Below are 72,089 nucleotides of genomic sequence, written 5' to 3' on the forward strand. Positions count from 1 at the left end.
TTACTAAACAACCAAGAGATCACTGAGGAAATCAAAGAGGAAATCAAAAAATACCTAGAGACAAATGACAATGAAAACACGACGATCCAAATCCTATGGGATGCAGCAAAAGCAGTTCTAAGAGGGAAGTTTATAGCTATACAAGCCTACCTCAAGAAACAAGAAATATCTCAAGTAAAAAATCTAACCTTACAGCTAAATGAACTAGAGAAAGAAGAACAAACAAAACCCAAATTTAGCAGAAGGAAAGAAATCATAAAGATAAGAGCAGGAATAAATGAAACAGAAACAAAGGAAACAATAGCAAAGATCAGTAAAACTAAAAGCTGGTTCTTTGAGAAGATAAACAAAATTGATAAACCATTAGCCAGACTCATCAAGAAAAAGACAGAGAGGACTCAAATCAATAAAATTAGAAATGAAAAAGGAGAAGTTACAACAGACACTGCAGAAATACAAAGCATCCTAAGAGACTACTGCAAGCAACTCTATGCCAATAAAATGGACAGCCTGGAAGAAATGGACAAATTCTTAGAAAGATATAACCTTCTAAGGCTGAACCAGGAAGAAATAAAAAATATGAACAGACCAATCACAAGTAATGAAATTGAAACTGTGATTAAAAATCTTTCAACAAACAAAAGTCCAGGACCAGAAGGCTTCACAGGTGAATTCTATCAAACATTTAGAGAAGAGCTAACACCCATCCTTCTCAAACTCTTCCAAAAAATTGCAGAGCAAAGAACACTCCTAAACTCATTCTATGAGGCCACCATCACCCTGATACCAAAACAAGACAACGATACTACAAAAAAAGGAAATTACAGACCAATAACATTGATGAATATAGATGCAAAAATCCTCAACAAAATACTAGCAAAAACTGAATCCAACAACACATTAAAAGGATCATATACCATGATCAAGTGGGATTTATCCCAGGGATGCAAGGATTCTTTAATATATGCAAATTAATCAATTTGATACACCATATTAAAAAAATTGAAGAATAAAAACCATATGACCATCTCAATAGATGCAGGAAAAGCTTTTGACAAAATTCAACACCCATTTATGATAAAAACTCTCCAGAAAGTGGGCATAGAGGGAACCTACCTCAACATAATAAAGGCCATATACGACAAACCCACAGCAAACATCATTCTCAATGGTGAAAAACTGAAAGCATTTCCTCTAAGATCAGGAACAAGACAAGGATGTCCACTCTCACCACTATTATTCAAGATAGCCTTGGAAGTCCTAGCCATGCCAATCAGAGAAGAAAAGGAAATAAAAAGAATACAAATTGGAAAAGAAGTAAAACTGTTACTGTTTGCAGATGACATGATACTATACGTAGAGAATCCTAAAAATGCCACCAGAAAACTACTAGAGCTAATCAATGTATTTGGTAAAGTTGCAGGATACAAAATTAATACACAGAAATCTCTTGCATTCCTATACACTAATGATGAAAAATCTGAAAGAGAAATTAAGGAAACACTCCCATTTACCATTGCAGCAAAATGAATAAAATACCTAGGAATAAACCTAGCTAGGGAGACAAAAGACCTGTATGCAGAAAACTATAAGACACTGATGAAAGAAATTAAAGATGATACCAAGAGATAGAGAGATATACCATGTTCTTGGATTGGAATAATCAATACTGTGAAAATGACTATACTACCCAAGCAATGTACAGATTCAATGCAATTCCTATCAAATTACCAATCACATTTTTTACGGAACTAGGAAAAATAATCTTAAAATTTGTATGGAGATACAAAAGACGCCGAATAGCCAAAGCAGTCTTGAGGGAAATAAACTGAGCTGGAGGAATCAGACTCCCTGACTTCAGACTACACTACAAAGCTACAGTAATCATGCCAATATGGTACTGGCACAAAAACAGAAACATAGATCAATGGAACAAGGTAGAAAGCCCAGAGATAAACCCACGCACCTATGGTCAACTAATGTATGCTAAAGGAGGCAAAGATATACAATGGAGAAAAGAAAGTCTCTTCAATAAGTGGTGCTGGGAAAACTGGACAGCTACATGTAAAAGAATGAAATTAGAACACTCCCTAACACCATACACAAAAATAAACTCAAAATGGATTTGAGTCCTAAATGTAAGACCAGACACTATAAAACTCTTAGAGGAAAACATAGGAAGAACACTCTTTGACATAAATCACAGCAAGATCTTTTTTGATCCACCTCCTAGTGTACTGGAAATAAAAACAAAAATAAACAAATGGGACATAATGAAACTTAAAAGCTTTTGCATAGCAAAGGAAACCATAAACAAGACGAAAAGACAACCATCAGAGTGGGAGGAATATTTGCAAAAAAATCAACAAAGTATTAATCTCCAAAATATATAAAGAGCTCATGCAGCTCAATATTAAAGAAACAAACAACCCAGTCCAAAAACGGGCAGAAGCCCTAAATAGACATTTCTCCAAAAAAGATATACAGATGGCCAAGAAGCACATGAAAAGCTGCTCAATATCACTAATTATTAGAGAAATGCAAGTCAAAACTACAATGAGGTATCACCTCACACCAGTTAGAATGGGCATCATCAGAAAATCTACAAACAACAAATGCTGGAGAGGGTGTGGAGAAAAGGGAACCCTCTTGCACTGTTGGTGGGAATGTGAATTGGTTCAGCCACTATGGAGAACAGTATGGAGGTTCCTTAAAAAACTAAAAATATAATTACCATATGACCCAGCAACCCCACTACTGGGCATATACCCAGAGAAAACCATAATTCAAAATGATACATGCCCCCCCACTGTTCATTGCAGCACTATTTACAATAGCCACGTCATGGAAACAACCTAAATGCCCATCAACAGATGAACGGATAAAGAAGTTGTGGAACATATATTCAATGGAATATTACTCAGTCATAAGGAGGAATTAAATTGAGTCATTTTTTGAGATATGGATGGATCTAGAGACTGTCATACAGAGTGAAGTAAGTCAGAAAGAGAAAAACAAATATCATATATTAACGCATGTATGTGGAACCTAGAAAAATGGTATAGATGATCCGGTTTGCAGGGCAGAAGTTGAGACACAGATATAGAGAACAAACTTATGGACACCAAGCGGGGAAAACCGCAGGGGGTGGGGTGGGGATGGTGGTGTGCTGAATTGGGTGATTGGGACTGACATGTATACACTGATATGTATAAAATTGATGACTAATAAGAACCTGCTGTCTAAAAAATAATAAGAAAGAAAGAAAGAAAGAAAATGTAACTGGATATGAAGACAGCTCTCTGAATGAAACGAATAATTCTATTTTTAAAAGTAATAATAAAACTTCATCAACATTAAAAGTGTACCAAGTTTCAAATATATGCAAGTAAATCAGTTGGTTCCAGGGGTCAAAATCATATAAGGAATAAAATAACCTGGTCCTAAAGAAGATTATAAATTAATAGATGAGGTAAGGCATACATAAAAGAAGATAATAACAATTTATGTAAGTAACCAAAGTTGTTTACCAGTGTAATTACTACAGTGATTGTATCATTCTGAATATATGATACCAAATTTTTAAGGGGCATCTTTTTAGAAGTTGCTGGGCTTCTAGGACACATATACACTCATGCACCTGGCATAAGACTATTAACTAAATCTTCATCTTAACTGCAATGCATCCTATGAATTCCAGTAGACCTCTTTGGATCTAAAGTATAGAAATCTAGGATGAGCTTGAGATTCCTTGGTCAAGCATAATTTTTAAATTAACCAAAAGAGTTGTACTGAGGATGAATATGAGAATTAGTAAAAAAAAGTAAAAAAAATTAGTAATTTTTTTTTAAAAAATTAGTAAAATTACTAATTTTTTAAAAAATTAGTAAAAAAAAACAAAAAAACAAAATTAGAGAAAGGTTAATAACAAAGGAGAGAGGAACACTAATAGAGTAATACAACTTCAAACAAAAGAAATGTAGAAGAATAATATATTGGAGCATAGGCTTGTCAAATGTATATCTATAATCTTTTTTCTTTTATCCAAAGCTGAACAACTATTTATGCAAATCATACTTTATTTATTAATATAATTATCAAAGGGAATTTTCAAGATGATCCTTTCTACCCTGTTCATAAGTGCACCTTAAATGATGGGTTATCTGAAGGCTGAAATAAAGAATGAAAGGCATAATTCACACCAAACTGATAAATGGTTTTTATCAAGTTATATAACCCCTCTTTTTTCCTCTAATTTATAAATTTGTGTCTCTTTAAACTTTATCACTTACCTCCAAATAGTGAACTTCAGTTAGATAGATGTGAAATATTGGATGATTTCTTTTTGACAAAGAATTAAATCTGAAAAACAGAAATAGAAGGTTATTACTTTTTCTGTCTGGATAATTGCCTAGTTCTGATTAAGCTTCAGCTTAGGACCTGACTTAAAAATAAATTCTTATTTTTCTTTACATTCTTATCAGAATTTGTCTTTTAACTGGTTGCCTCTTTTATTCTAGTTTTATCATGGATCAAGTGATACATAAGTATATTTCCCTCTATATGTTCACATGCCTTACCCAATACCCATCTTAGGAAAGTACTATATACATGGAAGTGTTAAGTTTTAGTATATCTCAGCTATAACTGACTAACAATTGTCTTTAAAACCGTGAGGTTCAGAGAGGATGGAAGTATATGACAAACCTTCTAGACCAGAGCTATGCAAATCAAATAGGCACTTAACCTGATATATTTATCCTTTGTAGACTTTTGCCTGATACATTCATCTTGTCCTATAGATAGTCTTTCCTTCTGACTGAATAAGAGCATAATAAAAGCCATTCTGGATCAGACTCAGAGTCCATCCAGCTCAGTATTCTGCTACTGATAATGTCAGCTGTGCAGTGCTGAGCACACAGGAGGCAATCTATTTCATTGAATGGTTCTTGAAATAAGCAGGCATGTCTGGCTTCTAAGGCACCAGTTCCCAAATAAAAGCCAGCTCTTCCACAAAATGCATGCAAATTTAACTCCTTTTTGAATCTTCATTTCTCAGTACATAAAACCTTTTAACATATAATATAGTACTTCTTTTATTTTAAAATAGCTATTTCTATCCTATGTCCCAGTAATTCCACTTCCAGTATATACCTTAGAGAACTCTTGCAAATGTGTACAGTGAGACACAGTGAGTCACAGCAGCATTGCCTATAATTGAAAGAAAAATGAAAGCAGTCTATTAATGTCCATCAAGAGGGGAATAGATAAATAAAATGTGGCATATTAATATGATGGGTTATTATATATATAAATGTAGATACATCAACACAGATAGATCTCAAAAACAATGCTGAGTAAAAAGTATGGAACCTGGGGGCTTCCCTGGTGTTGCAGTGGTTGAGAGTCCGCCTGCTGATGCAGGGGTCACGGGTTCGTGCCCCGGTCCAGGAAGATCCCACATGCTGTGGAGCAGCTAGGCCCATGAGCCATGGCCGCTGGGCCTGCGCGTGCGGAGCCTGTGCTCCGCAACGGGAGAGGCCACAACAGTGAGAGGCCCGTGTACCGCAAAAAAAAAAAAGTATGGAACCTGGACATATACTATATGTAATATTTATGTAAATTTTAAAAACATATACAAAATATTGTATATTATACATGAATGTATATTTATGCATGTAAAAGGATACACAATACCTCATAAAATAGTTGTCTTCAAGAGGGAGTATAAAGTATAAGATTAGTAAATGTGGTAAAGGGAGAATTCAACTTCATCTATATTGTTTATTTTATTTTAAAAAGGACTTGAAAGAATTGTGACAAAATCTTGACTTCTGTACATTCTTGGAGGAGGTGGAAACACAGGTGTTTACTATATTATTCTTTATATTTTTTAATTAAAAAATTTCTCATAAAAATAAAATTTCTAAAACTATAAAAAGAATCATTTAATATTAGAAGCATGTTTACTGTTATTTAACTTATTAAAAATAAAAAACAATGACTACTTCCTTCTAACATTGAGTTGGATGAGTCATAGAAAGATCACCTCTTCTTAGTTGCTCAAGATTCTAGAAGCAAATTCATATTTACTCTACTCATACACTCTATGATTGTACACACTGACTCAATCAACATTTACCCATTGTTTCTATACAGAAGAATATTAAAAAGTATATTCTGATCAAAGCCCCTCTGGCACTTGTAACTGTCTTTCTCTAGCCCTTCTCTTGACATTAATTCTTTCTCAAGGAATGGTTAACATAAATGCCTAAATTTTTCCAAGCACCAAAGGCATGCTTTTAAATCAGTCAGTATGGTTTTCTCTTTTGTTTCAGATACTTTCCTTGATGATGTTTACTCTTTGTGGGGGGGGGGTTGTTTTGTTTTGTTTTTGTTTTCTGGTTTTTGTTTGTTTTTTGGCTAGAGAGGACATTACTTAGTTACTATGTCTAACTGTCTGAGAGCCTCTATTCTAACTATTCCAACATTCAAGATAATCTCACAATAAACCTAGGAAATAAATACTATTATCCCTGTTTTTGCAACTGAGGAAATTGACACATAAAGAGGTTAAATAACTTGTCCAAGATAAGCAGCTATTCAGTATAAGATCCAGAAAGTCAAACCCAGCTCTGAATGATTCCAAATGCCTTGCTCTTTCCGCTGCCTCCAAAGTGAAAAATTTTGCAATGATTTAAAAATCCTTTCCTGGGTATAAATTTTACTAATTATAGTAAAATGGTTTGAAACTTAGAGATGTTATGTTGCTTTGATCTTGCTATGGTTATTCCTGAAAAAGAGTAAGCGTAAAGATGTTTTTGTTGCTGTCATTGTGTGTCTATCAGTTTAATATAAAGGCAGTACTAGATCATTCTAGAGCTAGAGCAGTGGTTCTTAACTGGAGGTGATTTTTATCCTCTAGAGGATAGTTGGCAATCTCTGGAGACATTTTTGGTTGTCACAGGTTGAGGGGCAGGGGCTTACTGGCATCTAAGGGGTAGAGGCCAGGGATACTACTAAACATCCTACAACATGTAGGACAGCCCCTAAAACCAAATAATTGACCAGACCAAAATGTTTATAGTGCTGGTTGAGAAACCTTGATCTAGAGGTAAGAACAGTGGACCACACTATAGCTGATTTTGAAGAAAATAAAATTCAAAAATCAAAGAATATAAGTACTAAAATATAGAGGACTTGAAAAATGTACAAAGCATGCTAACTCTGTTTTAAACAATCACTAGATAAATTTCTAAAACCAGGGGAAGGACTTTGACAGAATTTTGACTTGAGATTCCAAAATTGATCTGGGCTGAAAAGTAGTAAGAAAGTAATACTAAATAAAAGTAGTATCTGGAGCTAAGTGTATAGGTTCTGTGGCCAGTAAAATGGGGTACAGGAGTAGAGGATAGTCTTTTAAGAGAGCTAGTATTTTGTTTGTTTGCTTTTTACCTTGCATTCACCTGCTCTTCTGATAAAAGTCTCTTATTTTTGCTTTCTCTTCTTTTAAGAGTTTTTTTCAAACAGCTCCTGGATGGTAAAATAATAGAGATAAGGAAAAGCTTTATTAAAAATGAGTTTCTAAGCTTTTCTTCTAAAATCAGGAACAAGACAAGGATGCCCACTCTCTCCCCTTCTAGTTAACATAGTACTGGAAGTCCTAGTCATAGCAATCAGAAAAGAAAAAGAAATGAAAGGCATCCAAAATGGAAGGGAATAAGTAAAACTGTCACTATTTGCAGATGACATAATACTATATATAGAAAACCCTAAAATCTCCACCAAGAAACTACTAGAACTAATAAGTGAATTCAGTAAAGTTGCAGGATACAAGATTATTATACAGAAATCTGTTGCTTTTGTATACACTAATAATGAACTATCAGAAAGAGGAAGCAAGAAAACAATCCCATTTAAAATTGCATCAAAAAGAAAAAAAAAACCTAGGAATAAACTTAACCAAGGAGGTGAAAGACCTACACTCTAAACACTATAAGACATTGAAGGAACTTGAAGATGATACAAAGAAATGGAAAGATATCCTGTGTTCATGGACTGGAAGAATTATTATTATTAAAAGGTTCATACTACCCAAAGCAATTTACAGATTTAAGGCAAGTCCTTTCAAAATACCCATGACATTTTTTCACAGAATTAGAACAGATAATCCTAAAATTCATATAGAACCACAAAGGACCCTGAATAGCCAAAGCAATCTTGAGAAAAAAGCACAAAACTGGAAGTATTACGCCCCTGAATTCATTCTATACAACAAATCTACAGTAGTCAAAACAGCATGGTACTGGCATGAAAGCAAACACATAGATCAATGGAACAAAACAGACAGCCCAGAAATAAACCCAGGCACTTTTGGTCAATTATTTACAACAAAGGAGGCAAGAATATACAATGGAGAAAAGACAGTCTCTTCAATAAGTGGTGCTGGGAGAAGTGGACAGCTATATGTAAAACAATGAAATTAGAAAATTTTCTCAAACCATATAAAAGTAAACTCAAAATTTAAGACCTAAATGTAAGACCAGAAACCATAAAATTCCTAGAAGAAAACATAGGCAGTACACTCTTTGACATAATTCTTGGGAATATTTTTTTGGATCTGTCACCTAAGGAAAGGGACACAAAAGCAAAAATAAACAAATGGGACCTAATTAAACTTAAAGTCTATTGCACAGCAAAGGAAACCATTAAGAAAATGAAATGACAGCTTACTGAATGGGAGAAAATATTTGCAATTGATATGTCTGATAAAGGATTTATATCCAAAATATATAAACAGCTCATACAACTCAACATCAAAAAATAATTAAAAATAGGCAGAAGAGCTAAATAGACGTTTTTCCCAAAAAACTCATACAGATGTCCAATAGGCACAAGAAAAGATATTCAACAACTCTAATCATCAGGGAAATGCAAATCAAAAAAAACAATGAAATATCACCTCACACCTGTCAGAATGACTGTCATCAAAAAGATAACAAATAACAAACGTTTGAGAGGATGTGGAGAAAAGAGAACATTAATACACTGTTGATGGGAATGTAAATTGCTTATAGCCACTATGGAAAACAGTATGGACGCTCCTCAAACAACTAAAAATAGAACTACCATATGATCCAGCAATTCCACTCCAGAGTAAATATTTGAAGAAAAGGAAAACAGTAATTCAAAAAGGTATATGTACACCAATGTTCACAGCAGCATTATTTACAATAGCCATGATATGGAAGCAACCTAAGTGTCCATCAACAAATGGATGAAGAAGATATATATATATATATATATATGCAGTGGAATCTTCAAAACATAAAAAGACTCACAGATACACAGAACAAAGTAGTGGTTAACACTGGGTAGAGGGATGGAGGAAGGGGATTAAGAGGTACAAACTACTATGCATGAAATAAATAAGCTACAAGGGTGTAATGTATAGAACAGGGAATATAGCCAATATTTTATAGTAACATTAATGGAGTATAATATATAAAATGTTGAATCACTTATGTTGTATTTCTGAAACTAATATAAATCAACTATACTTCAATTAAAAAAGAAAAATAAAAAGTTAATTTCTCTGTGAACAGTTACACCTATATTAAAGAATTTCTGAATCATTCAACTCTCAAAACTATTTTGGAATCATCTTAAGTGGAAAGATCTCTAATAACAGCAAATGCTTTGTTCTTTCTCACAATATCACCTTTTAAGAATCAACTCACTGATTATTCAAGTTTAAAAAGATTTCCTGGCAAAGAGAAATTTTAGTGTTGAGTGCTCTGTTACAATAAAAGTTTCTATAGAAATGTTCTTTCTGATAACTATACATTGCAATCACCAAATATTACCATTCCTTATTAAAATAACAATGAAATAATAGAAATTATCACATATAGAAATGGTAAATATGTGGAGGGATTTTTCCTAATTACCCAAGACTATTTTTTCATTATTTTTCTGTTCACTTGAACCTTACATTCAGATTCTCATCTTGTCTCCTTTTGCTCATCTCTCACTTCCTAATTATAAACTGGATAATTTTTCAGGTCACCTATGGCAGCCACTCAAACCAATTCCTCTTGTCTTTAAACTTCTATTCCCACCTCGTCTTCTATTTGCCTCAGCTAAAAGAGCTTTACCTCGTCTATAGCTCTAATCTCTTTCACCTGCCACTTAAAGAGTGCTAGACCATGAAATTGTGAAAATCAAATAAAACACAGGAGAACAATGAAACCAGCAAGGTGTTCTTTGTCTGCCTAGGAAAATAGTTTTTCATTATGAACAGGAAAGACCCTCGTTTATACCTTGCTAGGATTTCCAAGAAACTGAATACTCTGCTTATAGAAATTATAAAGACTGCCAGCCAGCTGGAATAATTCTTCATTTTACTCTTATGCTAAATGGGTACTTGAGCTATAGAAAGCAAGGAGAAGTGGTCTTATTCATGATTCTTCCTTGCCAATCTGCTACGTACATTCAAAAGTACTGGATTAGGAATCAAAGGGTCCTGAATTGAATACAGACTCCATTTGCTCAAAACTTGCTCAGGCTGGAGCTTCCCTAGTGGCGCAGTGGTTGGGGGTCCGCCTGCCGATGCGGGAGACGCGGGTTCGTGCCCCGGTTCGGGGAAATCCCGCGTGCCACGGAGCGGCTGAGCCTACGCGTCCGGAGCCTGCGCGTCCGGAACCTGTGTTCCGCGGCGGGAAAGGCCGCAGCGGTGAGAGGCCCGCGTACAGGAAAAAACAAACAAACAAACAATTGCTTAGGCAAATCATATAATCTCTCTGAGCTTTGTTTTTCTTTTTTTTTTTAATTGGTAAAAAGGATAATAATGCCTGACAGTTTGCCTCAGGTTACTTTAAGTATCAAACGAAATGATGTATAAGAAGCACTTTGTAAACCATGAAGTTCCATCCAAATTGAGTTATTTTAGGCAGAATAATAAGATTTATATTTCTCTATATTAGAATTTTCATTTCCAGTACACAAACAGACGCAAAATATAGACTTCTGAGCCCTGCTACAAACTTATTCTATCAGAATCTATAGAGGTGAGGCCCAACCATCTGTATTTTTAACAAGAACACTAAAGTTTGAGAGGTACTATATAATGCACCATTCTCTTTTCTGATGTATTCCTTTCTTTCTACTTCAAGGAAAGTTTAACTGTCATGTACCATTTAATTTTCTAATCATCTTGAAATTGTTTGCTAAAATATAACAAAAACGTTGTTGAGTTGTCACAAAACAACCTAAATTAAATTTTAAAAATTAAGTAATTTAGATTTCAACTGCAATTGTTTTATAAATGTTTTTAACTTTAAAAAGGAAAGCTTGTTCTTTGTAATACAATGGATTGCAAAATATTTAGAGAACTAAGAATGAAGAATCATGAAAATAACTCAATTTCCTGGGAGAATTATAATTACCACATTAGCTTCATTCATGCTGAAGTTTAACACATTCAATAGCTGCTGAGTTAAGACACTATATTGGTTCTTTACATCTCAATTATCCCAGTAAAAATTCAAGATCTCTTAAAACACACCTAAGTTTCAATAGGTGAATTTTACCATATCTGAGTTTATCAATATGTGACTTATTTTGTTTCAGTTAAACCTTCTTATTTAGAGTTAACTAAGTCCCAAAAGAACAGTTTGGGAGGTCCTATACCTATCATCTTTATCACTATAGCCCTGTTCTAAGAGTGAAAGAAGAAAAAGGTAGTTGCCTATCTAGGTTAGACAGGGTAGGTGGTATTACTAAATCTGGTAGAGTGGAAGAAACAAAGCCAATATCTAAGATAACCCAAAACAACAGGAAATATGACTAAATGCAATGAACAATGAATGAATAATTGTGCCTAGGGTGAGAGAGTAAAATTATATTTTAAAGACTACATCTGGCTTTAAAAACACTAACCTTAATCATCACTATGATAAACTAAACATTTCCATATTTCATACTAACATGTTTAGGAGACTAAAATAAGTTATTGATCTTAGTGTTTAATCAGAGTATGTGTTAATATAACACCAATATATTCTTAGAGGCTATATTAATGTGGAAACAACCCAAATAACCACCATCAGGAGAATAGATGAATAAATTATGATATATTCATACAGTAGAATACTCTATTTCAGTGAAAATGAATGAACTATGGTTACATGTAGCAACACAAATAAGGAACATTATGATGAGTTACAAAAGCAAGTCAAAGAAGAAAGAAAAAGTTATGATTTCATTTACACAAAGTTCAAAAACATGCAACACTAAAGAACATATTGTTTAGGGATGCAAATACTATTGGTAAAACTATTAAAAAAACAGAGAAAATATATATAAATTTGAGACAGTAGTTGCCTCGAAAGAGGGAAGGAAAGGAATGTGATTAGGAAAGGAGTACATAAGGGAATTTATAGGGAATGGTAATTTTCTTTTCTCATAATGGGTGATAAGTCACAGGAGGTTGTTGTATTGCTTTTGTTTATTCTGTACTCATGTTTTACAAATATTGTTTTATAGGCATTCAATGTTTAATAAAACAATTAAAATTTGATGTATTTCCTTTCTCTGTAATATATTTGCTCTGTCATAAAACAAGTTTATGATTTTAACAGATTTCAATTCTTTGCTTTCAACAGCAGCAGTTACAACTGAATATGCATATACATTCAATAGTTCTATTACTGTGCCTAAGATCAAAAGAATTATTAAATCTAACTTTAAGAAATAAGATGTCCAAGGAATAATATGAGGGCAATTTTTGGAGTAAAAATTAGTTTAGAACTCATAAAAATAAAAACAACTTCTTAATCTTCTAAGTGGTTAGTAAATCAAAGATATAGGCTATGTATTTTTTTTTTTTTTTTACTTTAGATGGACAGCAATAACAAATTCCTAACTGGACAAATCTCTTCAGATTTTAACTTTACTAAAAACCTGATCCCAACCTAAGAAGTTCTACAATTTGCAAAAATACTTTAAAAACACTTTTTAAAAAAGGCTTATTCTTTTAAAAAAGAATATAACTAAAATACATAAAACTTGGAAATGCTTAAGCTTTAGTGGATTGTTCTGTCAACATGTGGATTTATTGAAAGAGCTGTGTTAACACATATTAAAAACCTAGGGACGAACTTTTTAAAACACTTTTTTTTTAACTTTTTACCAAAAAAAGAATTCTCAAACTGTGAAATACAGTTAGTTGTTTACCTAGTATGGAAAGTGATGAAACAATAATGAAATCTGTCAACTTTTTTCTGTCTCCATAAAAGTAAATCTTGCATCCCAAATATATACATATGGAGAGATATAAATAAAAATCTTTATACAGTTTCATCTATGGATGTAGTTTACAGATTGTTCTTCCCCAGAACTATACTCAAAAAGGTTTTTCCAGCATTAAGGGTTTTATAATTCGATAAGTCTGAAGCCTACCAATAGTCAACACAAAAGAGTGAAACACTAGCTTTTTGAACCATTTTAGTTTTCAACAGGAAATGATCCTAAAGGTAAAAAGAGGCTTAGCCAATTATTTACTCATTCTTTTCCCCACATATTTAAATATTAACGATAAGAAAAATTTAAACGCCAAGCTTATAAAATTCCTCCATAAGGGTATAATTATTCTAGCTATTTTTCCCCCCAAAGTAGTATCTCTGAGCTCTTTCTTGGAATGTCTAAGAGTTTTGAATTGAAATGCAGCGACACCAACGCCAAAGATTCCCTTCCTTCCCATAAATCTAGAGATTCAGCGTCTAATTAATTACCTTTGGATATATTAATAACTCACATATAAATGCTAACCGCTATTTAGCATTTCTATTAACCTCCCGTCCATTAAAGATTTGGTAGTAATCTTCATATTTTACACCATCTATTATAAAATAATAATAAACTATTTATTACGAATATATATTTCACAGCAACTTCACCTCTTAAACCTAGGCTTAACTTTTTTCGTCCTCCCCATCTAACCAAAAACTTTAGGATCATATCCTTTTTAACACTTTAATTGAACCTCACAACTCAAAACTACCAACCCCGCTAATCCCTTATTTCATACGATTATAACTTTTTTTTAAAGTACTTTAAAAGCCCTATACCTTTTTCCTTCATCCGTAAGACAAGCTCTGAGAACAAAAGTGAGGGGTCAAGGATAGTGTGAAATCTGAGGGAAGAGGTGGGGCAGAAGGTTAAAGAGAGTTTGGAGTAGGACAAAAGAAAGAACTAGAAAAGTAAGCTGGGTGACGAAAACCGTTAGGCGCTGGTTAGGCTTGGGTGCAGCTAAGGACACGAAGGGGAGGGGCTTAACCTCTTGCGCTCTAACCCCCAACGCACGGAAGCGACTGCCACACACCCTATCCGCCTCTCAGAGCAGCAGCCATTTTGGCTTTGCCCCAGCTCCGCCCCTCGGACGCGGACGGCTCCATCCCCCCACGCGCACCCCACCCCCGCCTTCTTCGCGCAGAAACAGGAAGTAGGATTGCGGACCTAGGAGCCAGGCCGGCAGCAGCTCAGGACTAGAGTCGCGCTCCGAACGCACTGCAGTCAAATCCTTGCCGCTGCCCCTGGCTGTCGCCTCCCAAGAAAAGTCGTGGGACCATGTCGAATATGGAGAGTATCCTTTCCTTTCTTAAAAGTTGCTGCTAGGGCTTAAAGAGGTGGGAGAGAGGAGGGCCTGGGGCCCTGGAAGTTGCCTGGTGGTGACCTTTTAGGTCTAGTTGAGGAGGGGTGAGGGTTCTGACTCCGATTGGTAGGCTTTGGCAGCTTATTTTGTTTTGTTTGTTGTTGTTTTCCTGGTAGCCGCAAGCATCCTGAATCAGGGGACGTGGGGCTGCTTTGAGAAGATTACTGAACACGAACCCTCCCTTGTTGAAGGCTACTGTCACCTGTTCTTTCAGGGAATTTATCCATTTCTGAAAAATCGAAGGAGAGTGGTGGGGAAGCAGGTGACAGTTTGCCAGAGGTTTGGGGCAGAGGTATAGGTTTTGAATGGGTAACGAGGGCAAATAATTTTTGTGGAACTTCTTCCTTTTTCTGGATGGAGGTGACTGGTAATGAGTTCTTAATACCAGCCCTCCGAACTAAGTTGATTGCTTGCTTGTTAATAATCTGATTTAGCACGTGAGGAAACTCATAGTTTCCTAAAGCCACAAAAATCCATCAGTTGCACCTGTGTTAACCACTTAAGCAATGTGTTCAAGGTTAGGAACCAAGCTGTGTGAAGCTCTGAATTGAAGAAGGATGAGGTGGTTTTTTGCAAGTGAAATACCATCACAGGATTTTCATGTCGCTGTCCTTCTTCCAGAAATTGGCATTACAGAAATAGAGTACTTTGATATCTTGCTATTGAATGAAACTTGGCAAAATAACAAAATTGGGTCATAGAAATTCTCTGATAGCTCATATTGAAACTATATTCATTCATTAATTTGTAAGTCTGAAATATAGAAAGACATTTGGTGAGAGTATTAAATTATGTAAACTGTACTGAGAATATTGGTAACATATTTGGTGCTGAACTGGCCAAGATAAACCAAGAATAAAATGTGAACCTTTGTGGAGGTGCAGAAATAGGTCATTTCATGAACAGAGTAGATGACTAAAAGGCCCAGTTTAAAGGATATAATTTATAGAAGTGTAGTTGTGTTAGATGATTTTTATTAAAGCACCATCATAAAAGAGCACTGGATTATGAGTCAGAAGATCAATTTCCAATCCCAGTTCTGCCTTTTAAGAAACATGTGAGTTAGAACAACTCATATAGCCTCTGTTATGCAATGTTTACTCATCTGTAAACATACTAACTGACCTGTCAGCCTTATAAAGCTCTTGTGAAGGTAAAATGAAATGTAAGGGCTTACTAAATTACGAAGTTTTGAACATGTTAAGTATTAAGAAGTGAAGTACAATTTGCTATCTTTTTCGCCAGATCTTTTGGAAGGGTTTGAGGTAATAGCTCTAAAACTGCTTTTATTTCCTACTTTAATAATGCAAATTACTTTTGCTCACCTAAAAACCTACTCTATGTGATTTCCAATAATAAGATAGTTACTAATTTTCTTTCACTGAAAAGTGTGTATGCCTGACTATAATTAAAATTAATGGTACTATTATCAGTAGTTTAATACATAACAAAAATGAACTGTAACTACTCTTAAGTCCATCAAAGGAAGTGAGGACTTCATTCATACCGTCTGGCAGTGGTTAGTTCTCTTGGTCCTTTTTTTAGAATCCAGACCTTTTCCTTTGAGTATAGAGGAAGAAAATGACATATGGGTTCAGACCTGTCTTTCATAAATAAATAACTTGAACTGAAACTTGAGTAACATTGATTTGTCACCTATTTGAAATGCAGAAATCTCATTGTTACAGTATGTAAGAAGAATAAATGTGCTAACACAATTGAATTAGCATGGTAATTGTGACTTCTGTCCTTGGGCAGATAGATACACTGAAGTTATGTTGGATTAGATCCAATATCATTTTAAACAACTTGATGGAATAGCCAAATTTATTTATTTTTTAAAATTTTTATTACAGTATGTTTGCTTTACAATATCATGTTAGTTTATGCTGTATGGCAATGTGCCTTTTCCTGGGGAAAATATTTGTCGCTGACATCTCTTTCTCTAGGGGATTCTAACCTGAAAGAGGTTGAGAAGCAACGAAGTAGATAATAGGTACTGTAGACATAGAGTAAAGAAAGGGATGTTGTGAACTGGACTGGTATCATTGTCTCCTTTTGTAGTCACCTAGACAGATGAGACTGTGTTATAGGCAAAAATTGCCAGCTACCTTAAAAATGCTCTCCATTGTGAATGGCTTTACATCCTAAAGCAGAATTACAGATCAGAGTCTCTGAGGCTTTGCTAGTGTTGACAAATGTATTGTGATTTTTTAACCAAGATATTAATAATAGTTCAAATTTTGTTTTTTAAATATCACCTGACAGTAGTCTTACAATGTATGTCCTGGCTTGCTAGTAGAATGTTGTCTTACAAGAAGTATTTTATGTAAGGAATGCTTATCGTTCATCATTTGATGCTATTTGAGGATCAGTTCTGAGCAATTCACTATGAAAGTTAAAATGCAAAAAGAGAAATAAGAGTTGAGCTGGCTTTGAATTCCTTCTTGTTCTTCTATTCACAGTTAATTACCCATCTCTAGGCTTCAGTTTTCACATCTGTACAATGAGGGAAGTTGACAAGCGATCTCTAAGGTTTCTTTCAATTCTGAAGATCTCCCTGAGTTTCTGTGTTCCCAAACTCTACCTCCCAGACATACACAAGGGATGATGAAGATGCTGGGAGCTGAAAAAGAGGAAAGTTGGGTATATAATGCCACTTTTTCTCATCAAATGTATGAATAACCATCTATGGTATGGCACCACTGCTTTATTCTGGAGCAGGCAGGTGCTAGTAGAACATTCTTATTCCTTCCTCTTACCTCCTTTGTTTTCAACCTTTACTTCTATGTAAAGGATTGTAAAATCCTACTGTTGGCACTTGGAATCAAATAGCTTTCTGCCCTACTATGTTGGGATAACTTACTTTCCCTTGGAGTTGCTCCACCGACTTCAGAGAGGTAGGCAGGACGTAAGAGTTCTACTATGAATTTCTGCTAGTAAACTGACTATAACCGTTTTTCTTGAGGAAGCAGATTGAAATCTTAGAGCAAGGTTTCCTTCTGTATGCATATTAAATATGTGGAACCCTAATGATTGTTATTTAAATTTTAAAGCAATAATCTATTAAGGCATAGGTGATTTCTCCCCTTTGCCTGTCAGCAGTGTGATTGCTATTAAATGAAATCACACAGAATGTTTTTTTTTTCCTTTTTAAATTTATTTATTTTTGGCTGTGTTGGGTCTTCGTTGCTGCATGTGGGCTTTCCCTAGTTGTGGAGAGAGGGGGCTACTCTTTGTTACGGTGCGCGGGCTTCTCATTGCAGTAGCTTCTCGTTGCAGAGCACGGGCTCTAGGCGTGTGGGCTTCAGTAGCTGTGATGTGTGGGCTCAGTAGTTGTGGCTCGCGGGCTCTAGAGCGCAGTCTCAGTAGTTGTGGTGCACTGCCTTAGTTGCTCCGCAGCATGTGGGATATTCCTAGACCAGGGCTCAAACCCGTGTCCCGTGCATTGGCAGGCAGATTCTTAACCACTGCACCACCAGGGAAGCCCAACATAGAATGTTTTAAAGACACATTGGGATTTTTTTATTCCCTGACTAGCTGTATTGCCCAGTTAAGATAGGTGACTTATCTAAATCATGAGGTGGTAATGACAATTTATTGAACATCTACTATGTACCAAACTTTGTGCTGGGGATTTTATATATCATCTCAAAACCTCAAAACAACCCTGGAAGACGGGTGGTAGTGTCCTCATTTTATAGAACAGGCAATTAAAGCTAAGAAAACTACAGAGCTTGTAAGTGTAAAGGATCTGAGCTCGGCTCCAAAGTCTCTGGTGTGTTCACGTTTCCATAGTGCCTCCAGAACTTACAGTGCACTTCAGTTATATTTGATCAAGTCCTAGGGTTATGCAGAGCTACTCTTTCTATATATTGACATTCCATTTGAGATTTTTGCTTTAAAAAGAGTTTGGAAAACCATGAATCAACACAATCACTTTAGGGAGGACCTAGCTTAGATTTTCTCGAAGGCAAGTCTGTTCATAGATATATTTCCTATTAAGAGGTACACCTGGGCTTCCCTGGTGGCACAGTGGTTGAGAGTCCGCCTGCCGATGCAGGGGACACGGGTTCATGCCCCGGTCCGGGAAGATCCCACATGCCGCAGAGCGGCTGGGCCCGTGAGCCATGGCCGCTGAGCCTGCGCGTGCGGAGCTTGTGCTCCGCAACGGGAGAGGCCACAGCAGTGAGAGGCCCGCGTTCTGCAAAAAAAAAAAAAAGAAAGAGGTACACCTGTATGATGTAATGTTTTAAATTTTAATTTTATAGAGTTAGAAGGTAGGGAATACTACTTTCTGAAAATTTGAAATAATTGTTCAGATGATTCATTGATTTTACTTATTTATCAATCCCAAGGGCTAAGTGAGTTAGTGTTTTCCTTTTGCATGGATTTTGGCAGGAGGAGGGAAATCTACTGCCATTAATGGAGATCTTTGAGACCAATTTTTCAGAGTCAGTGTTTATGTTAGCAAAAAAGCAAGCATGGTGGTGTATAATAAACCTCATAGTGGTTAAGAGGAAGATGGTAGGGAGGGGAGGAAGAAGGTACACTGGGCAAAGGAGCTGTATGTGAAGACACAGAGTCAGGTAACTGGTGGAGGCCATCATCACTGAAGCACAAGTTGCTGGAGCCTGGGATTACCCAAGATCTAGTTTAGGGCCTTATGCATTATTCTATACATGTTAATATGTATTACTGTTCAGCCTTCTAAACCTTCAATCCATCAAAAATAAAGTATTTCAGTCATTGTCTTTTCAGTTGGCAAAGAAAAATAAATACTGTCTTAATAGCAACCACTTTGCCAAATTGAATTTATGATTAGTCAGTGAAGGAGATTATTCTGCCAGTTTTATTTTTTCCAAATAGAAAAATACTCCAAGGATTTACAGCTAACTAAAATATCTAAAATATTTCACAGTATATCAACTCTGGTTCATAGTTCAATTTAGTGGTTGAATCAACGCCATTATTTTCCACATTAGCAATAGAGGATATTCACTTATTGTAGTGTATACAGAAGGTGATTATTTGAATAGCAGGCACCTGAATTTAAGAATCGCCTACCCTGGTTGTAGAAGGTACCCGAGAGTTAGAGGCAAGGTTTTAGACGGAGGAGTGTTTTGATTTCTGGCCTAGGACAAAAGATACATCATCAGAAAAACACTGGTTTTACAGGTTGCCTGGGATACATAGACACATATGAATATATTTGGCAGGGGTGGTAGTCTAAGATATGTAGTCCACCTCTATGGAATCATGTGCTTTACACTACATTTATGAGTCAAAATGGGAAAAATAAGAAGAGACCATGTAAAAAGTATTTTCCAAAACCAAATATCTTCAATTTTAAAAGCCGTCCTATATTGTGAGACTCTCCTTCCTACATTTTTGGTGCTGCTCTATTCTTTCTGTTAATTATACCAGTCCAAGGATTTTTTAAAAAGTCTGGGATCTGCTATGACATTGGTTTTCTCACTCTTAGCCACAGAGCCCTTTTTTTTCCTGAATGGAATCATGTAGAATCCTAATATACTACAGAAATAAACATCGTTGTATTAGTGTAAACTTATTCATAAGCTTATATGTGTAATTGAGTCCTCTTGCCCAACATCAGTGATGCTTTTTCCCCAGTATATCAGGTACCATTGCAAAACATTTTTTCTACTATTCATTTACTTAAAACTATTGAGTACTTCTGTTAATCACTGCACTAAGCTGATGGTATAAGGATAATTAGGGTTCATCCATATTCTCAGGGTGTCCATAGTCTAGTTAAAGAAGTAGACATGTAAACAAAGAATTATAATGAAATACAGAAAAGTACATCATATATAAAGTAACATGGGAATACAGAGTAAGTAGCTACTAACACTGTAAATTTCAAATTAGTGTTTCCACAGAGTATACTTAAAATTTAGGACCAGAATGTTTGAAGACAGCCTTGGAGAAGAGCTATTTTATATTAAATTTATATCAAGCACAAACAGGTTCAGTGTATCCAAGTTATAATACTACTACACATTCCTAACAGTGTTGTCCATATACCAGTATTATTTAATACATGCTTTTGGGTTTTTTTCTTTTAATTTTCAAGCAACCCTCTTTTTTAAATTGCAAGGATACCATCTCATGGAATAGGACTATAGACTCCTAATCTAACCTTTTATTTGAAATGAATTTTTTACAAAAATCATGTAACTTTAATCCTCACCTCCCCAAGAGCAAGTACAAAAAAGAATAAAAGACCAGTTACCTGCCACTGGGCTTAAGAAATAAAACATTACCAACTCATCTCTTATTTCCCCACCAAAGGCAACCACTGTCTAAAAGTTCATATTTATCATTTCCATGCATTTGTTTATATTTGACCACATACGTATACATTCTTAGGATATAATTAATGCCTTGCATATTTTCCAATTTTATGTGTGTGGTATAATGTTTTCTTTTTTATTCAAGATGGTTCTTCAGATTCATTCATTATGTCATTTTCACTTTCACCTGTATGTAGTTTTTTTTTTTAACATCTGTACCTTTTTTTTTTTAAACATCTTTATTGGAATATAATTGCTTTATTGTAGAAATATCATACAATTTATCCATTCTATTTAGTGATGAACATTTAGGTTGTTTCCATGGTTTTCTGTCATTATAAACAATACTGCTATGATCACTTGTACATATTTGCTGTGTCAGCTGGGGACAGTTTCTCTATGGTATATACCTAGGAGTGGGATTGCTGGGTTGGAGACTATGGGTATTTTCAAGTAATGATTTTTTGATGATTTCCATTGTAATCTGTATACCTTTTATTTTTCTTATCATGCTTGGTAGGACTCCAGAACAATGCTTAATTTAAAAAAATATGTGTGTGTGTGTATGTATGTGTGTATATATATATATCTATATATATATATATCATGATCACTTTCTTGTTACAGTCATCTCTGGGTATCTGCAGGGGATTGGTTCCAACACCCCCCTCCCCTCACAGATACCCAGATCTGCAGATATGCAGATCTCTTAGTTGGGCCTCTATTTGCAGATGCAAACCCATGGATACAGAGGGATGACTGTACTGATTTTAAAAGGAATTCTAATTATTCACTGTTAAGGATGATGATTGCTCGAGGTTTTGTTTTTGTTTTCATGTGAAATTTTTTTTAACATCTTTATCGGAGCATAATTGCTTTACAGTGGTGTGTTAGTTTCCACTTTATAACAAAGTGAATCAGTTATACATATACATATGTTCCCATATCTCTTCCCTCTTGCGTCTCCCTCCCTCCCACCCTCCCTATCCCACCCTTCAAGGTGGTCACAAACCACCTAGCTGATCTCCCTGTGCTATGCGGCTGCTTCCCACTAGCTATCTATTTTACGTTTGGTAGTGTATATATGTCCATGACACTCTCTCACTTTGTCACAGCTTACCCTTCCCCCTCACCATATCCTCAAGTCCATGCTCTAGTAGGTCTATGTCTTTATTCCCGTCTTACCCCTAGGTTCTTCATGACATTATTTTTTCTTAGATTCTATATATATATATGTGTTAGCATACGGTATTTGTTTTTCTCTTTCTGACTTACTTCACTCTGTATGACAGACTCTAGGTCCATCCACCTCACCACAAATAACTCAATTTCGTTTCTTTTTATGGCTAAGTAATATTCCATTGTATATGTGCCACATCTTTATCCATTCATTTGTTGATGGACACTTAGGTTGCTTCCATGTCCTGGCTATTGTAAATAGAGCTGCAATGAACATTTTGGTACATGACTCTGTTTGAATTATGGTTTGCTCAGCGTATATGCCCAGTAGTGGGATTGCTGGGTCGTATGGTAGTTCTATTTGTAGTTTTTTAAGGAACCTCCATAGTGTTCTCCATAGTGGCTGTATCAATTTACATTCCCACCAACAGTGCAAGAGTGTTCCCTTTTCTCCACAGCCTCTCCAGCATTTATTGTTTGTAGATTTTTTGATGATGGCCATTCTGACCAGTGTGAGATGATATCTCATTGTAGTTTTGATTTGCATTTCTCTAATGATTAATGATGTTGAGCATTCTTTCATGTGTTTGTTGGCAATCTGTATATCTTCTTTGGAGAAATGTCTGTTTAGGTCTTCTGCCCATTTTTGGATTGGGTTGTTTGTTTTTTTGATATTGAGCTACATGAGCTGCTTGTAAAGTTTGAAGATTAATCCTTTGTCAGTTGCTTCATTTGCAAATATTTTCTCCCATTCTGAAGGTTGTCTTTTGGTCTTGTTTATGGTTTCCTTTGCTGTGCAAAAGCTCTTAACTTTCATTAGGTCCCATTTGTTTATTTTTGTTTTTATTCCCATTTCTCTAGGAGGTGGGTCAAAAAGTATCTTGCTGTGATTTATGTCATAGAGTGTTCTGCCTATGTTTTCCTCTAAGAGTTTGATAGTGTCTGGCCTTACATTTAGGTCTTTACTCCATTTTGAGTTTATTTTTATGTATGGAGTTAGGGAGTGTTCTAAGTTCATTATTCTTTTACATATAGCTGTCCTGTTTTCCCAGCACCACTTATTGAAGAGGCTGTCTTTTCTCCTTTGTATATTCTTGCCTCCTTTATCAAAGATAAGGTGACCATATGTGTGTGGGTTAATCTCTGGGCTTTCTATCCTGTTCCATTGATCTATATTTCTGTTTTTGTGCCAGTACCATACTGTCTTGATTACTGTAGCTTTGTAGTATAGTCAGAAATCCAGGAGCCTGATTCCTCTGACTCTATTTTTCTTTCTCAAGATTGCTTTGGCTATTCAGGTTCTTTTGTGTTTCCATATGAATTGTAAGATATTTTATTCTAATTCTGTGAAGAATGCCATAAGTAGTTTGATAGGTATTGCATTGAATCTGTAGATTGCTTTGTGTAGTATAGTCATTTTCAAAATATTGATTCTTCCAATCCAAGAACATGGTATATGTCTCCATCTGTTTATGTCATCTTTGATTACTTTCATCAGTGCTTTATAGTTTTCTGAGTACCAGTCTTTCACCTCCTTAGGCAGGTTTGTTCCTAGGTATTTTATTCTTTTTGTTGCAGTGGTAAATGGGAGTGTTTCCTTAATTTCTCTATGTGTTTTTTTCATTGTTGGTGTATAGGAATGCCAGAGACTTCTGTGCATTAATTTTGTATCCTGCAATCTTACCAAATGCATTGATTAGATCTAGTAGTTTTCTGGTGACATCTTTAGGATTTTCTATGCATATTATCATGTCATTGGCAAACAGTGACAGTTGTACTTCTTCTTTTCCAATTTGTATTCCTTTTATTTCTTTTTCTTCTCTGATTGCTGTGCCAGGACTTCCAAAACTATGAATAAGAGTGGTGAGAGTGGACATCTTTGTCTTTTTCCTGATCTTAGTGGAAATGCTTTCAATTTTTCACCATTGTGTTTGATGCTTGCTGTGGGTTTGTCATATATGGCCTTTATTATGTTGAGGTATGTTCCCTCTATGCCCATTTTCTGGAGAATTTCTATCATGAATGGGTGTTGAATTTTGTCAAAAGCTGTTTTGCATCTATTGAGAAGATCCTATGGTTTTTTTCCCTTAATTTATCAATGTGGTGTATCACATTGTTCGATTTGTATATATTGAAGAATCCTTGCATCCCTGGGTTAAATCCCACTTGATCATGGTTTTTGATCCTTTTTATGTGCTGTTTGATTCTGTTTGCTAGTGTTATGTTGAGGATTTTTGCATCTATATTCATCAGTGATATTGGTCTATAATTTTCTTTTTTTGTGGTATCTTTTTCTGCTTTGGTATCAGGGTGACGGGGGCTTTGTAGAATGAATTTGGGAGTGTTTCTCCCTCTGCAGTTTTTTGGAAGAGTTTGAGAAGGATTGGTGTTAGCTCTTCTCTAAATGTTTGATAGAATTCACCTGTGAAGCCATCTGGTCCTGAACTTTTGTTTGTTGGAAGATTTTTAATTACGGTTTCAATTTCATTACTTGTGATAGGTCTGTTTATATTATCTAATTCTTCCTTGTTCAGTCTTGGAAAATTGTACCTTTCCAAGAATGTGTCTATTTCTTCATGGTTGTCCATTTTACTGGCATATAGTTGTTTGTAGTAGTCTCTTATAATCCTTTGTATTTCTGCAGTGTCAGTTGTGATTTCTCCTTTTTCATTTCTAATTTTATTGATTTGCCTTCCCTCCCTTTTTTTCTTGATCAGTCTGGCTAAGGGTTTACCAATTTTGTTTATCTTCTCAAAGAACCAGCTTTTAGTTTCATTGATCTTTGCTATTGTTTTCTTCATTATTATTTCATTTATTTTTGCTCTGTTCTTTATGATTTCTTTCCTTCTACTGTTTTTGGGTTTTCTTTGTTCTTCTTTCTCTAGTTGCTTTTAGTGTAGGGCTAGATTGTTTATTTGAGATTTTTCTTGTTTCTTGAGGTGAGATTGAATTGCTATAAACTTTCCTCCTAGAAATGCTTTTACTGCATCCCATAGGTTTTGGGTCATTGTGTTTTCATTGTCAATTTTTCCTATGAATTTTTAAAATTTCTTCTTTGATTTCTTCAGTGACCTCTTGGTTATTTAGTAGTGCACTGTTTAGCCTCCTTGTATTTGTTTTTTACAATTTTTTTCCTGTAATTGATTTCCAATCTTATAGCGTTGTGGTCAAAAAACATGCTTGATACGATTTCAATTTTCTTAAATTTTTTGAGGATTGATTTGTGACCCAAGATGTGATCTATCCTGGAGAATGTTTCGTGTGCACTTGAGAAGAAAGTGTATTCTGCCACTTTGGGGTGGAATGTTCTATAAATATCAATAAGATCTATCTTGTCTATTGTGTCATTTAAAGCTTGAGTTTCCTTATTTATTTTCTGTTTGGATGATCTGTCCATTGTTAAAGTCCTATACTGTTATTGTGTTACTGTCGATTTCTCCTTTCATGGTTGTTAGCATTTGCCTTATGTATTGAGGTGCTCCTGTGTTGGGTGCATAAACATTTATAATTGTTTTGTCTTCTTCTTGGATTGTTCCTTTGATCATTATGTACTGTCCCTCCTTATCTTTTGTAACAGTCTTTATTTTAAAGTCTATTTTATCTGATATGAGTATTGCTACTCCAGCTTTCTTTTGATTTCCATTTGCATGGAATATCTTTTTCCATCCCTTCACTTTCAGTCTGTATATGTCCCTAGGTCTGAAATGGGTCTGTTGTAGACAACATATATATGGGTCTTGTTTTTGTATCCATTCAGCCAGTCTGTGTCTTTTGGCTGGGGCATTTAATCCATTTACAATCAAGGTTATTATCGATATGTATGTTCCTATGACCACTTTCTTAATTGTTTTGGGTTTGTTTTTGTGAGTCTTTTTCTTCTCTTGTGTTTCCTGCTTCAAGAAGTTTCTTTAGCATTTGTTGTAAAGCTGGTTTGGTGGTGCTGAATTCTCTTAGCTTTTGCTTGTCTGAAAAGCTTTTGAATTCTTTATTGAATCTGAATGAGATCCTTGCTGGGTAGAGTAATCTTGGTTGTAGGTTTTTCTCTTTCATCACTTTAAGTATATCCTGCCACCCCTTCTGGCCTGCAGTTTCCACTGAAAAATCAGCTGATAACCTTATGGGGATTCCTTTATATGTTATTTTTTGTTTTTCCCTTGCTGCTTTTAATATTTTTTCTTTGAATTTAATTTTTGTTAATATGATTAATATGCATCTTGGTGTGTTTTTCCTTGGGTTCATCCTGTATGGGACATCCTGTATGGGACTTGGGTGACTATTTCCTTTCCCATGTTAGGAATGTTTTCAACTATAATCTCCTCAAATATTTTCTCAGACCTTTTCTTTTTCTCTTTGTCTTCTGGGACCCCTATAATTCAAATGTTGTTGCGTTTAGTGTTGTCCCAGAGATGTCTGAGCTTGTTCTGGATTCTTTTCATTCTTTTTTCTTTATTCTGCTCCTCAGCAGTTATTTCCACCATTTTGTCTTCCAGCTCACTTATTCATCCTTCTGCCTCAGTTATTCTGTTATTGATTCCTTCTAGTGTATTTTTCATTTCAGTTATTGTGTTGTTCATCTATGTTTGTTCTTTAGTTCTTCTAGATCTTTGTTAAACATTTCTTGTATTTTCTCAATCTGTACTTCCATTCTGTTACTGAGATTCTGGATGATTTTTACTATCATTATTCTGAATTCTTTTTCAGGTAGATTGCCCATTTCCTCTTCATTTATTTGGTCTTGTAGAGTTTTACCTTGCTTCTTCATCTGTGGCATATTTTTTGCCATCTTATTTTTTTTTTTGAGTGAAATTGTGCTGCTATTTTACTGGTTGTTTGGCCTGAGGCTCCCAACACTGGAGTTTGTAGGCTACTGGGTAGACCTGAGATGGGTCTTGGTGCTGAGATGGGGAGCTCTGTGCGACCTCACTCCTGTGAATATTCCCTGGGGTCTGAAGTTCTCTGTTAGTCCAGTGTTTCAGACTTGGAGCTCCCACTGCAGTAGCTTCTGCCTAACCCCAGGCTTGCGAACCAAGATCCTGCAAACTGGTTCACTCTGGGGTTCCTCCTGTCTCCTTGGGCATTAGAATATACCACCAGCGGCCGGAAGGCTCCCTAGTTGTGGGGGGACGCTAACTCCACATCTTCCCACACCACCATCTTGACTCTGCCTCTCTGGATTGATTTTTATATGTTCTGCTTGCGATTGTTTTTTTGTTTGGTTTTTTGTTTATTTGTGCTTCTTGAGTCTAAAGATTTTATTCTCATCAGTTATGGAAGACTCTCAAGTATTATCTCTTTGAATGTAACATTTTGCACATTGTCTTTATTATATCTTTGTGGTATTGCAGATATTAGACCTTTTTACTCTGTTTTCTTTATTTCTTGTCCTCTCTTTCATATTAACCTTATTTTTTCACTCTAATCTTAATTCAGATCTATAGTCAGTTTGCTAATTTTTTTTTTTGCTGTATGTGGGCCTCTCCAGTTTGCTAATTTTCTCCTCAGCTTTGTCTAATTTTCTTTTATCTAGTTTGCTCCACCCCCAGCTGTGAGCCAAGGCCCATAATGACAGTTAACCTTGTCATCTCATCTTCCTTTGCCAGCTGATAAGACTTCTTTCTGTGACACCCTTATGCTAATGTTGTAGCCTTCAAGGTTCTAGGTTTATTCAGAAAATTAAGTTCCAGCGTCTCATCTCATGGGCTCCATAGGGGACTTTGTCTTCAGGGGCTTCAGTGCTTACCTACTACTAATATTTACTTATTCCTCCTTGTTTCTGTCTCCTGAGGATTTTCCTTCCATTTTTACAATCTAAGCTCTGTATTTAAAAGGGCATTTGTTGTAGTTTATCCAGTATTTCAAGGTGTTATTATAAATGTGTTATTATAAATGTGGAAGTGGTTCATGTCTTTTTAGGATGAAGGGGGAAAAGCTTTATAGTATTAAATGGACTTTAGTAATGGATCTCCTATTAATATTTTTGGCTAATATTTTATATCATGATCATTCTTAACCATTAATATTAAATTAGAGTTGGCTATAGTAGGTAGTCAGTCCTCAGTATCTGCAGTTTGTAGTAAATTTCAGGTTTAAGGGAAACTGAAATCATTCTTTAAAAACAACAATGAATATATAAATTATATGAATTCATCTAAAATAGTTGGCTTCTTATTTCAGCTTTTAACAATAGTGACTTTTTCTACAGAGACAGCAATTCTATTTGGGAGATGATTTGAAAAATAAAAAAATCATTACCTTTTTCTTTATTTCCATCTATCTCAGTGATTCAGGTTCTCTGCAGGGTTCGATTTTGCCCCCCTCCCCAGGTAGCATTTGACAATGTCTGGAGAAAGTTTTGGTTATTGTAATTCGTAAAACAGAGGGGTTGCTAGTGTCATCTAGTGGGTAAAGCCAGGAATGCTTATAAACTTCGTAGAATACATAAGACATCCCCCACAACAAAGTATTATCTAGCCCAAAATATCAGTAGTGCTTAGGTTAAAAAACCCTATTTATAAAAGGAGCTATAATTTTCTCAGTTACCTAGCTGAAATTGATAAATCTTACTTAAAAATGTAACATATATGATACATTAAAACTACCCAGAAATTCATACACATATACTTATTTTCTTAACAATTCTAGTTATATCTGTTGTTGATGAAAAATACTCATGGTAGCAAGTCATCCCTCTCATTATCCCTAAATATAAGGTGTTAAATTAAAACCATGAAGCCTTTGAGAGATGAACAAGGTTAATTTATGGTTTAGCTTTGGTAAATAATCGAATAATGCTTATTTTCTGATAGTGATATAATCAAACTAACAGTTAGCTCTTTATATAGTGTATGTGTGCCTTTCAAAAAAATGAACCCTGCATCCTTTATAAATGTCCCAAAGAAATATAGAATCAGGGTTTAAAAAAAATAGATTTTACCTTTTTCTAAAGGGCAGAAAACACATAGAATCATTCTTAATAGTGATTTAATCATGATATAAAGCAGTTGGTTTTGAAATAATCCACATTGCTTTGTCAGATTCATGTGCATTACTTCATATTTGTTTTTGCTTGTGTCATGAAAATGAAAGATTTGTGATATTGCTTATTTGGGTCTTATTCCCATTATATTTTTGTCGTTTTTAATTAAAAATGTTTAATCTTAAAATAGTTTTAGACTTAAAGAGAAATTGCAGAAATGTACAGAGATTTCTTTTATTCCCTTTACCAAGCTTCTCCTAATGTTAACACCTTACATAAACATAATCATAAACCGAAGGAAATCCACATCACTACAATATTAACTAAACTACAGATCTTATTTGGATTTCACCAGTTTTTCCCCTAATGTCCTTTTTCTGTTTCAGAATCCAATCACACATTGCATTTAGTTGGCATGGCTCCTTCGTCTTCTCCATTCTATAACAGTTCTTCAGTCTTTCTTTGCTTTACATGAACTTGACGCTTGACAAGAACACTGGTCAGTTATATCTTACATAGAATGTCTCTCTCAGTATAGGATTCCCTGACGGTTTCTCTGGAGTAAATTGAGGTTATGTTTTTGACAACACCACCGTATAAGTATGCTGTACTCTTCCCAGTTCATCATTTCAGAAGGTAAATGGTGTTGAAATGTTTTATTACTGGTGATATTATCTTTGGTAAGGTGGTATCTGCCAGGTTTCTCTACTATAAAGTTGCTCTTTTTCCCTTTGTAATTAATCTTTCTTGCCATTACTTTAATTTTTAAAATTTTTATTTTATATTGGAGTATGGTTGATTTACAATGTTGTGTTAGTTTCAGGTATACAGCCAAGTGATTTAGTTAAACATATACATATATTATTTTTCAGATTCTTTTCCCATATAGGTTATTACAGAGTATTGAGTAGATTTCCCTGTGCTATACAGTAGGTCCTTGTTGATTATCTGTTTTATATATAGTAGTGTGTATGTTAATCCCAAACTCCTAATTTATCCCTCCCCCCACCTTTCCCCTTGATAACCATCAGTTTGCTTTAATAGAAATAATTAAGTTTCTTAAAATTATTAAGTTTTATTTATTTCTTTTTCTTACTTATTTTCTTCTAAAATTATTTCTTAAAATAATTAACTTAATTTTAACAGAAAACAAATGTGGAAGAGATAAAAATTGTTCTGTTTCCTCAAATACTTTGTGAATATTTGGTTCAAATAGCATAATCTTATAAGTTTTATAATTTTAACATCTTGTTTTCAGTTAGGTTGGGAAATGACTTTTTTTTTTTAAACCTTAACATATAATTTCAGAACACCTATTTAACTTGAAGTTTGCTGCAAAGGAACTTAATAGGAATGCCAAGAAATGTGATAAAGAAGAAAAGGCTGAAAAGGCCAAGATTAAAAAGGTAAGTAATTTTTTTGTGTGTGTGTGGTATGCGGACCTCTCACTGTTGTGGCCTCTCCTGTTGCAGAGCACAGGCTCCAGACACGCGGGCTCAGTGGCCATGGCTCCTGGGCCCAGCTGCTCCACAGTATGTGGGATCTTCCTGGACCGGGGCACGAACCCATGTCCCCTGCATCAACAGACGGACTCTCAACCACTGCGCCACCAGGGAAGCCCCAAGGTAAGTAATTTTTAATCTTTTTACTTTTTTTTAAACTCATGAAATGAGCACAGTTATATGATGGAAGAGTGGTTGTTTTAGTTTATTTTACATTGAAGAAGGATTACTGGCTTTAGCATTTTAAGCCAAATATCTATTAAGTAAATTATTTATTATCTGACATAATTAATAATGGCTTTTTTGTTTATTTCTACTTATGTGTGCAAGTATGGCTCATAACACAGAGTATAACTGTGCTGTTACCTAACTGTTCTGTTGCCTAGATCTAATGACTGTCCTTTGGTTTGTAGCCAGAACCACTGTTACTGAGAAGTATAAAGCCTGTATGTCAGAATAATATTTCACATTTTTTGGCTCATTTGAATTTCTTTAGTCTCTAAAGTTTTTTTTTTTTTTTTTTTGCGGTACGTGGGCCTCTCACTGTTGCGGCCTCTCCCGTTGCGGAGCACAGGCTCCAGACACGCAGGCTCAGCAGCCATGGCTCACGGGCCCAGCCGCTCTGCGGCATGTGGGATCTTGCTGGACCAGGGCACGAACCCGTGTCCCCTGCATCAGCAGGTGGACTGTCAACCACTGCGCCACCAGGGAAGCCCAAGTTTTTTATTTTTTTAACATCTTTATTGGAGTATAATTGCTTTACAATCATGTGTCAGTTTCTGCTGTATAATAAAGTGAATCAGCTATGTGTATACATATATCCCCATATCCTCTCCCTCTTGCATCTCCTTCCCACCCTCCCTATCCCACCCCTCTAGGTGGTCACAGAGCACCCAGCTGATCTCCCTGTGCTATGCGGCTGCTTCCCACTAGCTGTTTTACATTTGATGGTGTATATATGTCAGTGCTACTCTCTCACTTCGTTGCAGCTTACCCTTCCCCTCCCCGTGTGCTCAAGTCCATTCTCTACATCTGCATCTTTATTCTTGTCCTGCCCCTAGGTTCATTAGAACCATTTTTTTAAAGATTCCATATATATATGTGTTAGCATACAGTATTTGATTTTCTCTTTCTGACTGACTTCATTCTGTATGACAGACTCTAGGTCCATCCCCCTCACTACAAATAACTCAATTTCATTTCTTTTTATGGCTGAGTAATATTCCATTGAATATAAGTTTTATATATACATAGTACATAGAATTAATGTATATTGTGACTTGTGCATTGTGTATTTTCTAGGATTCACAGGACTCAGCATATAGTTGGACTCATGGCTATGACATATTACACTAAAGGATACAAAGGGAAAACACATGGGGCGATATCTGGAGGAATCCAGGCTTAAGCTTCCAAGAGTTCTCAGTGGAAACACACAGGAGAAGCTTAATTCCTGCAGCAACAAATTGTGACAACATATGTTAAATGTTGTCTACCAAGTAAGTTCTCCTGTGACTGGGAGTCCAAGGCTTTTATTGGTAGTCACGCAGGGATCCTCTGCCTAGCACACACCAAAATTCCAGTCTCCCAGAAAGAAATCCATTGTTTGGCATAAACCACATTGTTTGTATAAAGAGTTTAGGCACAGTGAGCCACTCTTAACTGTTCTGGGAAAGATGCAAACCTTCCCCAAATCCAAGTTCCTAGATGCTAGTTACACGCCAAACTTGCAAATAGACGTTTCGAAGGACAGCAGACTCAGGCTTGCTGTGTTAACTCTTTTCTGCACACGTGTATTTTTATATCTATCTTTAATATTTTATTAACTTACTCTGATCTTTGGTAATAGCGTATATCCTACCCTTAAACTGAGTCACTTTGGGTATTTTATGCTCTTAATAGAGAAAACTTTATGGGAAGAAAACTTTCAGAAAAGGAGAAAGAAATAGGCTGAGTTAGAAGAAAAAATACTTAAAATTGATGTATTAGCATCATCCTTTTCTAAAAATATAAGCCCAACTATTTCAAGGAAAGAGAAAGCATAAAAAAGATTTTGGTCTTACATTTTTGTATATTGAGGAAATTAGAAATAACCTAAAAATAATTTTTGAATTTTCAAATCTCAGTCAAGCACAGCAGTATTAAAACATGCATATTCCCAACAAACAAAGTCCAGGCCCAGATAGTTTTACCGGTGAATTATACCAGACATTTAAAGAATTAAAGTACACCTTTGAACAACACAGGTTTGAACTTCACAGGTCCACTTGTGCACATATTTTTTTCAACCAAGATGTACTATAGTACTACACTATTCATGGTCGGTTGAATCCACAGATGCAGAACTGTAGATACAGAAGGCCAACTGTAAAGTTATACATGGATTTTTGACTGAGTGGGGTTTGGCACCCCTAGCCCCATGTTGTTCAAGGGTCAACTGTAATACCAATCAACCTCAAATTCACTCATCCAAAAAATTAAAGAGGAGGGGACACATCCAAACTCACTCTATGAGGCCAGCATTACCCTGATACCAAAACCAGACAAGGAAACTACAAGAAAAGAACATTATAGGCCAATAGCCCTGATGAACATAGATGTAAAAATCCTCAACAAAATAGTAGCAAACCAAATTCAACAATGCATTAAAAGGGTCATACACCATGATTAAATGGAATTTATTCCAGGGATGTGGGGATGGTTCACCATCCACAAGTCAATCAGGGTGATATACCACATTAACAAAATGAAGGATAAAAATCATATAATCATCTCAATAGATGCAGAAAAGGCATGTGACAAAATTCAACATTCATTCATGATAACAGCTCTCAACAAAGTGGATGTAGGGGGAATGTACCTCAACATAATGAAAGCCATAGATGACAAGCCCACAGTTAGCATCATACCCAAGGAAAAAAAGCTAAAAGGTTTTCCTCTAAGATCAAGATAAGGATGCCGACTTTTACCACTTCTGTTCCACATACTGCTGGAAGTCCTAGCCAGAGCAATTAGGCAAGAAAAAGAAATAAAAGACATCCAAATCAGAAAGGAAGAAGTAAAACTGTCTCTATTAGCAGATAACATGTATTACATATAAAAAACCCATGGCATTATATATAGAAGAATCCACCAAAAAAAAATGAGAATAAACAGATGCAATAAAGTTGCAGGATACAAAATCAATATACAAAAATCAGTTGTGTTTCTATAACTAATAATGAACTATCAGAGAAGTTAAGAAAACAATCTTATTTACAATTTCATTAAAAATAAAATACCTAGGGAAACTTAACCAAGGACCTGAAAGACTACACTGAAAACTATAAGACATTGATGAAAGAAATTGAAGAAGATGCAAATAAATGGAAAGATATTCCATTCTCATAGGTTGGAACAATTAATATTGTTAGAATGTCCATACTGCTCAAAGCAATCTACAAATTCAGTTCAATCCCTATGAAGATGCCAATGGCAGTTTTCCTAGAAATAGAACAAACAGTCCTAAAATTTATATGGAACCACAAAAGACTCTGAATATCCAAGGCCATCTTGAGAAAGAACAAGGCTCAAACATCATGCTTCCTGATTTCAAACTATATTACCAAGCTGTGGTAAATGAGACAGCATGATATTGACATAAAAACAGACACGTAGATCAATGAAACAGAATAGAGAAATCAGAAATAAACCCACACATTTATGGTAATTTATTTGCAACAAAGGACCCAAGAATATACAATGGGGAAAGGACAGTCTCTTCAGTAAATAGTGTTGGGAAAGCTGGACAGCCACATGCAAAAGAATAAAACTGGACCACTGTCTTACAACATATACAGCAGTTATCTCAAAATGGATTAAAGACTTGAACTTTAAACGTGAAGTCATAAAACTCTAGAAGAAAACGTAGATGGTAAACTCCTTGATACTGGTCTTGGCAGTGATTTTTTGGAATCGACACCAAAAGCAGAGGCAACAAAAGCAAAATTAAAGACGTGGGACTTCATCCAACAAAAAAGCTTCTGCGCAGCAAAGGAAGCCATGAAAAAATTTAAAAGGCAACTTACTGAGTGGGAGAAAATATTTGAAAACCATACAGCTGATAAGGCGTTTATATCTGAAATATGTAAAGAATTTATACAAGTCAAAAGCAAAATACCAAACAATCTGATTTAAAAATGTGTAGAGGATCTGAATATACATTTTTCATAAAAAGACATACCAATTTGCCAACAGGTACATGAAAATGTTCTCAATATCACGCATCATCAGGGAAATGCAAATCAAAACACAATAAGACATCACTTCACACCTGTTAGAATGACTGTCATCAAAAAGACAAAAAGTGGCTTCCCTGGTGGCGCAGTGGTTGAGAGTCCGCCTGCCAATGCAGGGGACACGGGTTCATGCCCCGGTCCAGGAAGATCCTACATGCCGCAGAGCGGCTAGGCCTGTGAGCCATGGCTGCTGGGCCTGCACGTCCGGAGCCTGTGCTCTGCAACGTGAGAGTCCACAACAGTGAGAGGCCTGCGTACCACACACACACACACACACACACACACACACACACACACACACACACACACAAAAGACAAAAAGCAAAAAGTGTTGGAGAGGTTGTGGAGCAAAGGGAACCCTTGTGCACTATTGGTGGGAATATAAATTGGTGCAGCCACTATGGAAAACAGTATGGATGTTCCTTGAAAAGTGAAAATTACAACCTACCAAATGGTCCAGCAATTCCACTTCTGGGTATTTATCTGAAGGAAACAAAAACACTAACTCAGAAAGATATATACACCCCCATGTTCATTGCAGCATTATTTACAGTAGCCAAGACATGCGGGGCTTCCCTGGTGGTGCAGTGCTTAAGAATCCACTGGCCAATGCAGGGGGCATGGATTCAAGCCCTGGTCCAGGAAGGATCCCACATGCTACAGAGCAACTAGGCCAATGTGCCACAAGTACCGAGCCTGTGCTGTAGAGCCCATGAGCCACAACTACTGAGCACACATGCCACAACTGCTGAAGCCTGCGTGCCTAGAGCCCGTGCTCTGCAACAAGACAAGCCACCACAATGAGGAGCCCGCACACTGTGATGAAGACCCAATGCAGCCAAAAATAAATAAAATAAATTAATTTTTTAAGAAAGACATGAAAACAACCTAAGTGTCCATCAATGGATGAATGGAAAAAGAAAATTTGGAATATATATATATATATATATATATATATATAAAGTTGAATATTATTCACCCATAAACAAGGAAATCCTGCCATTTGCAACAACATGGATGGACCTTGAGCATATTATGCTAAGTGAAATAAGTCAGAGAGAGAAAGGCAGATGCCATGTGATCTAACTTATGTGGAATCTTAAAAAAAAAACTCATGGATAAAGAGAATAGATTTGTGGTTGCCAGAGGAAGGAGGTGGGGGGTGGGTGTGTGTGAAATGGGTGAAGATGGCTGAAAGGTACAAACTATCAGTTATAAAATAAGTCCTGGGAATATAATGTACAGCGTGGTGACTACAGTTAATAATACTTTATTATATATTTGAAAGTTGCTAAGAGATCTTAAAAGTTCTCATCACAAGAAAAAAAATTGTAGCTATATGTAGTTATGGATGTTAACTAGGGAAAAAAACTTGGAAAGTGTTTGAGGTTGCATATACTAATGTATTTATCACATTGGTGTTTATATTATTGAAGAATTGGAAACAAACTAAATACCCAGCAAACAGGGATCTTAACTGATCCATGTGCTCTAATTTCAGTCACTTATGTACCCTATCGATTTTGCTATACTGGGGTACCATCTGAGCTATTTAACATTTTTCTTTAAATTGACTTTTAACTTCATACCTTGCCATAGCTATTACAGTATAGCAGAAAGCATGGATCTGTGCTAGTCATATCCATTTCAGGTATACATTTAAATAAATGCATGATTAAAATGAAGATACTTATGTCTGTGTAACATCTAAAATAATTTTATGTACTATCAGTAGTGTTTTTACCACACACGAGGAAAGCCCTGATTAATGGTACATCCATACAACACAGCCTTTTTTTTTTTTAAACACAGTCTTTAGAGTGATGATGTAGTTATATATTTATTGACTTAAAAAATTTTTAATTAGGTGAGAAAACAGTATGCTCTGATGTACAGTACTCTTGTAATTTATATTGTAATATTTCAATAAATAGGTTTATGTACTTGGAATACTTTATACTGAAATATTAATAGTGGTAATGGCTGAGTGATTATGGGAAAAATTTTAAACTTTATATTCTAATTTCTTAAAATGTTAATGAGTATATATCTTTTAGTCATAAATAAAAAATTAAAGGACTATAAATTCTCCTTTTATTTCCTAAAAATACTAATTGTAAAAGCTCTTAAATATTAAAAATATGTTAGTTGGGCATTGTTTTCCTCTTTCTAAAATATCTACTTTTGCTCCCTATATTTATTTTTGGTGTTTGTCTTCACTGTTTACTTTTGCTGTGTTTAAAACAGGCCATTCAGAAAGGCAATACAGAAGTTGCAAGACATGCTGAAAATGCAATCCGCCAGAAGAACCAAACAATTAATTTCTTGAGAATGAGTGCTAGGGTTGATGCTGTGGCAGCCAGAGTTCAAACTGCAGTTACAATGGGCAAGGTAAGCCTTAATATCTGTAAATAATAGGAACTCTTGATTTAAGTTATTGGAGGTATTAAGAATTGTCAGAAATCTAAATCTACTGCAAAGTGTTACAAAGGTACTCGCCTTCCTGGGCAGGAGAAAGATAGTCAAAATGCTTACTGAGGAAACCGATTTTGGCAGTGGCTTTTCAGCTAAGGTCTAATTAGTTGTCTTCCAATGAATAGTCAAAGATAAAAGATAGTCGATGCCTAAACCAGAAATACATAGTGTACTTTTACTGTTAAGGAAACGGTAGATAAATTTTATAAGATGATCTACAAGTAATATAAGAAACTACATAAATTTTGAGGTTGTTTATATTATAGGATTCTCAGTCTTTTCTTTTTTTATACTCCCAATAGGTAACCAAGTCCATGGCAAATGTAGTTAAGTCTATGGATGCTACATTGAGGAGTATGAACCTTGAAAAGGTAAAAAAGATAAATAAATATATTGATGTTCAGATAATATCTTTTCAGAGTAAGTTTTTTTCTTATGACCATATTTCTTTTTGCAGATTTCTGCCCTGATGGACAAGTTTGAACAGCAGTTTGAAACACTGGATGTTCAAACGCAACAAATGGAAGACACAATGAGTAGTACTACAACCCTAACAACACCACAAGTAAGAATAGTTTCTCTACTTACACTAACTTTTAAAAATTACCCAACTTCAAAATATAATGGCTTTGTGAACCTAAATCATCTCTAGAATGTGAAGTAAACATGGTGTATCCCCAAAATGCAAGTAGGAAGTTATGCTCTGACCCTGGATTCCTAAGGACATGTTAGAAGATGACATTTCCTATCTTGTTTTGAAGTTCTAAGAATTATTATAGGTCACATGTCTAGAGAGTATGGAACTTGGTTCTGCCCTGCTGCCAGTGGTCCTTATTGATAAAAGCATTGAACTAGGGACTCACTGAGGCCAGTGGGTATTAGGTAATATCCTAACCCCAGTTAAGTCATCTCATTGCAGATAGTCTGCTTCCTGCCTACTCTTTAGGTATGTTATTAGGCACAGATCACAGATGAACAAATAGTAAATTACAAGATCAATTATTTTTCAGAAAACTAGGATGTTTTCTAGGATGTTGTTGCATCTGCAACTTAGAGATGTGCTACAGAGAAAATTAAATTTGAAACTAGTTTGGATGTCATGTGAGCCAGAAATAAAGATTTTGTGAAACTTGAATATTAAAATAGAAGATTTATATCATTACCAATCTTCTTTTTGATCCCAGCACCTATCACATAGTTCATCAAATAAACAAAAAACTTGTTATCACTACATAAGATGATAATATGGATAATTTACAAAACAGGTTAGGAGAAAAATCAATAGCCATCCATCAGAATTTTACTGAAGGTGATGCCTTTCACTAAGAGGTAAATAATAAGAGAACAAGCTTATATTCATGTTTTAGAGTTAAGAAGAAAGTATTCATGTATATATCTTATAGAGAGCATATATTTAGTCATTACTTTTATACCTCCTCCAGAGCCTTGCTTCCCCAAAGTGTGGTGCAAAAATCAGGAACATCTGTATCATCTGGGAGCTTATTAGGAATGCAGAAATTCAGACCCTATCCACAGATATATTGAATTGGAATCATTTTAATAAGATTTACAGGTGATATTTATGCCCTGATTTTGAGAAGCACTGTCCTAGAGTTTCTGATTCTTATTCAGGCACCTTAGGTGGTTTCCAGGTGATTTTATGGTCAAGATTAGGAAAACACAAGGGGACTGGAAAAATGACTTGAAGTCAGGACACTTGGATTTCTAATCCCTACTCTGCCACTAATTAAGTTTGGGACCTTAAGATACTCACTACCTTGGGCCTCAGTATTCATAGCTGTAAAATGTAGGGTTGGATTTGATGATATCTAAATGCCTTTTAGCTCTGAAAAATCTTGAGATTCATTCACCTAACATTTGCTAAGCACCTTCTCCTGTTTCAGGTATTGTGCTAGGTGCTGGGGATATTCAAGTATATACAAAACATTTTTCATAAAGAGTCAACCAAAATTTACAACAGAAATGGGCATGCTTAGATGCCCAAATTCTCATACCTTGCTAATGAGTAATTAGAATTTAAATTAGCATATTCACTTTGGAAAAGCAATGCGGTAATATCTACAGTCCATTCTTAACATAGCAGCCAGAGCAATCCTGATAAAACAAGTCAGATCATGTCATTCTTCTGCTCAGAACCCTTCAGTGGCTCTGCATGTCTCTCAAAATAAAAGCCTAATTCTTTATGGTGGCCTATAGTGCCCTCTAGGATCTACCTCATCCTGCTTCTCTGACCTTATCTCCTATTATTGCTCATCACTGTACTAAGATATTGGCTTCCTTGTTATTTCTCAAACACACCATGTACATTTCTTCCTCAAAGCCATTCACTTGCAGGTTCCTCTGCCTGAATCTTCTTCATCTGTCTTGCACTCATCCTCATTGCCCACTCCCCCACCTCCTTCAGTTCTTTGTTCAAATGTCATTTTCTCAGTGAGGTCTTTTAAGATCATCCTACTTAGAAGTACACCAGTGGCACATCCACCGAGTGCTGTACTCCCTATCTACCATCCCTGCTTTATTTTTCTTCATTGTACATATCACCTTCTAATAAACCACATAATTTAAAAAGTTTTTATTTGCCCCTCCCTTTCATGTGCACACACTAGAATGTAAGCTTAATGAAGGCAGGGATATTTTTAATTATTTTTGTTTACTGATGTATCCCTAACGCTTAAAATGATATCTGGCATAAAGTAGGTGCTCAGTTAATATTTGTTGAATAAATCAGAGTATATGAAAATGCATGTGACCTATAACCTAGTACTTCTATTTTTAAATTTATACACAAAAGACCTACATGTGTATAAACATACTTCTACATAAGAATGTTCATTGCACTATTGTCTATAATCAGGAGAAATTAGGGGAAAATGTCTAAATGTCCAGAAATAAAATGGATAAATACAGTTGAGAGTATTTTATATTACAGTACTATACAGGAGTGAAAGTTAATGAACTAGAGCTCTAGATCTCAATATAATTAGATCTTATAAGGTTGAATTAAAAAAACAAGTTGCGGAATAGTATACTTAGTATAATGCCATTTAAGTAAATTTTAAAAACACAAATAATGGTATTTTAGATATGAAGTAAAAACAACACAATCTAAATGCACAGAAGTATTTGATCTATTATTTTCTGAACTTTTTTATATTTTGAAGGTGAATGAAAGACAAGAGAGACTAAGGCCCAACAACATTATTAGAGGTTTGCCTAAAATTTGGCACCTTGTGGTAGAGCTGTAACTATGTCTTAGAGCTCCTACCTGTATGTTCAAAATATTTTAAATAAGTTAAAAACAAGTTTTTTTTAATTAATTGGACTCTATTCCCTGAGAACTCCTGTACTGTTGTAAATATCTCAATACTTATATTTTATTCATCTCTAGATACTTTAAAAAGTAATCCTTAATATCAAATTTGCATCAACTAGCAGAAAGGACAGTTATGATTAATCTAAAATTTAAGTCTGTTACATTTTAAATACCAGCAAAGTTGGTTCGCTCCATTAGAGAGCTACATTACTCAGATTCAAATTATATGTGAATATCACTGTGAATATTTTTCACATAACCTCATAGTTTAAGGCTTTATAATTTAACATTATTCATAAATAAATCATTTTATGAGATAATTCAGCTCCCTCTGGTGGTAAAAATTTTTTAAAACTTTCTTTTAAAAACTGTAGATCAGTTCCCCCTTTTTAAAGCTAGGTCAGAAACAAAAACTACCCAAAAAGCAAATACCATTCAAATACAAATTCTCATTTTTTTATTCTAGAACCAGGTGGATATGCTGCTTCAAGAAATGGCAGATGAAGCTGGGTAAGAAATTATTGAGATGCTTTTGAAATAATCTTGATTTAATATCTACAAGTCCTACAATTATGTAATGTGGATAAAAATATCACCAATGGTCAGAGTTAGGTTTTTGACACTAGAATTTAGTGCTTCAAGGACCTTTAGAACATCCAGCTCTTTGTCATGCTCATAAAAATATGACTTTGTTCCAATCATCTTAGTATTTTCTTAAAAATCTCTGGAGATAGATTTGGTTAGTGTGTGATAAGAAATGAAGGAAGGTGACTGAGGGAGGCAGGAGTGTTTAAAAAGTTTCCTCTGTACCGTCTGTGTTCAGCATATATCAAATGTCTAATTGTTTTTAATAGGATCTTCCAAAAGAATTCTACTATGATCAGGCCATTAAGTCTTTTTTTTTTAATTTTTTTTTAACATCTTTATTGGGGTATAATTGCTTTACAGTGGTGTGTTAGTTTCTGCTTTATAACAAAGCGAATCAGTCATACATAAACATATGTTCCCATATGTCTTCCCTCTTGCGTCTCCCTCCCTCCCACCCTCCCTATCCCACCCCTCCAGGCTGTCACAACGCACCGAGCCAATATCCCTGTGCCATGCAGCTGCTTCCCACTAGCTATCTACCTTACTACGTTTGTTAGTGTGTATATGCCCATGACTCTCTCTCGCCCTGTCACAGCTCACCCTTCCCCCTCCCCATAACCTCAAGTCCGTTCTCTAGGAGGTCTGCGTCTTTATTCCAGCTTTACCCCTAGGTTCTTCATGACATCTTTTTTCTTAAATTCCATATATATGTGTTAGCATATGGTATTTGTCTTTTTCTTTCTGACTTACTTCACTCTGTATGACAGACTCTAGGTCTATCCACCTCATTACAAATAGCTCAATTTCGTTTCTTTTTGTGGCTGAGTAATATTCCATTGTATATATGTGCCACATCTTCTTTATCCATTCATCCAATGATGGGCATTTAGGTTGTTTCCATCTCCGGGCTATTGTAAATAGAGCTGCAATGAACATTTTGGTACATGACTCTTTTTGAATTTTGGTTTTCTCAGGGTATATGCCCAGTAGTGGAATTGCTGGGTCATATGGTAGTTCTATTTGTAGTTTTTTAAGGAACCTCCATACTGTTCTCCATAGTGGCTGAACCAATTCACAATCCCACCAGCAGTGCAAGAGTGTTCCCTTTTCTCCACACCCTCTCCAGCATTTATTGTTTCTAGATTTTTTGATGATGGCCATTCTGACTGGTGTGAGATGATATCTCATTGTAGTTTTGATTTGCATTTCTCTAATGATTAATGATGTTGAGCATTCTTTCATGTGTGTGTTGGCAATCTGTATATCTTCTTTGGAGAAATGTCTGTTTAGGTCTTCTGCCCATTTTTGGATTGGGTTGTTTGTTTTCTTGTTATTGAGTTGCATGAGCTGCTTGTAAATTTTGGAGATTAGTCCTTTGTCGGTTGCTTCATTTGCAAATATTTTCTCCCATTCTGAGGGTTGTCTTTTGGTCTTGTTTATGGTTTCCTTTGCTGTGCAAAAGCTTTGAAGTTTCATTAGGTCCCATTTGTTTATTTTTGTTTTTATTTCCATTACTGTAGGAGGTGGGTCAGAAAGGATCTTGCTGTGATTTATGTCATAGAGTGTTCTGCCTATGTTTTCCTCTAAGAGTTTGATAGTTTCTGGCCTTACATTTAGGTCTTTAATCCATTTTAAGCTTATTTTTGTGTATGGTGTTAGGGAGTGATCTAATCTCATACTTTTACATGTACCTGTCCAGTTTTCCCAGCACCACTTATTGAAGAGGCTGTCCTTTCTCCACTGTACATTACTGCCACCTTTATCAAAGATAAGGTGTCCATATGTGCATGGGTTTATCTCTGGGCTTTCTATCCTGTTCCATTGATCTATCTTTCTGTTTTTGTGTCAGTACCATACCGTCTCGATAACTGTAGCTTTGTAGTATAGTTTGAAGTCAGGGAGCCTGATTCCTCCAGTTCCTTCTTTCGTTCTCAAGATTGCTTTGGCTATTCGGGGTCTTTTGTGTTTCCATACAAATTGTGAAATTTTTTGTTCTAGTTCTGTGAAAAATGCCAGTGGTAGTTTGATAGGGACTGCACTGAATCTATACATTGCTTTGGGTAGTAGAGTCATTTTCACAATGTTGATTCTTCCAATCCAAGAACATGGTATATCTCTCCATCTATTTGTATCATCTTTAATTTCTTTCATCAGTGTCTTATAATTTTCTGCATACAGGTCTTTTGTCTCCTTAGGTAGGTTTATTCCTAGATATTTTATTCTTTTTGTTGCAGTGGTAAATGGGAGTGTTTTCTTGATTTCACTTTCAGATTTCTCATCATTAGTATATAGGAATGCCAGAGATTTCTGTGCATTAATTTTGTATCCTGCCACTTTACCAAATTCATTGATTAGCTCTAGTAGTTTTCTGGTAGCATCTTTAGGGTTCTCTATGTATAGGATCATGTCATCTGCAAACAGTGACAGCTTTACTTCTTCTTTTCCGATTTGGATTCCTTTTATTTCCTTTTCTTCTCTGATGGCTGTGGCTAAAACTTCCAAAACTATGTTGAATAAGAGTGGTGAGAGTGGGCAACCTTGTCTTGTTCCTGATCTTAGTGGAAATGCTTTCAGTTTTTCACCATTGAGGATGATGTTTGCTGTGGGCTTGTCATATATGGCCTTTATTATGTTGAGGAAAGTTCCCTCTATGCCTACTTTCTGCAGGGTTTTTATCATAAATGGGTGTTGAATTTTGTCAAAAGCTTTCTCTGCATCTAGTGAGATGATCATACGGTTTTTCTCCTTCAACTTGTTAATATGGTTTATCACATTGATAGATTTGCGTATATTGAAGAATCCTTGCATTCCTGGAATAAACCCCACTTGATCATGGTGTATGATCCTTTTAATGTGCTGTTGGATTCCGTTTGCTAGTATTTTGTGGAGGATTTTTGCATCTATGTTCATCAGTGATATTGGCCTGTAGTTTTCTTTCTTTGTGACATCCTTGTCTGGTTTTGGTATCAAGGTGATGGTGGCCTCGTAGAAGGAGTTTGGGAGTGTTCCTCCCTCTGCTATATTTTGGAAGAGTTTGAGAAGGATAGGTGTTAGCTCTTCTTTAAATGTTTGATAGAATTCGCCTGTGAAGCCATCTGGTCCTGTGCTTTTGTTTGTTGGAAGATTTTTAATCACAATTTCAATTTCAGTGCTTGTGATTGGTCTGTTCATATTTTCTATTTCTTCCTGATTCAGTCTTGGCAGGTTGTGCATTTCTAAGAATTTGTCCGTTTCTTCCAGATTGTCCATTTTATTGGCATAGAGTTGCTTGTAGTAATCTCTCATGATCTCTTTTATTTCTGCAGTGTCAGTTGTTACCTCTCCTTTTTCATTTCTAATTCTATTGATTTGAGTCTTCTCCCTTTTTTTCTTGATGAGTCTGGCTAGTTGGTTTATCTATTTTGTTTATCTTCTCAAAGAACCAGCTTTTAGTTTTATTGATCTTTGCTATTGTTTCCTTCATTTCTTTTTCATTTATTTCTGATCTGATTTTTATGATTTCTTTCCTTCTGCTAGCTTTGGGGTTTTTTTGTTCTTCTTTCTCTAATTGCTTGAGGTGCAAGGTTAGGTTGTTTATTCGAGATGTTTCCTGCTTCTTAAGGTGGGCTTGTATTGCTATAAACTTCCCCCTTAGAACTGCTTTTGCTGCATCCCACAGGTTTTGGGTCGTTGTGTCTCCATTGTCATTTGTTTCTAGGTATTTTTTGATTTCCTCTTTGATTTCTTCAGTGATCACTTCATTATTAAGTAGTGTATTGTTTAGCCTCCATGTGTTTGTATTTTTTACAGATCTTTTCCTGTAATTGATATCTAGTCTCATGGCGTTGTGGTCAGAAAAGATACTTGATACAATTTTAATTTTCTTAAATTTACCAAGGCTTGATTTGTGACCTAAGATATGATCTATCCTGGAGAATGTTCCATGAGCACTTGAGAAAAATGTGTATTCTGTTGTTTTTGGATGGAGTGTCCTATAAATATCAATTAAGTCCATCTTGTTTAATGTATCATTTAAAGCTTGTGTTTCCTTATTTATTTTCATTTTGGATGATCTGTCCATGGGTGAAAGTGGGGTGTTTAAGTCCCCTACTATGAATGTGTTACTGTCGATTTCCCCTTTTATGGCTGTTAGTATTTGCCTTATGTATTGAGGTGCTCCTGTGTTGGGTGCATAAATGTTTACAATTGTTATATCTTCTTCTTGGATCGATCCCTTGATCATTATGTAGTGTCCTTCTTTGTCTCTTTTAATAGTCCTTATTTTAAAGTCTATTTTATCTGATATGAGAATTGCTACTCCAGCTTTCTTTTGGTTTCCATTTGCATGGAATATCTTTTTCCATCCCCTTACTTTCAGTCTGTATGTGTCTCTAGGTCTGAAGTGGGTCTTTTGTAGACAGCATATATAAGGGTCTTGTTTTTGTATCCATTCAGCTAATCTGTGTCTTTTGGTTGGAGCATTTAGTCCATTTACATTTAAGGTAATTATCGATATGTATGTTCCTATTCCCATTTTCTAAATTGTTTTGGGTTCGTTATTATAGGTCTTTTCCTTCTCTTGTGTTTCTTGCCTAGAGAAGATCCTTTAGCATTTGTTGTAAAGCTGGTTTGGTGGTGCTGAACTCTCTCAGCTTTTGCTTGTCTGTAAAGGTTTTAATTTCTCCATCAAATCTGAATGAGATCCTTGCTGGGTAGAGTAGTCTTGGCTGCAGGTTTTTCTCCTTCATCACTTTCAGTATGTCCTGCCACTCCCTTCTGGCTTGTAGGGTTTCTGCTGAGAGATCAGCTGTTTACCTTATGGGGATTCCCTTATGTGTTATTTGTTGTTTTTCCCTTGCTGCTTTTAATATGCTTTCTTTGTATTTAATTTTTGACAGTTTGATTAATATGTGTCTTGGCGTATTTCTCTTTGGATTTATCCTGTATGGGAGACTCTGTGCTTCCTGGACTTGATTAACTATTTCCTTTCCCATATTAGGGAAGTTTTCAACTATAATCTCTTCAAATATTTTCTCAGTCCCTTTCTTTTTCTCTTCTTCTTCTGGAAACCCCTATAATTCGAATGTTGGTGCGTTTAATGTTGTCCCAGAGGTCTCTGAGACTGTCCTCAGTTCTTTTCATTCTTTTTTCTTTATTCTGCTCTGCAGTAGTTATTTCCACTATTTTATCTTCCAGGTCACTTATCCGTTCTTCTGCCTCAGTTATTCTGCTATTGATCCCATCTAGAGTACTTTTAATTTCATTCATTGTGTTGTTCATCGTTGCTTGTTTCATCTTTAGTTCTTCTAGGTCCTTGTTAACTGATTCTTGCATTTTGTCCATTCTATTGTCCATTCTATCTCCAAGATTTCAGATCAACCTTACTATCATTATTCTGAAATCTTTTTCAGGTAGATTGCCTATTTCCTCTTCATTTGTTAGGTCTGGTGCATTTTTATCTTGCTCCTTTATCTGCTGTGTGTTTTTCTGTCTTCTCATTTTGCTTATCTTACTGTGTTTGGGGTCTCCTTTTTGCAGGCTGCAGGTTTGTAGTTCCTCCTGTTTTTGATGTCTGTCTCCAGTGGCTAAGGTTGGTTCAGTGGGTTGTGTAGGCTTCCTGGTGGAGGGGACTAGTGCCTGTGTTGTGGTGGAGGAGGCTATATCTTGTCTCTCTAGTGGGCAGTTTCACGTCTGGTGGTGTGTTTTGGGGTGTCTGTGGCCTTATTATGATTTTAGGCAGCCTCCCTGCTAATGGGTGGGGTTGTGATCCTGTTTTGCTAGTTGTTTGGCATAGGTTGTCCATCACTGTAGCTTGCTGGTCATTGAGTGAAGCTGGGTGCTGGTGTTAAGATGGAGGTCCGTCGGAGATTTTTGCCATTTGATATTATGTGGAGCTGGGAAGTCTCTTGTTGATCAGTGCCCTGAAGTTGGCTCTCCCACTTCAGGGGCAGAGCCCTGCCTCCTGGCTGGAGCACCAAGAGCTTTTCATCCACACGGCTCAGGATAAAAGGGAGAAAAAGTAGAGGGAATTAGTAGAAGTATGAGGAAAGAAAGAAGGAAAGGAGGGTAGGAAGGAAGGAAGAAAGAAAGAAAGAAGCAAAGAAGGAAAGAAGGCAAGAAGGAAAGAAAGGAGGGAGGGAGTGAGGAAGGAAGGAAGGATGGAAAGAAGGAAAAAAGACAGACAGAAAGAAGATACAGTAAAAATAAAATAAAGTATAATAAAGTTATTGAATTAAAAAATTCTTATTTAGAAAAAAAAAGGGACGGATAGAACCTTAGGACAAATGTTGGAAGCAAAGCTATTCAGACAAAATCTTACACAGAAGCATACACATACACCCTCACTAAAAGAGGTAAATGGGGAAAAATCATAAATCTTGCTGTCAGAGACCACCTCCTCAATTTGGGATGATTCGTTGTCTAAAGGAGGGAAGGAAGGAAGGAAAGAAAGAAAGAAAGAAAGAACGAAGGTAAAGTATAATAATGTTATTAAAATTAATTATTAAGAAAAAAAAAAAAACATGGACGGATAGAACCCTAGGACAAATGGTGGAAGCAAGACTATACAGACAAGATCTCACACAGAAGCATACACATACACATTCACAAAGAGAGGAAAAGGGAAAAAATCATAGATCTTGCTCCTAAAATCCACTTCCTTAATTTGGGATGATTGGTTGTCTATTCAGGTATTCCACAGATGCAGGGTATATCAAGTTGATTGTGGAGCTTTAATTCGCTGCTTCTGAGGCTGCTGGGAGAGATTTCCCTTTCTCTTCTTTGTTCTCACAGCTCCCAGGGCTCAGCTTTGGATTTGGCCCTGCCACTGCGTGTAGGTCGCTGGAGGGCGTCTGTTTTTTGCTCAGACAGGACGGGGTTAAAAGAGCCGCTGATTGGGGGCTCTGGCGCACTCAGGCCGGCGGGGAGGGAGGGGCACGGAGTGCGGGGCGGTCCTGTGGTGGCAAAGGCCGGCGTGACTTTGCACCAGCCTGAGGCGCGCTGTGCGTTCTCCCGGGGAAGTTGTCCCTGGATCCCGGGAACCTGGCAGTGGCGGGCTGCACAGGCTCCGCGGAAGAGGGGTGTGGAGAGTGACCTGTGCTCGCACACAGGCCCCTTGGTGGCGGCAGCAGCAGCCTTAACGTCTCCCGCCCGCCTCTGGGGTCCACGCTTTCAGCCGCGTCTCGCGCCCGTCTCTGGATTCCGTGCTTTCAGCCGCGGCTCGCGCCCGTCTCTGGGGTTCGCGCTTTTAGCCGCGGCTCGCACCCGTCTCTGGAGTTCCTTTAAGCAGCGTTCTTAAACCCCTCTCCTCACGCCCCAGGAAACAAAGAGGGAAGGAAAGTCTCCTGCCTCTTCGGCAGGTGCAAACTTTTCCCCGGACTCCCTCCCGGCTAGCTGTGGTGCACTAATCCCTTCAGGCTATGTTCAAGCTGCCAACCCCAGTCCTCTCCCTGCGCTCCGTCCAAAATGGAAACCCGAGCCTCAGAGCCTCAGCTCGCAGCCCCGCCTGCCCCGGCGAGTGAGCAGACAAGCCTCTCGGGACGGTGAGTGCCGGTCAGCACAGATCCTCTGTGCGGGAATCTCCCCGCTTTGCCCTCCGCACCCGTTGCTGTGCACTCCTCCGTGGCTTCGAAGCTCCCCCCTCCACCTCCCGCAGTCTCCGCCCGCGAAGGGGCTTCCTAGTGTGTGGAAACTTTTCCTCCTTCACAGCTCCCTCCCACTGGTGCAGGTGCCGTCCCTATTCTTTTGTCTCTGTTTTTTCTTTTTTTCTTTTGCCCTACCCAGGTACTTGGGGAGTTTCTTGCCTTTTGGGAGGTCTGAGGTCTTCTGCTAGAGTTCAGTAGGTGTTCTGTAGGAGTTGTTCCACGTGTAGATGTATTTCTGGTGTATCTGTGGGGAGGAAGGTGATCTCCGCGTCTTACTCTTCCGCCATCTTCCGCCTTTCCCAGGCCATTAAGTCTTAAGCCAAGTTTGAGTCCTGCAAACTGAGCAATATGTGCAAAACATCCAAGGAGTTCAAAAGATGGCAGCATTTTATTGTTGTAGATGGTTATTTGTTGTTTAAAAAAGTAAATAATTAACACCCTTTCTGGCCCAACTATTAGAAATAGGGTATCTGTTAGGCTATTTATTTTAGGCTCTTCATGTTTGAGGGGAATGACTTGACTCTAATATTATCAGTGCTACAGAAGTCATGTTATATCAGTATTCTCTGGTATTTTACTTAGTTCAAGAGAACATTATAGTAAAGAATTAAAAATATTTTTTCAAAGATAAAGATTAAAACTGGGTGATACTAAAGTTTTATGCTTTATCTTCAAAGGTAGAGTAATAGGTTGAAATAAGGTTCTTAAAGACACCTGGAAAATAGAGTTGATTAATATTATTCTAGTGTTGAAACTAATGCTTAATTAGAAAGAACTTAATTAGTTACCAGCTCTTTAGTTCACTGTTGTATCTTTCATTAGTGGGTTAAAACCTAGGTTAATAAATCAGGTTTGCAATATTTGAGAACAGGGCCAGAGGGTAGGTGGTACACTATTTTGCTTTGTTAGTATCTAATATAGCCCATATCCAACAAGGAGTTAGTAAGAAGGATGATTTTTAAGTATTACAGGAGAGACTAAGGCATGTGTAAAAAGACTCCATTTTATTAATATGAGGCTAAAAACTTGTTTCTCTTTGTACCAAAGACGAAATAAGAAGATTGGGCTTGAAAATAGAGCAAGGGAGGTCTTTCAAAACGAATATTGCCGTATCACAGCCTTACTGACTCTCAGTGGAAATCAAGTTCAGTAGACAACTTTTTTATAAGATTTAGAATAGGATTTCTCAAACTTGACACTGTTGACATTTTGGGCTAATAATCCTAAGGGCTGTCCTATGTATGTAGGATGTTTAGTAGTGTCCCTGGCATCTACCCACAAGTAATATCACCCCTTCCCCCAGGTGTGACAGCCAAAAATGCCTCCATACAATGACAAATGTTCCTTGAGTGTAGGGAGCCAAAATCGAGTGATTACTTCTGTCAATAATGGGTGGTGACTGGAGCAGTAGAAATAGGTAGAACCATTGATGTCGAAATACCCATCCTTATAGATGTTTAAGTATAGCAAAATTTTAGTATACTATATCTTTACCTTTTAAATAACAATCTGTCTCTAGAATCTCCTAATGATGAAGTTACTGTATTCACTGTAGTGTTTTCAAACTGGAGTTGGCATACGCTCGTCTAGAGACAGGCAGAAAGAGTAGTTTGTATCCTCAGGAGTATTTATAATGGAGATTAAAATCGTGGCCTTGGAAGGAGACAAACCTGGATTTGAATCCTATCTGTCACTAGAGTGATCTTGGGCAAGTGTACTTAACTTTTCTAAACTTCAGTTATATGGGTAGATGCAAGTAATGATTTCTAGCAAGGGTAGCTCAGGATCTAAACACTGAACTTGAAGTTAGCTCAAATGTTAGATATGGATATTGATCCTGAGGCTACATATGTCTAACCTGTTTTATCTTTTTTTGGCACATTAATTTTCTTTACAGTAGAAGACATATAGTAATCTCCAGTAAATTCAGTACATTGGATAACCATTGTTTTGGTCTTTCTTTTTGTTCAGATGACCAGATCATTATCCTATATTTTATTCACTTTTCTATCATAAGATTATTATCCACATGGGTTGCCACTAGGACTCAACAAAAACTCTTTAAAATTCCTAAGGTGGACATTCAGAATATGTATTATTATTATTATTATTTTTTTGCTGTACGCAGGCCTCTCACTGTTGTGGCCTCTCCTGTTGCGGAGCACAGGCTCCGGACGCACAGGCTCAGCGGCCATGGCTCATGGGCCCAGCCGCTCTGTGGCATGTGGGATCTTCCCAGACCGGGGCACGAACCCGTGTCCCCTGCATCAGCAGGTGGACTCTCAACCACTGCACCACCAGGGAAGCCCAGAATTTGTATTTTTGAATTAATTAATTTATTTATTTTTGGCTGCATTGGGTCTTTGTGCTGTGCACGGGCTTTCTCTAGTTGCGGCGTTGGGGGGGCTACTCTTCGTTGTGATGCGAGGGCTTCTCATTGCGGTGGCTTCTCTTGTTGCAGAGCACCGGCTCTGGGTGCGTGGGCTCTAGAGCGCAGGCTCAGTAGTTGTGGCACAGGGGCTTAGTTGCTCCACTGCATGTGGGATATTCCAGGACCAGGGATCGAACCCATGTCCCCTGTACTGGCAGGCGGATTCTTAACCACTGCACCACCAGGAAAGTCCCCAGAATATTTTTAAGTTCTATTTGCATCTATAAAATTGAACCAGTATTATGTTTATTTAAGTTAAGGTAAAATGCTAGGTAGAATATTCAGATTTGCAATAAGCATGTTTTTGTAATTTATAATAACAATTATAAGCTTGTTATAATTAGATAAGGAGAAAAATGCTTATATTAACATTCATTTATGTTAATTATTTTAAAATTGTAGCCTTGATCTCAGTATGGAACTACCACAAGGTCAAACAGGTTGTTTTGGCACAGGTGTTACTTCCATGGAACAGGTAGAAGTTGGATTTTATCTTGATTTGTATGAACTTGGTGAATGAATTAAATATATGTGTATTTATATGTATATATAAGCAAATATATTCTCCTTTTATCTATTATAAAGAGTATTTTTCTACTATAATATGACATCATCGTAAATAAGCAAGATGTAATTAGCCTTTAACTCCTTAATGATGGACATTGCATGCATATTTCATTTAACAATTGAATTTGTTCCCCTTCATAGCCTTCTGCTCTATTAAGTTCTCCATTTATTTTGAAATGTTTAAAAAAAGTAAATTCTTAATATTTTTGTGTGAATTTTTGAGACAAGATTTTAAATCTTATTTGAATATGAGCTATTTAAAATATTAGTGATTTATATTTGTCACAGCCCTGTGACTTTTAATTTTTGCTTTCTCCAGGATGAACTATCACAGAGACTTGCTCGTCTACGTGATCAAGTGTAATTTAAAGAACTGGCGCTTTTGTTTACTTCACTGGCTTCTGAAATATTTTCTGTGTATGTATAGATAAGTTTCACTCCAATTACAATAAGAATGCCATACATTACAGAATGCTTAACACTATTTGTATATAATGCTTTCTTTTACCTTGCTGTACTTTCCAGTACTTTAATTCCAGAGAGTTTCCACCTTGACAGATTTTACAGTTTTGTATATTATGTTGAAAAGTGCAAGAGATGGGTTTTTGTAGGTGTCTTAGACTGAGCTAGCATTAACTTGTTGTATATGAAATATCTTCCTCAAAAATTACATTAAAAAATCTAGGACCAAAGTACTACAGAATAAAGTACTTTATACAGAATAAAGTATAGAATAAAAGTTTTGGTTTCTTTTTAACTCAAGGTAGTTTTAAATCTCTGTCTACATTCACATGTGATGCATAAAAATAAAAACAGGGAAAATATGTTTACTTAATATGTTTACATAACCAAAAACACCTCATTTAGCGTCATACAATGGACAGTGCTACTTTTTGTGTTTTATGTTTGTTTTTGCTATTCAAGCAGAAATTCAGTTGACTTTTAATATGTATTCATCAACTTTTAAATTTAGATTACTATGAGAATCTTTACCTAGTAATTTAATGACTATTAATTGAATTCCTTAAATAAAACATTTTTTCATTGATAAAAAATCTGCAAAATTAAATCAAAGAAATTAAGGTTTGCTCATTAAATATTTTTCTCTTTGGTAAATATCACTGTTAAGACTCACCAAGAAATTCAACATTTCATACTTTTAAATGAAAGTGAAACACATTTTTAATGATTACCCAATTTGCACTCAACCCTTGTTAGGTTGTATTTTAAAAGGAGATTAATTTGCATGGCCTTAACATCATTTACATTTCTGACAGAATTGTTGATTGGTTTTCAAAAATCTTGGCCTGTGTTTTTAAACCAACCAACAAAAAATAACAAAACAAAATTGAACCAACTCAAGTTACAATTATTGTTGATCCTTGAACAACGTAGAGGTTATGGGTTTCAAGCCCCCTTTGCAGTTGAAAATCTGCGTATAACTTTATAGCTGGCCCTCTGTATCTGTGGTTCCACATTCGCAGATTCAACAAAACACAGGTTGTGTAGTACTGTAGTGTTTATTGGAAAAAATCTGTGTATAAGTGGACGCACACAATTCAAACCTGTGTTGTTCAGGGGTCAACTGTACTATAAGTCCTGGTTAAATGTGTTCATTCTTTTATCTTAAACAACTCTCATAACTGGAAGAAATAAAGTGGAAAATAAATAAATTGGAATAAAATGTTTTGCCCAGCTATGCAAATAACTTCCAGCCTAATGGAGGTCAGGAGCATAACATACAGGGTGGGCAGAAAACTCATAAGATTGTAAAGAAGACTAGACTCTTGAAGGCCAGGATTCTTGGGGGAAAGTATTTAATGACCAGCTGTACTACTTGCCATCTCCCCAGGAATATCTATATTTTACCCAACTAAGATGAACAAATTAACATGTGCCTGCACTTTTCTGATGTAGCAGTCTCAAATGTGGAGAAGTGACCAAGTTAGATTTTAGAAAGTGTACTACTAATCTAGGTTAAGTAAGTAAAGTGTTTTTCCTTACTTAATGTATGATTGATCCATGAAAGAATGCCAATATTTCATGAAATTCTATTAAGAGCACCTGTTTAGGCATTCTTCGTTCAAAGTGCAATTATTGGAGGCTCTTTTTCTTTTAATTTTTAAATTTAATTTAATATATTTTTTTATACAGCAGGTTCTTACTAGTTATCCATTTTATACATATTAGTGTATATATGTCAATACCAATCTCCCAATTCATCACACTGCCACCCCCACCCCCCCCCCGCCGCTTTCCCCCCTTGGTGTCCATACATTTGTTCTCTACATCTGTGTCTCTATTTCTACCCTGCAAATCGGTTCATCTGTACCATTTTTCTAGGTTCCACATATATGCATTAATATATGATATTTGTTTTTCTCTTTCTGACTTACTTCACTCTGTATGACAGTCTCTAGATCCATCCATGTCTCTACAAATGACCCAATTTTGTTCCTTTTTATGGCTGAGTAATATTCCATTGTATATATGTACCACATCTTCTTTATCCATTCGTCTGTTGATGGGCATTTAGGTTGCTTCCATGACCTGGCTATTGTAAATAGTGCTTCAATGAACATTGGGGTGCATGTGTCTTTTTGAATTATGGTTTCCTCTGGGTATATGCCCAGTAGTGGGATTGCTGGGTCATATGGTAATTATATTTTTAATTTTTTAAGGAACCTCCATACTGTTCTCCATAGTGGCTGTATCAATTTACATTCCCACCAGCAGTGGAAGAGGGTTCCCTTTTCTCCACACCCTCTCCAGCATTTGTTGTTTGTAGATTTTCTGAAGATGCCCATTCTAACTGGTGTGAAGTGATACCTCACTGTAGTTTTGATTTGCATTTCTCTAATAATTAGTGATGTTGAGCAGCTTTTCATGTGCTTCTTGGCCATCTGTATGTCTTCTTTGCAGAAATGTCTATTTAGGTCTTCTGCCCAGTTTTGGATTGGGTTGTTTGTTTTTTTAATATTGAGCTGGATGAGCTGTTTATATATTTTGGAGATTAATCCTTTTTCCATCGATTCGTTTTTTTGCTAAGTACTCACTATTCATATGTAATGTTTCCTATTGTAAAAGAGAGCATGTATAAATGAAGATTATTTTCACTGGTTAATGAAATGAGAAATTACTTTTTTGCTATGTTTGGGTTAAACCTATTTAACTTTCTTGGTAATTCATAATTTGACTATATGATGTGACTTCAATGTGGTAATATTCCATTTTGTTTATCATTGATGCTTTGTCTTTTCTACTTAAAGGGTAAGTTTATTACATTTGGAACATCCCAGAGAAGCATAGAAGAGATTATTACAGACTAAAATATCTGTGAAATAGAGTTTTCTTATTTTCCATTGGTGGGAAGTAAATAACTGTTAGTAAATAACTGTTCCAAGAGAGTCTTAAATTGGCTCTAGTGTAGACTGTAGAGGAAAAAGCCCCAGATCTGATCTACAGTGATTGATTTTTTTTTCTTTTTTGACTTTAATGCAAATTGTTAAATTGCAAATATGGCTTACTTACATCTAGAAATATAAATGACTCTGATCTAAAGATAACTGCTCATAGTTTTATTTAACAACCAAATCAGATTTGTCTTTTAAAACTATTGTTCTCTGATAGACACAAAGTTTTGCTTTTGGATTCATTTATTATCTTATAATAAATTTTTCTTTCTTACAATTTGTTCTTAGACCAACAGCCCCACAAACTGTGAACTCTTTCTTACCTTGTTAGTACAAGTTATATTTCTACTTTGATAAGTGATTCAATCATTGAAAAGTAACACATCAAACTATACTATCATGAAAAGTAGACATCACAGCACCTTTCATTTACCTTCAGTTTTAGTTCCCTATCAATCTACTTTTCTCCAGATTTTTTTCTAAGTATTTGATTATATCATTTGGTAAAATGTATAAGGTTAAAAGCTCAGAAACATTTTGCTGCACCTTCACCCTTTAGACGATGTGGCTATTATTTAAAGCAATCTTAAAAAGGACCCCTGACAAAAATTATATCCCTGCTCCTATATGCCTCAATGCCAAAACTTTTCCACTTTCTTATGTAAGCATTGTGGGCTGGATTATTTTAACTGCTAATTTATTACCAGTCATTGCTACAAAGAAACAAATAGGAGATAGAACAGGTAAATTATGATGAGAGATGAGTTTGCTTTACAATTTAGAAAGTTATGGGAAAGGACATCTGGATGGACTATCTGAAGAGAGTCTTAAGGGTACTAGTTATCTATAAAGAAAATAAGAAAATGATTGATAGGTTGCCAAAGACAAACCTAGCCTAGTTTTCGGTGGATTTGCTCAAGTTAGTAAATAACTGTTAGTAAATAACTGTTCCAAGAGAGTCTTAAATTGGCTCTAGTGTAGACTGTAGAGGAAAAAACCCCAGATCTGATCTACAGTGATTGATTTGGATTTCTAGCTCTAGCTCTGATACTGACTTCTAACTTAGATAATTCTCTTACCCCCATCTGGGCCTTATATTCCCTTTCTACAAATCTTTTTAGAGTACATTGGTTGCATAAACTGAAGTGAGTTGCTGTAGTACAGTACATTACCTCCATTCTTTTCTGTTTTCTACTATTCACCCAAAAGATTGCTAAATGCAGTATTAAGATGTTATGAGTCTTAGAGTCTTTTGTCTCAGGAGAGCTAGAGAACATCTATTCCACCCCGTAACTCATTTTACAGAAGAGGAGACCAGAGAGGTTCAGATCTACCACATTTGTTGGGCATCTACTATGTGTTAGGAATGGTTCTGGGTACTTTGATATATTGTGGTTTATTTAATCCTCAAAATCCTGTGAGCAGTTGGATGATTGTTATCCCAATTTTTAGAGAACAGGAAAATAGGCTGATAGTTGAAGTAGATGGTGAAGAGTCATACAGCAACTGAGAAACAGAGCTTGGATTTTATTACTGATATGTCTGACTTCAAATTCAGTGCTCATGGCACTGTACTATACTGGATTCTAACTGGAATTACAAGAGAAGTCTTGTTATACCTCATCCACATTCTATTCCCAATATATAATTTTCTGATTTTATTGCTGAGACAGTGAAAGCAACTAATCAAATTCTTGACTAGAGGGTAGTTCATCCTGAGACAAATAGGTGTTCTAGGTGAAGATTGGTTCTTTCTTCTCCTATTTCTTTCTTCTCCAGTTTGAGCTATCAGAAAAATATGATTTTATATTTCAGTTTGGAAATCATAGCTGTTTTTCCATAAGTTAACAAATGGAATCAATTTGTTGCAAAGTTAACTAAGTTGTATTCATAATCAAGGTTTTCATCTTCCACACTGGGAAATGCTCCCAAGCAAAAATATATATTGGTCAAAGTCACTTGACTAAAATTACAAGAATAAAATCTATCCAGCCTACTACCTACTGATGATACTGTCTATATTCTTGTCAGTATATTACTTCTCTACTGTACTAGCAGGTACAAAGTTCTTGAAAGTGCCTCACTACAAATAAATGACTGTTGTGCCTGTGGTGCTTAATAATTTATATATTAACCACTAACTCATGAGTTATTTCATCTGCCAGACAGGTAAAAGCCTTCCAGCCTTCAGTTAGAAAAGTCCAAATAGAATGTTAAAGGAAAATTTATGCCTAGTAAAATAACTTATTCTGTTTAATGTTTGTTCTCTAACCTAGGGAAGGAAAAAATGTCTTCATTCAATGTCTTGCTTGGTCATTAAAATAAAATTTTTATTTTATTAAAATAAAATGTCTTCATTCAATGTCTTGCTTGGTCATTAAAATAAAATGTCTTGCTGGGTCCCATGTTCCAAGTGAAGGTTCATAAAATGATGCTGTGTCCATTTCTTAGAAATCTTACTCAAACTTGATCATGCCAGAGCTTGATATGTTTAGCTTTTGCTTTATCAAAATGACATGAAATCATTGGCAGGAAAAAGATTAAAACTTTTGGAAAACATCGCACAGTGATTTTATGTTACTTCTATAAAGGGATTTGGGTTTGAAGTAACAATTATATGGAATCTTGATAATTTCTTATTTAGATTCAATCAAACAAAGTCTAAGAGCCATTCTGGGGTTAAATGAAAGATGATGGAAGATACTTTTCCAGGTAATGAGAAGAAAAGAAAGATTTCCAATTACCAAAATCTATAGAGATTTCCCAGCTCATTATGCATTTTTGAGGCCCTCCAGGTGGAATTGCCTATTTACAGAAGAAAGAAAATCGAAAGCTAAATTCATTATTCCCATTCATGTTACACCCATTGTAAGCTTCATAAAGAAGAGGCATTACTTAGCTCGGGTGAATATAGCAACACCATTCCACTTGTAAAGGACTTGAAATTGTCTTGCTTTTTCAAAATATTTTTATTGGAGTATAATTGCTTTACAATTGTGTGTTAGTTTCTGCTTTATAACAAAGTTAATCAGCTATACATATACATATATCCCCATATCTACTCCCTCTTGCTTCCTTTTTTATTTTTTTATTTTTTTTTTGCGGTACGCGGGCCTCTCATTGTTGTGACCTCTCGCATTGCGGAGCACAGGCTCCGGACGCGCAGGCTCAGTGGCCATGGCTCACGGGCCCAGCCGCTCCGCAGCATGTGGGATCTTCCCGGACCGGGGCACGAACCTTTGTCCCCTGCATCGGCAGGTGGACTCTCAACCACTGCGCCACCAGGGAAGCCCAACCTCCTGCTTCCTTTTAACTGACCAAGAAGACCTGGACCCTATGGAAAAACCTTCCTGTTGCTATAAATCTCCAAGTAGAACTATATCTGAGACACCCCAATTCTTCTGACGTGTGTGAGATTAGAGAGTGAGAAAGAGGTTCAAAATGGCAACACTCATTGAAGTAGGAAATTTTCACATTAAATAACTATTTTTTCAGCACTTACTATGCACAAGGCCCAAACTTGTCTTTACTTATACTGCCCAGATGGATGCTCGATGATTCAAAACATTTAGAGGTTTTTTTTTTTTTTGAGGGGAGGGAAATGATAACCAACATATATTAAGTACCGGGTATATAACTATTACTGTTTTACCTGTTACTTCATTTAATCCCCTCAACAACCTCATGAAGTGAATATAATCCCATTTTACAAATAACAAAAATTCAGGTCTTGTCCAAAGTAATGATGTTAGTAATTTAACACTTTTTGAATATCTGCTGTATGCCAAGCACTATTCTAAATGCTCCTAACTCTTTTAATTGTCACTTCCATTTTACAGGTGAAGAAATTAGTAAGTGGGAGGGCTGAAATTCACACCAAAATATTTAAGTTCTTTTAGTTTGCAAGGAACGTAGATAAGCTTAGATCATGTCTGCTAAAGAGGATTTATTATAAAAATATGTAGAGAAATACAGAGGTCAGTACACCATTTTGATAACCATACAACCAGGCCTCACAGGTAACTGGAACCTTTACATATTCAAGATACAACAGTAGCTCTAGCAGTCTAATAAGAGAGATGGATTATCAATACCTCTACTAAAAGTTCCCCTCAGAAACTATTATGTTTCTCCTGCCCCTAACGTTACAGCATTTGGTGATCACCATTATCAGCTTACTCTGCCTGTTTCTATGGCTTCAATCAGCACCCATAATTGCCATAACCAATCTTTTCCTGTTTTCCATGTCCCTAATCCTCCTTTCTCACTACCAAATTCAAGAGAGGATCTGATGGACTCAGCCAGTTACCATCTCTCTAGGCCCCCTACTGGGCAAAGTTTTCATGCCAATTGACAAGCCCTTTATATGCTGCTAAATGGGATGGTCACCAAAGGATAAGGAAACCCTCAGAAGGATACAGTGAGAATGGGAAACACCTTAAATGCCCTGTCCTGTACATTGACCCTTAAGCCCATATATGCTTATACCATGTCACTTATTTTTTATTATGGTGTACTAACATTTTTATGTCACTAGGTCCTTACACCTTTTCCATTATCTTGATAGTGGAGTACTCAAATCTCAGGTCAAGCCCAGAAGGCATAAATTTGTCTCGTTTCCTGGCTTTCCTTTTAACACCCATCACCCTACTTTCAGCACCCTCCCTCTCATCATGTGTCAGAGACCATTGCTTTCCTAAGAAGGAATTAACATGTTGAGCACTTACTATGTACCAGGCATGTCACAAATATCTCATAATTCTCACAACAGTTCCATAAAGTGAGATGTTAATCCCCATTTTACAACAGACTGGGCCTGAAGCTCAGACAGGTAAAGTAACTTAGTCGGAGTCTCAGAGCTAGGGTGAGAGAGCCCAGATTTAATCCCACATCTGAATCCAAAGCCCATTGTGTTTACACTCTACCAAACTGTCTCTGAAAAGGAGGAATCAGCCAAACTCACTCATGGAGACTTTGGGAACTCTCCTGCAAGAGAATTTGGATTTTAGGTAATAATAACATCTACCATTTTAAAAAATATTTTCCATGTGCCAAGCACTTAATAATATTATCTCTATAATCATCACAACAACCCTTAGAGGAAGATACCATTCTTTACCCGTTTTTAAGATGAGGAAACTGAACTTTAGAGAAATTAAGCAACTTACCTAGGATTAAGAGTTAGTAAATAGCTGAGTCCCAATTGGAAACTTGGCTCTTAATCACTGCTTTCCATTTTAAGGCCTTAGGAAGAGGGCAATGCTTAACACAAGCACTGCTTAACACAAGCGCTGCCAGTAGAATCTGGGGCATGATTGCAAGGCTTACAAGAAGATATTTTTCAGTGGGAGGTTATAATGCATCTATTTATAAGGCTATCCCTGTCTGAAGCATCCCTATTCTTGCTTATGTGGAGATAAAAATTTTAGAAACAGGTCCTCTGTTACCCACTTGACCAACCTCATTCCCTAAATTAAGCCCCAGTGCAACAATGGAACTACTCTTGATGCCCACCTTATGTAGAGATGATCGTCTCTTCTTTGCAGCCCTTTGCTTTTTCACCTGGAACAAGTTGTGCTGGATAATCATGGAAGCTGAGTCTGACCAGCTAGGAGTCACTACTTTTCTGAGGATGTCAGGCTTTAGGGCCTTTGAGGTTGAACACACAGTTTCATTGTGTTAAGCCTCTGCATGAACAGTCTCTACTCATTTAATTCAGTACTGGGACATGGTGGCCGAGGGCTGGGACGCTCTCCTGTAAATTAGCTTCTTCTTTTACCCAGTGGATGATTCAAAGAGAAGTGATCCTGGATTATTTCAAGACCTTGGAATATTTGCTATTGATTGAGCAATCATTTCATACTTACTGCCTGGAGCTTTGAGCCAGTGTGGACCACTGTTTCACTGTCCTGGAGTGTCTTTAGAACTTGTGAATCTTCCACTGAAAGCAGCTCACTGGGAGGGGGCAGTAGTGAGCTGCTCAGGGTTCTCCATGTAGATTCCTTCCAGAGTACAGACCTCTACAAAGGGTCACTGTTTCTTCTCTGGCCCTCGGGCTATCCCTGCTGGACAGGAGAGGAGGCTACGGTGGCAGCCTTCTTCATCTTGGGCTTCTTTCCTCCCTATGAATACCCAGAAAACCATGCTATCTATGAATGTCTGGGCCTCCTCCTCATGGAACAGATGGGGACATTGAGACCTAGAGAAGGACATGCCTGGAAAATATGCTATATCCACATCAAATCAGTGGGCTTTCTTGGCTCTAGGATATGAGGAATGATAATTTTTTTAAATTAATTTGCATCAATAAAAGCACTTTTAAATTAATTCAGTATAACTTTTCTAGAGTGAAAAATTTACTAACATTCAACCTATTGTTTTCTGGCCCCTCCAAATTAGTTGATATCTTATTTGTTAAAACTCATATGGCAAGGATTTATTATTATTTTTTTCATCATAATCATTATTCAAAAACTTTAATTTCTCTAACACCTACTAATTTACAGGATGCTTTCACATGTGTCATGAAAGATTCGTTTTCACAACCCTAAAAGAAGAAAGCAGGGCAGGATATTATTAACTTTGTTTCATAGAAGAGTATCTGGAAGCAAAGATATTGAGTGATCTCTCCATGTCAAACCCACCAACCTGCGGTCCTAAGCTTCTAGGATTCTCCCCCACTTTCTTTTCTCTTTAGAGAATATTGGCCCCTATTGCCCAAATACCATCTAGCAAGCAAATTATCTTACCTGTTCCCAAGGATGGAGAGAATATGTGAGAAAAGTTTCAAAGTCCCCCACCCCCACCATGTCACACACATATTGAAAACAAAACAGGGACGTCCCTGGCAGTCCAGTGGTTAAGATGTCACCTTCCAATGCAGGGGATGTGAGTTCGATCCCTGGTTGGGGAGCTAAAATCCCACATACCTTGCAGCCAAAAAACCAAAATATAAAACAGAAGCAATATTGTAACAAATTCAATGAAGACTTTAAAAATGGTCCACATCAAAAAAAAAAACTTTAAGAAAAACAAATCAAACAAACAAAACTCTGCCATCAGTCACAATGCCTCGCTTTCCACTATTTGATGCATTCCTTTGAGCTGCTTCTTTTCATACAAATTCCTTGAAATAAATATCCCATTAAGCAGTATCAGCTATTCACATACTCATATTGAATATCTGTATCTAAATTCAGCATAGCCAGATATTAGAGAAATAGAAATTAAGTCAAAAATAGACATTGACTTGGGTGAGGTTTAACATGGATAATGCCCACTGCTCAGAAATAGAGTGTTGGAGAATTAGGAAGCCAGGACTGGTTAGTCACTAGAAGGAGAGGTGGGAAGAGTATGCTGAAGATAAGCTTTGCCAAATTCCCCATTGATCTCAGAGTGTGTCATCTCTCACAGAAATGAGAACCTCAGTAGCCGTCAAGACTGGGGCACAAATTTGCCATCTTTGGTCTATTTGTCATAATCTCCCCAGTCATACTGGAAAACATAATTTCTCTGACACTTTTCCGTGGGAAATAGTCATATCCCAACCATCTTGATGTGTTTTACAAGCCTTAACATACTTTCAGACATGAATTTAATCCTTCTATAAATGTGTGCCATTTTAACAGCACGGTTTCCAAATTAAAGGGGAATGTGAAGGGATGGAAAGGGCAGCTCTCATTAAATAGTGCTAGAAAGAAAAAACAATTTCCAAAGCTTCCTCTACTCTGTTACAAAAATCCCATTGAGAGCAGCCTCTGATCTGTCCATTGCCTTGGAAAACAGCAGAGAAGCTGACAAGGACTCACCTTAAAATTATGGAATCTAGAAAAATGGTACAGATGAACCTGTTTGCAAGGCAGAAATAGACACAGACGTAGAGAACAAACATATGGACACCAAGGGGGGAAAGGGGGCGTGGGATGAATTGGGAGATTGGGATTGACATACATACACTAATATGTATAAAATATATAACTAATGATAATGTGCTGTATAGCACAGGGAACTCTACTCAATGCTCTGTGGTGACCTAAATGGGAAGGAAATCCAAAAAAGAGGGGATATATGTATATATATAGCTGATTCACTTCACTGTACAGCAGAAAGTAACACAACACTGTAAAACTATACCCCAAAGTAAAAAAAAAATGTTAAAATTTTAAAAATGAAATGGAATAGTCAGCTTCCTACAAGGATGTCTCCTGCCCCAGAATATGTCCCTACTGTCAACTGAAGTATCTTAAGTTCCACCATAATAATATCCTTGGGATGTATTAAAGCATCAATACTCTTTTGAAGGGGAAACTTAAACTGTTAAAGCTCAAACAGTGGTTCTAAAAGTGCAATACTCAAACCAGCAGCAGCAGCATCTCCTGGGAATTTGTTACAAAAACAAATTATTGGTCCCACCCTAGACCTAAAGAATGGGTGGGGAGAGGCAATCTGTGTTTTAACAAGCCTACAGGTGATTCTGATGCATGCTAAAGTTTGAGAACCATTTCCTTAGTAGGATTTAGTTTATCAGATAGTTTTTATCCTGCATAGTAGCTTATTATTATAGCTGTTTTTCTTTTTATAGTCGTAAACATGCCAGATAGTGACCCATTACAAGGCATATCTCATTTAATTCTCAGAATAAACCCAGAAAGTATTATTTTTTCCTCTATTTTTAAGATGAAGAAACTATGTCAGTGAGATTAAGTTATTAGCCCAAGCTACTAAATGATGGAGTCTGTAGTATATCTCAGGTCTTCTAACTCTAGATCTGTGATTTTCAATCATGGATCTACATTAGTATCATTTGGGAGCTTATAGAAATCCCAGAGTCAAAGTCAAACTCCAGACCAGTTACTTCAGAATTCCTGGAAGTTGGACACTTGGGTAATTTTTAAAAGCTTTCGATGATTTCAATGTGCAGCCAAGACTCAACATTTGTTCTGAACACTGACTACACATTAGAATCACCTGGAAAGCTTAAAAATTGGAACTAAATTTCACCAATTTAATGTAATGTTTAAAGAGTCCCACCTAGGAGTTCCCTGGTGGGACAGTTGTTAAGAATCTGCCAGCCAATGCAGGTGACACGGGTTCGAGCCCTGGTCTGGGAAGATCCCACATGCTGCAGAGCAACTAAGCCCGTGTGCCACAACTACTGAAGCCCGCGTGCCTAGAGCCCATGCTCCGCAACAAGAGAAGCCACCACAATGAGAAGCCTATGCACTGCAACGAAAAGTAGTCCCCTCTCTCCTCAACTAGAGAAAGCCCACATGTAGCAACAAAGACCCAATGCAGCCAATAAATAAATAAATAATAAATGAATTTAAAAATAAATAAGGAGTCCCACCTAGCCAATGAGGATTGAGACCCCATGTTGTAGAAACTGTTTTACCACCTCCTTGAGCTTTAGAGAGTAGGGCCTATGAAAATGAGTCTTGATTGGTGCTGGGGGCCTATTGTGGAGGGAGATGTCAGGAAGCAACAAAGAAAAACTGTATTCACAATTTTACCAAGAGTTGGCTTGCCCAAAGTAGGTTTATAACCCACCCACCCCTTCCCTAATACTGGGTGTTTCTTCTTCAATCCTTATCTCCTATTCCCAAAGGGAAGACTCCATTTGTGCTCTTATGAGAGAGACAATCAATATATGACATAATTTTTAAGCACAAGGCTCTGAAACCAGACTGGCACTTGCTACAAGGTGACCATGGGCAAATCACTGAAGCTCTTTGTGCCTCAATGTCTTTATCTGTACTGTAAAATGTGAATAATTGTATTACCTACCATAAAGGTCTACAAAGGGTCATTGAGACGACTAAGGGAGGTGATCCATGTAACATGCTTAACACATTGACAAAGTGTTATCTAACCTCTGTGCCTCAGTTTCTTCATGTGTCAACTGAAGGTGAACATACCCATAAAAACAAAAATAAACAAATGGGACTTAATTAAACTTAAAAGATTTTGCACAGCAAAGGAAACCATAAACAAGACAAAAATACAACCCTCAGAATGGGAGAAAATATTTACAAAGGAAACAGAAGACAAAGGATTAATCTCCAAAATATACAAACAGCTCATGGAGCTCAATGTCAAAAAATCAATCCAATTGAAACACGGGCAGAAGACCTAAATAAACATTTCACCAAGGAAGACATACAGATGGCCAAGAGGCACATGAAAATATGCTCAACATCACTAATTATTAGAGAAATGCATATCAAAACTACAATGAGGTATCACCTCACACCAGTCAGAATGGCCATCATCAAAAAAAATCTAGAAACAATAAATGCTGGAAAGGGTGTGGTGAAAAGGGAACCCTCCTCTGCTGTTGGTGGGAATGTAAATTGATACAACCACCATGGAAAACACTATGGAGGTTCCTTACAAAACTAAAAATAGAACTACCATATGACCCAGCAATCCTACTACTAGGAATATACTCTGAGAAAACCATAATTCAAAAAGAGATATGTACCAAAATGTTCATTGCAGCACTATTTACAACAGCCAGGACATGGAAGCAACCTAAGTGTCCATCAACAGATGAATGGATAAAGAAGATGTGGCACATATATACAATGGAATATTACTCAGCCATAGAAAGAAACGAAATTGAGTTATTTGTAGTGAGGTGGATGGACAAAGAGTCTGTCATACAAAGTGAAGTAAGTCAGAAAGAGAAAAACAAATACTGTATTCTAATGCATATACATGGAATCTAAACAAAACAAAACAAAACATGGTACGGATGAACCAAGTTGCAAGGCAGGAATAAAGTTGTAGACATAGAGAATGGACTTGTGGACACAGGGAGGGGAAGGGTAAGCTGGGACGAAGTGAGAGACTGGCATTGACATATATACACTACTAAATGTAAAATAGATAGCTAGTGGGAAGCATCTGCATAGCACAGGGAGATCAGCTTGGTGCTTTGTGACCATCTAGAGGGGTGGGATAGGGATGGTGGGGGGGAGGCTCAAGAGGGAGGGGATATGGGGACATATGTATGCATATAGCTGATTCACTTTGGTGTACAACAGAAACTAACACAGTATTGTGAAGCAATTATACTCCAATAAAGATCTATTAAAAATATGTATGGCATGATATGGTCTCAACTCCCTAACACACTAAATAGAAAACTTGCATACTCAGATCAGGACTTATCTCCCTTCTCTTACCTAGCTTACAGATGAGACATGATCATTTTTGTTTCTTGTCAGGTTAGACTATAGTTTAAAAATTTCACTGTTTGGAGGTTACAGGTGGTTTGAAGGGAGGGTGGTGTGTCAAGTCCTAAGGTTAAGGCTGGTCTTATGCCAGATAGGCCAGAGGAATTGGCTGAAAATGCAGGATTATGTGTGGTCACTTAAAGGTAACAGTTGATGCAAGGATCAAATGCGCCCTTGTACCTGGCCATCCTTCAGAGAGTACAGGCTGTGTTTTTAAATATAATTCTGTGAAATGTGACATTCTTATGAGGGAGAACTCCAGATCTGAAGGACACGGAAGGGTTTATAAGTTCTTTAAAGTGTTATATGTGTATGTTTTGAATGTAATCATTTGTTCTGAAGAAATAAAAGTGTGTCCCCCCCTAAAAAAAATAGTAACAGTTATGAGAATTTATCTCCCTGAATTTTAAGGTATGGTGCCTGAAATCCCACAATTTTCTTTTTATTAGCACTATCCCATTTCATACATGAGATTGCATGTGTGAAAGCACCTAGTACCTATCCAACAATAATTTGAAAATAGCAAAACATCTAATCCAGCAGCATCTCCACTCTCCTTCCCTGCCACACGCACTAAAAGATATAAGTAAACAATTAATTAATTAAAAAGTCAGTCTATATAAATATTTCCTTTAAAAATCATCATGAGAAACCTTAATTTGCCCTCCAACAGTGTTACACATTAGTTCCAGTCTGTTAGAAAGGGCTGAGACGAATTGCTATGACCTGGAAGTTGATAAAATCTATGAGAGTTACACTAACTTTCTTTCAAGAATTTAACAAATAGAGTCACTCTGGACATCCCAAAAGGTCTGGCCTCTCATCTTCTGCAGGCATACTCAATATCCATGGTGAAATTTTAATGTCCTATCAGATTTCTATTGATTCAGGCAGCAGGTGCTTAGTTTATTAAGGCCCAAAGAAAGGCTAAATTATTCAATAAGGAAGAAGGGGGTGTGGAGTGCCACTAGAAATCCCATTTCAAAGTTACAGCAATTTCATTTATAGCCCCTAGATCATATGTGTGCCCTATAATTTTTCAGAGTTTAAATTCCAAACAACAGTTCTAAATGTTTTTTGCAAAAGAGAACCACTTGGTAGGAATAAGATAACTATATACCCGCATTTTGATAGCACAGAATCAGAGGTATGCTGAAGCTGGCTGGGACAGGCTCATGAGAGCTTATTGTTACATTTTTAGAAAATTTGTGAGCAAGTAGCTTGAAATTGGCCATGATGGGAAACATACACCAAGACAAATCAGGACTTTTTCATTTTATTTGTCTTCAGAGAGTCGGTTGTTAAAATTGATTTGCTTCTACTACTGCATGGGATCAAAATGGCCACTTTTCTTACTGACACGTACAAGCAAACATTGTGAAAAGAGCAATTTTTCTGTTTTCCCTCACAGCAAAGCTTGTATGATATTAACAACAGTTAGAAACTTTTCAGCCATTATTTCTTCAAATATTTTTCTGCCTCCACTCTTTTGGGTACTTCAAATACACATATATTGGGACTCTCTTGAAGTTGTTCCAGAGCTTACTGATGTTCTTTTCACATTTTCAAATTCTAATTTCTGTTTGTTTCATTTTGAAGAGTTTGTATTGCATTGTCTTCAAGTCCACTAACTTCTTCTTCTGAGATGTGAAATTTTGCAATTTGCTGCTAATCACAGCCAGTGAATTTTAAATCTCAAGCATTGTAGTTTTCTTCTTTAGAAGTTTAACTTGGATCTTTTTTTATATCATTCATGTCTCTACTCAGCTTTTTAAACATATGAAATATAGTTACAATAACTATGTTAACATCCTTTTCTGCTAATTCTAACATGTACGTCAGTTCTGAATCACTTTTGTTTGATTAATGTTTCTCATTTATGGCACGCATTTTCTTGCTTCTTCTCATGCCTGGTTGTTTTTGATTGGATATCAAATGTGAATATTACCTTTTTCAATGCTGGATATTTTTGTATTCTTATAAATATTCTTGAACTTTACTCTGGGCTACCATTAAGAAGAGTTTTGGTCATTCCAGGTCTTCATTGTAAGATTTTTTAGGCAGGACAAGAATAGCATTTAGTTTGGAATATAGACTCAAGACATTATTCCTCACCACTGAGGCAAATGCCTTCTGAGTGCCTATTTACCTATAAATTATAGGTTTTCCAATATCACTGGTAGTAATATGCACTAATTCTAGCCCTGTGTGAGCACTCTTCTTTGTAATCCTACCAGATAATTATTTCTCCAGTAGTTTACTTACATGCATTCACTGATGAGTACTCTGCTAAATATCCTCTGCAACTCTTCAGGGTTCTTTCTCTGTAGCTCTTTCCTCTCTGGTACTTTGTTTTGTGAACTCTAGCCAACTTGATCTCCCTGGACTTTCAGCTCCATTTCCTTAACACAGGGAATTTTCTCTGCTTCTCTTCCCTCTCCTTGTTCTGTGGCCTGGAAAGTCTCTCAAAATAATAACCTGGGGCAATCATAGGGCTTATGTCATTTGTTTTTCATCTCTCAGATATCACTGCCCTTTTTTTGCCTGATATCCAGTATCTTAAAAACTGTTATTTTATATAGTTTGTCTATCTTTCTTGGTTGTTTCAGGCAGGAGAGTAAATCTGGCCCCTGTTATTCTATTTGGACTAGAAGTGGAAGTTGAGGGAATCAAATGTGATCTGATATCCAAGATAGATGCTTTAAGATATTTCCCTTTATAGTTATGCAGTATGTAGTCTTCAGTGTGTATATGGACTTGAAGGCCACTTAGGATGAGACTGATTGCAGGAGACCAAGGATATTGGCTATGATGCCTTCCACATTTATGAGAGAGGGCGTGGTTTACAACGTGTCAGTATTAGTTTTCTTTATAATCATCCATTCCTTCTTTTTATAGTCACACATATTGATTTTCCTTTGGGGAAACATCACTTTCTCACTCTCAGTCTGTGTGTCAGCCCAGTATGGCTGACATCACTCATCACTCTGTAGCAAGTAGGGTTGTCACATGACCCAGATCTGAGAAATCAAAATCACTGCTCTCTAAACTATAGATATTTGGTTTAGGAAGGGTAAGTTTGTCTAAGACTTAACTCCAGAACATTTGCTGGAACTATTGGAAAGAGACCATTTCTTTCCACTGGACTTGTAGCTGGTTAGATGTAGGAATAGATCTGCTAAGGGCTACCCACCCCATACCCCTCTGCTACCCAGATATACATACAGAGAAAGAAAAATAGAGACCAACTCCTTGTGACATTTTTGAGTCCCTGAGTATTCCTAGAGTTTTCAGTTACAAATAAATTTCTTTCATTGCTAAAACCAGTTTTAGTTGAATTTCTATCAATTGAAAATAGAAATTTTTGACACATACATAAGTGATCATTGTCAGCAGGGGCTCATAGGGAGATAAGTGATTTAACAAATAATTAAAATACAAAGTACAAAATGTTCATCCTTAAGAGTACAAATAGCATGATTTCAGAGAAGGGATAAATTACAATAAAAATATAGAACTGTCATTTATTGTGTAATTATACTGTGTTGTATATATGTTATCTCATTTAATTCCCATAAGATCCTGATCAAGTAGGTATTTATTTATTCCTATTTAACTGAAGAAACTGAATCTCAGAGACATTAGGTAACTCTCCAGAGATCAGGCAGCTTGAAAATGGCAGAGGCAAAGGTGTAAACTTTCTGTCTCCCTTCAGTGTTTTTAACACTTCATTATATTGCAGTTGTGGCTTTGAAGAATCTGAGAAGCTGCGAGGGCTTTGTGAAGAAAATGGACCTCGCAGAATGGGTGCTGGAGGAAAGGGAGGGTGTTTCAAGTAGCAAGAGAGCAAGAGCAAAGGGACTGAACAGGTTTGAGAATGGCTGGCTCTCTGGGGAAGAAGTAGGAAATGATCAAGAAACCTGCCTGGTGCTCTTGAACTTCCTGATGGCATCTAATCCTGACACTCCTTGGCTGTTGAATTTTCTGTTCATCTATTCTTTCCATCCTAGTCGCTCCCCAGGATCTTTGTTTTGTAATCATTTTATCCTGGTTTTGTTTTGATTGTCATCCAGTCAGAGGCATAGGCAAGCCTGAACGTGAGGTAGGGCCCACACCATTGATTGGTGAATGAGCTAACACACAAAACAGATGCCACCTTTTACTAACTTCTTTACATGCCTCATACGCTTGCTTTTAGTTGGCATCCTTCAATATATTTTTATCATATTTCTAATAACTGTCACATCAACATTTACTTTAAAGAATCTGTTTCTAAGAACACCAAGTTATTTAACTAAGAGACACTCTCATAGTTCTTTCTATAATAGGCACTGATCATTTTCCAAATATTAGCTTATTTAATTTTCATAATGACCTTATGAGATAAAGATATGCTATTATTCCCATTTTGTAGGCAAGAAAACTGAAGCACAGAGATATTAAGTAATTTGCTCAACAATAAACAGCTAAAGTGTGGAGCTGGGATTTGTACCATCTTGGCTCCACAATCCACATATTTAACCACTACATTGCAGGAGGTAATAGAGATGACTACTCTCATAAAAACACATGCATCCAGGCTATGATTTTATGTCTCCTTTTTGTCTTGTAGTCATTCCTAGAGATCTTTCTGAGACCCTCCCAAGATGACTAGGCCCTAAAGATGTGTCTGATTGGCAGTCCCTCCCCACCATAATCCCATCTCTCCTAGCCTTTGGGGTAGAATCCAGATATTATTGACTCTTGAAGACTTTGAGGATTTTAGGAGGTATAATTAATGCTTAGATATTTTCCCTACCGATTTTCCCCTCTTGTCGGTTACATTTATAGTATGTCTGAGGCATCCTCTTTTGGCTCTAGTTAATGCGTTGTGCAAACACAGGGGAATCTGCTGGCATTATTTGGGCTCCTACCTACCCTATCTAAGGATAGGATTTCAATTGTGCATCTCCTAAAACAATGGATAAAAACATGAAAGTGGTTTAAAAGGCAATGGTGTACTTTGGAGTTGAAGCATTCAGTCTTTGTAGCTGATCCAAGAAAGAATCTTCATTCTTCATTTTTTCCATATTGTCTTAAATTGTTCTGTTTCAGTGAAGTCTTAATACCAATGTGGTTAACTTTAAAATTATTTTTCAAAGTCCAGAGTGCTAACCACAAGATGGTAAATTTAGTGATATGTGATTGTATCTACAATTAAAAATAAACATTTTAAAAATAAAAGCGAATAATAAATAAAATTAAGGTTTCAGCAATAATGGCTTTAAAACAGGAGGGAAGGAGTCAGGGCACAACCTTTGAAAGAATGACATAGCCCCAGGACATGACATAAACTGATTAGAACCAAATGGATCCAAGATGGTGGACAGATCAACTTTTTCCACTAGACCTTGAGCCTCAGTATATGCTCACATCAACAAGCTAAATGACACACCCACAGGCGCCATGATAGTTCCAA

The 72,089-nt window shown here is 36.4% G+C and overlaps 1 protein-coding gene across 2 annotated transcripts; it reads left to right on the plus strand.

The window, feature by feature from the left end:
• Nucleotides 1–14,479: 14,479 nt before the first annotated feature.
• Nucleotides 14,480–57,704, plus strand: LOC115848252 (charged multivesicular body protein 1B2-like). 2 transcript variants are annotated; one of them, XM_060292781.1, is made up of 8 exons: nucleotides 14,480–14,644; nucleotides 30,494–30,810; nucleotides 37,212–37,355; nucleotides 37,742–37,810; nucleotides 37,897–38,004; nucleotides 41,240–41,283; nucleotides 51,817–51,889; nucleotides 52,301–57,704. In XM_060292781.1, the coding sequence occupies exons 1-8, from the start codon at nucleotides 14,629–14,631 to the stop codon at nucleotides 52,343–52,345; spliced, it is 816 nt and encodes a 271-aa protein (XP_060148764.1). In that variant the 5' UTR covers nucleotides 14,480–14,628; the 3' UTR covers nucleotides 52,346–57,704. The 2 variants fall into 2 exon arrangements, with proteins under 2 accessions (XP_060148764.1, XP_030704696.1); XM_030848836.2 differs by lacking the exon at nucleotides 14,480–14,644 and adding an exon at nucleotides 31,990–32,186 and having other exon boundaries at nucleotides 30,670–30,810.
• Nucleotides 57,705–72,089: the final 14,385 nt, after the last annotated feature.

This window comes from Globicephala melas, chromosome X (genome assembly GCF_963455315.2).
Source record: "Globicephala melas chromosome X, mGloMel1.2, whole genome shotgun sequence".
Taxonomy (NCBI): domain Eukaryota; kingdom Metazoa; phylum Chordata; class Mammalia; order Artiodactyla; family Delphinidae; genus Globicephala; species Globicephala melas.

Bases quoted from the DNA above. Each gene is read 5' to 3' on its own strand.
- LOC115848252 (XM_060292781.1), top strand. The intron at 30,811-37,211 runs GTAAGTAATTTT...TGTTTAAAACAG, and splicing joins GCCACCAGGGAAGCCCCAAG to GCCATTCAGAAAGGCAATAC. The intron at 37,356-37,741 runs GTAAGCCTTAAT...TACTCCCAATAG, and splicing joins CTGCAGTTACAATGGGCAAG to GTAACCAAGTCCATGGCAAA.